The 63,031-nt window shown below is 38.2% G+C and overlaps 3 protein-coding genes across 13 annotated transcripts in view; 1 reads left to right on the forward strand and 2 right to left on the reverse strand.

Annotated features, from left to right (window-relative positions):
* Positions 1 to 8,013: 8,013 nt before the first annotated feature.
* On the reverse strand, positions 8,014 to 10,179 carry LOC104609942 (pentatricopeptide repeat-containing protein At5g15010, mitochondrial-like). The gene has a single exon (XM_010276381.3). The coding sequence runs from the start codon at positions 9,865 to 9,867 to the stop codon at positions 8,341 to 8,343; it is 1,527 nt and encodes a 508-aa protein (XP_010274683.1). The 5' UTR covers positions 9,868 to 10,179; the 3' UTR covers positions 8,014 to 8,340.
* Positions 10,180 to 12,445: 2,266 nt separating this feature from the next.
* LOC104609943 (Homeodomain-like superfamily protein) lies at positions 12,446 to 42,884 on the forward strand. Of its 7 annotated transcripts, none has more exons than XM_088903170.1 (17): positions 12,447 to 12,596; positions 15,118 to 15,164; positions 16,869 to 16,929; positions 17,020 to 17,190; positions 17,308 to 17,534; positions 17,604 to 17,670; positions 17,770 to 18,047; positions 18,129 to 18,192; positions 18,277 to 18,623; positions 18,755 to 19,178; positions 19,271 to 19,371; positions 19,533 to 19,576; positions 36,139 to 36,334; positions 37,570 to 37,714; positions 42,166 to 42,296; positions 42,578 to 42,743; positions 42,828 to 42,884. In XM_088903170.1, the coding sequence occupies exons 3-17, from the start codon at positions 16,878 to 16,880 to the stop codon at positions 42,833 to 42,835; spliced, it is 2,421 nt and encodes an 806-aa protein (XP_088759296.1). In that variant the 5' UTR covers positions 12,447 to 12,596; positions 15,118 to 15,164; positions 16,869 to 16,877; the 3' UTR covers positions 42,836 to 42,884. The 7 variants fall into 7 exon arrangements, 6 of the variants coding, with proteins under 6 accessions (XP_088759296.1, XP_088759297.1, XP_019055405.1 ...); XM_088903171.1 differs by having other exon boundaries at positions 42,831 to 42,884; XR_016085509.1 differs by lacking the exons at positions 42,578 to 42,743; positions 42,828 to 42,884 and having other exon boundaries at positions 12,446 to 12,596; positions 36,139 to 36,203; positions 36,286 to 36,334.
* Positions 42,885 to 57,942: 15,058 nt separating this feature from the next.
* The window catches only part of LOC104609944 (uncharacterized), an 8,639-nt gene continuing 3,550 nt past the window's right edge, over positions 57,943 to 63,031 (reverse strand). Inside the window, exons 2-3 of one of the 5 annotated variants that reach the window (XR_016068683.1) lie at positions 61,723 to 63,031; positions 57,943 to 58,352 (exon numbers count right to left, since the gene is read on the reverse strand). The exon at positions 61,723 to 63,031 is cut by the window's right edge and continues 3,099 nt beyond it. Coding sequence is in view for 4 of the 5 variants with exons in the window: in XM_010276389.3 (XP_010274691.1) it covers positions 62,948 to 63,031 (84 nt within the window). In the remaining variant the exon portion in view is untranslated. The other 4 variants (XM_010276389.3, XM_010276388.3, XM_010276387.3 and 1 more) reach the window with 4 other exon arrangements.

The following is a 63,031-nucleotide window of genomic DNA, read 5'->3' on the forward strand; positions in this document are numbered from 1 at the left end:
ACCACCCGGGATTGGGATAAAACAGAACCAGTTACCTGGACGATTCCAGTTAAAAATAAAAATGGCAAAAAACCATTGAACAGGTCAACGGGTTGACGGTTCGACCACCCGGGTCAATGGATCATTGACCGATTCAACGGTTTTTGGCTAGGGACCGAGGTTGGGCTAAAATGTCTATCAGTCCGGGTCAACGACGGTTCGATAACTATGGCTTTTTATGCTTTTGGATTTTCACTATTCAAAGGTTTCTTTTACTATTGGTATGTTCCTTTTTTTCATTTTCTGTTTTTTTTTTTTTTGTTTGTCCACCTTTCCCATGACTATGACTACAAAGTTATTTCGTCTAATTATTGACATGTAGAAAAAATGACTCAGAAACAGAACCATTATGGCCATCGATTTCCAGGTAGATGGCTCGACCATCTAGTTCAAACAAATGGCCCGTTTAAACAACAAAAAAAAAGAATTGGCAAAAAACTGTTGAACGGGTTTATGAGTCGATCGCCCAAGTCAATGGGTCGTTGACTGATTCAATGATTTTTGGCTAGGGACCGAGCTTGGGGTAAAATGGAACTGGTTGCCTGGATGGTTTTCGGGCCGAGCGGTCCTACCGTCCGAGTCAACTGGGAGTTCTTGATATGAAACAAATGACAACTATGAAGTAGAACTCAAAACTATCACTATATGATCACACTCTTTTATATGAGATACTTTGCTGAAGCAATATTTAAAAAACAAGCACATAATAATCTCTTTTAAGTCTTTATATGAGTTTCAAGACTTTAGTAATTATAATTGGAAGTTTCTTATTAAGATATCATTATCTTTTTTTTATGTAGCAAATAGCAATGTTAAAATTCCAATCCTGCCCCTACGAAGCAGGGACCCTACGCTAGTTAATCGAATTTGAATATTGGTTGATCCGATCCGCTGTGAACCAATCTGATCCGTTACTTATAAAATATTATATATTATTTGTACATTCTATGTATTATTTATATAATTATAAATTTTATATTTTAATATATTATTATATTATATAAATAATATAATATATTATTTATATTACATAATATAAATATAATTCTAATCGAACCGGATATCCGATAATACATTCGAATTTGATTGCAATCTTAACCCTCAATGCAACCCAATGGGTAGTGGGTACCCGCCCTAGCTAGTTTTGGAATTCTATATAACCTGTATGGGTACGGATAGGGTACGATATTAAGCTAAGCGCACCCCTCCCCAACCCACATATTGTTGGAAAGCATATAAGCTTTATGTATTATGTATTGAATTTTATGTGAAGGATAATTGAAAGTTTATGTGTTTTTTAAATGTTTTAATCAAATAATTATTCACCCAACAAATCAAATAATTATAAATTTTGTTAATTATTTGTGTCATTTTACTTATTTATTGCTTATATATAACAATAAATAATAGGAAATTAGATGCAGGTTCTAAACCCAACCCACCCTACCCTTGGAGAGAGGGTAGGGTCAAGAAGGGTTTGTATTTTCAAAATCTAGCCAGCTATGGGTTTTGGGAAATTGGGAAGAGTATGGATTGGGAGTTTTAGGGAGGCGGGTATGGTCTAGAATTTACAAACCCTCACTAAACCTGCCCCATTGTCATTCCTAGCCCTGACCCTAATAGGAACCTTGGCCCTTTTCCCCCACCCTAATGTGTCATTCGACCCATATTGATTATTGACACGCCACTAGCATGGGTAGGTAACTTGGTATGGGTGGATTACAAGGTAGGAAGGTCAAATGGGTTGGGTCAAAATTGACAGCCCTACTACGAATCAATCTATATCTATATCTATCTATATTACTATAAAAGTATGAATGAAAGGTATTAGGTTTTAGAATCTTTTCTTGACTAAAATACCCCTTCTCTTGAATTTGTTTCATGTTAATTGAAAATGACAAAAAATGCAATTAAAATAATACTATTAAGTACACTCAATTACCTCTAATTAAATCTCATATTCAATGCATTAAATAATCATCATTCTCTCTCTCATTGAAATAAATATTTAAGTTAATTTTGTTTATCATCATTAAATTTTACTGTTAAATCCATATACAGTAAATACTAATGGAATGCAATTTTATATTTTTAAAACAAACCTAAAAATGAAACCATATTTTTTCCATATAGGTGGTGGGTAAATAATTCAACCATTTGGATCAAATGTATAATTCCATGATGTCATAAATACATAAAGATTAGAAATATAAAAAATACAAGAATATATGAAATAAATAAAATTTTGTAAAAAACTGAACGCATTTCTATTATTATAGTACATACATTTACTTCTCATTATATTTCATAAAATTCAACATTTAAGTTACTTTTATTTCTCATCATTAAATTTCACTAATAAATTCATACACAATAATATTAATATAATTAAATCTTATATTTTTAAAATAAACATAGAAATGAAACCATATTTTCCATCTAGATGGTGGGTAAATAGTTCAACCATTTTGATCAAATGGATAATTCCATCGTGTCAAAAATAAATAATAAAAATTAAGAATATATGAAAATACAAAAATTACAAATATATAATAAATAAAGTTTGTAAGAAAATTGGACACATTTTTGTTATTATATATTTATCATATTAAAAAAACACAGGTATGATAAAATAGACATAATTTTATTAATGATGCAGTTGGAATATACAATTTAAAACCGATGGAAAATGAAACCATTTTCCCATCTAGGGGGTGGATTAGTGGTTTAACCTTTAGGTCAAATGGGTCAAACCATGATTTATAATTACAAAATTAAAATTTTAAAATATAATAATACAAACAACTATGAAACAATTTTTGGCACATCTATAGTATTATATATTTATCACATAAAAACAAATAAGTTTGATAAATAAACTACAAAATTTAAAACCAATTTGAAAATGCAACTATTTTCATATCTTTATGGCAAGTCAACGGTCTAACCTTCTCGGTCAAATGGGTCAATCTATTATGTCATAACTAAGTAATAAATATTATATATATATATAGTCGAAGAAAAATATAAGCTTTGTATAAAGCATTTTGATACATTTGTAATGTTATATATTCTTCATATCAATAAAAAATAAATGTGAAGTAAAAAATACTATTATTAATGATAGAAATAAAATACATGATTTTAAATCAATCGAAAAAACAAAATGGTTTTTCCCATCAAGGTGGTAAGTTAGTAGTTCAATTATCAATGTCAAATGGGTAAACACAACATGTTATAATTAAACAAAAAAAAATAGAAATTGTTAGAAAAATATGGGCACATTCTATAATATTATATATTCATCTCATCAATTATATATATATTAATATAAAATGGTGATTCGTGGACATTCAACATTCAGTAAATGGCATCTACACAAGTGGACCATAAAGTGCGTGTGTGAGGTCATCCGTTGTTTACACTCGTGTTACCACATCATAGCATGTGAGAGGGACAAAAACTTATCTCTCCCTTATGAAAAACCTTTTGTTTCCCTCTCTTCCTCTCCTCATTGGAAAAGTTCTAGAACCGTAGGTTGCCACTAGCTTTGTATGTGTATGTGTGTATGCGCGCTTGCCTAATTCACTGTAAGGGAACTTTAAACACTAACCTCTTCCATCTCTCTCGATGGACTACTACTAGATAACTCTAACTTTAACCTTCTCCTAGAACCCTTATCTTTAGAATAACCCTAATCCTAACTCACCGTTAACCCGCACTGGAAACATGGAAGAATAAATCCTAACCTTCCCTCAAAACCCTTCTTAATTTGCAGAACAACCTTAACCTTAGCTCACCGTTAACAACCACCATAATCAACACCTATTTGCATTTGAAACCCTAGGTTGGAAACCCTTAGTCTGAAGCCCAAAGGAACACCCATTTGTGTCTGACACCATGGCTTTACCTCTCTTGCTAGCGTTTGAAAATAGGGGTATAAATGGATCGAATTCGAATTTGACCAATTAATTATTTTAGGTAATTAATAAATATATAAAATAAATATTTTATTTATATAAAGTATATAAATATATTAATTAACTATATAATTTAATTATTATGCATATAAATTATATAAGACATTTAAATATTTTATATATTATATATAAGAATTAAATAATCGATTGATTTCGAATATTTATTAAATCGAATCAGGTCATATCCGAATTCTACCGATTAGATATTGAATTAGGAATGCAAACGAATCAGATTGGATTCAAACCAGTGTATATCAGAATCCAATCCGACAATGTTCATGTTGGATCCGATCCGAATATCAGTTCAGATTCACGAAGCCTCACGACCTCTTCGGGAAACACAACCTTCTTGCTCTTCACTAGGGTGGTCTACAAGTCCATGATGGCGTTCGAACCACTGGTCACCTCGATCTCGGGTGGTGGAAGGGGTCCTCAGATATACGGGTGGCCTCAAGCTCTAGTGAGGTCGTTTCTGGCTGGTCTCCCTCGACTAGGTCAACTGCCGACACGACCTCAACACTTCGCACAACGGTTTTTAGAGCAACGACCTGAGGTGCCTCTTGGTGGGCCACCTTCCTCTTCTTCCTCTTAATGGCATGGAACAACCCGAAAGTTGGCATACCTGACATGTATCCTACATGAGAAATCTAAGGGTGAGCAAAACTGGAGGAAAAAAAAAAGAGAGGAGAGGAGATAAAGTAAAAAAGAAAAAGATGGGAAATGCCCAAGCCTGAGACAACGACTTACCTGGAGGACTCAACCTCAGCCTAGATCAGCTTCTCCTCAACCAAGTACTCACTTAGCATTGACTTTCGATCCACTAGGACCTGCACCCTCATCTACATCCGCTCACTCAAAGTTTATTCCCCAGTGTCCCTCACTCCCTCTCTCCAGGTCATCAAGAACGACCATCTACTACTTTGGTCAAGGAAGAAATACGTCATCTTCCAAGCTGGTACTTTGGAGGGTAATTCGTTCAATGGCTTATACCCAGGGCGGTAGGACAAGTAATAATTGTACATCTCGGGACAGTTGGAAGGATTTTTTTTATATGGCATATGTCGACGAAGGCATTAACATCTAGGGGGAAACCGACGTAATGACAAAAGGGGATGGTGCTGACTAGGGTCCTAATGGAGTTGGGATGAAATTGACATAAGGTAATGTTATAATAGTTCATCACATCAGGAATATGTGGATGAAGGGGGAACTGAAGACCCGCTTTTCAGCACCTCCACGAAGATAGTGACATCGTCTTCCTCGTGCTCCCAAGGGTACTGCCGAAGGGGAAGGGAATACCCGAACTTATTCAGAATCCCGTGTCTGAGCTATGAGCTCGTAGATGTTCTTAGCAGAGAGCTCGATGGGACCAAATTGGTTCGCTGCTTTAGTCTTATGGGAAGATGAGGCCCTCTTATAAGAACCTCGTCAGTATAACGTTGGAAACTGTTATTGACGCCGGAAAACGGACATTAAACAAATTCTGTCATTTATACAGGCAACCTGTATTCACGCCGGAATACCCCTGTTTTTCCTTTTCTTTCGGTTTTGGTGTCAGCAGACGTCGGAGTCAAGTCGGAAAAAATAATGATAACATACCTAAGATGCCGGAATGACGTCAGAATCATGTCGAAAAAACATGATAACATACCTAGGTGGCTAGGACGCCAGAATACCCTGTCTTGAGTGCCCTACCCCGGTTTTGTGAACGCCCAGCCAAACTTGCTATTTGATCTGTAAACATATGCTCCAATTTACTAGTTTTGTCACTGCCGGGAACTCTAGTTTTAAGAGAAGAGCACCGTATTCCTGAATATATCAGCATGTTCAAACATTTGTCATTTGTGTGGCTTAAGTATGGGTGCAACATACTGTTTTAAGGAAATTCTTGCCCAAGTTGGCCTTAATTGCAAAGAATTTGTTTACCTGAAAAGCAATGGTCAAATCGGAGATGGAGATGCGTTAGCCATTGTTACCCATTTGCCTGCTATAAAACACTTGAACATACAAATTTTATATACAGTATAGATAAAGGATTATTTTAGTTAAAAAAAACTTTTCCTCTTCATCTGCACTTTTATATATATTATAGATATAGATAAAAATAATTTTCACAAATGAAAGTATAATGACCCATGCTTTGCAACATTAATACTTTGGAGTTTGGACCTTGAGTAGGAGGGGATTATCAAAGAAGTTTCAGAAGAGATTGAAGGTTAGAATGAAGTGGGTTTACTATAACAATGTTAGATTTGCAATGCCCAATTCAAATTTGATTAGGTATTTACTATAACAATTTTATATTTGCATGACTTCAAATTTGATTATGGGTTTACTATAAAAATGTTAAATTTGCATGATGAGTTGAGATTTAACATGGTGTGTTTCTGCTAGGGGAACAATTTAGGTGGGCCCAACCTGAGCCCGGGCTGACCCACCCTGCAATTTTGTACGGGCTGATTTGAATTTTAGGTCCTCAGGCTAGGCCTGGGCCAAAAGTTCAGGCTCTCTTAATATTCGGGTTGGGCTCGGGCTGCCCAACATTATACCATCTTGTGTTTCTGGCTTTCTGCTTTGTTTTTTTCAAAGGCTTTAACGAGAAGCCCCGGCCCCCGTGTATTGTAATCTCTTTTCCATTCTTGTAGAAAGAGAGCTACTGGGTCAGACGAGAATTTCGCCATATACCACCTGTCTTCTTAATTCAAGACCTGTTGCTTTGTCTTTTTTAGTGAAGAAGTTTTTGAGGAGGTTCTAAGCTCCTTGGTGGCTGAAACTGTATTTGGGTATATAACAATATCATTTGACAATTTTTTTATTTAATTATTTTAACATCTAACAGATAAAGCATTAAGTCTTTCAATTCTTATCAAACAGTCCTAAGTTTCTTATTCAGCCAAGAACTTGTAAGGACAACCATGCTTCCTGAAGAAAAAACAGAGTTGGAAGTAATGAGAAAAAGATAAGCTAAAAAAAAATAGAAATTATCTACTGTTGAATGTAACGGAAGCATGGTGCTGAAATTTGGGAATCATATAACTTGGCTTCCTACCTTACCGTAGTCACCAATGACAGCATTTGTACAATTGGTCTACTGCTATACCGCAAAAAATGGGGAATCCACACTTGGTGGTCTGTTTCTGTTCCAAGTTTCCAACAACCGGACTAGAAGAGGATACAGGCTCCCACTACCAGGAACATAGGCTATATTTTGAATAGTGTTCTCTACTCTGCATAATACCCTTCATACACTTATGCCACAGGTGGACCAGACTGGCTGAAGCTCCCAGTCCAGGTTGGTTGATCATATTTGTTGTATCTTTACTGCCCATTCTTTCTGCTTTCCAATATAGACAAAGTCATTTTACCTACCGATGCCTTGTTCATCAATCAATTGGACGCCAATGCCATACTACCAACTGTTAGGCCCCGTTCGGTTTTCAGAAATGGGGGCCTGGAATCGGAATCAAAATAGGCTATTCCAATTCTAACTGTTTGGTCGGGCAAAATTGGAATCCCATTCCCATTCCTAGTGGAATGGCATTCCCCCATTTGAGGGAATGGCATTCCCTTCCCCTCCCTTGCGAATGAAATCCCATTCCTGCTTTCAATTCTCATTCCCATTCCTGTCTGAACCAAACAGACTATGGGGATAGACCATTCCGATCCTGATTCCAGATCCTTATTTCTTTTCGTCATTGGAGATGGGGCCATCCCAGACGGGGACGGGTTCTATTTTCTCAGCCTCTAAGGAGTTCCAGCCACGGAGGTTGGAGTAAGGTTCACTTACCCCTTTACTTGAATAAGCCTTCCTCCTACTAGAAAACCTGAGGGGAACCTCTCTACAACGGAAAGACAGTTTAGTGTTGGTATTTCCCCACAACATAGATTTATTTAGACCGGCAACAGCATTCCGAAAGCAAATAGTATGCTCTCAAGCAATGATCTAAAAGAAAATAAACATAGAAAAGATTCATAAATAGCAAGAAGAACCAAAGGCAGAAACCACAATCTAGATATATTTCATTTAATGCTTCCAAGGAAGAAAAGTTTCCTGTGAAATTCATTGGATGGATGGAATCAATTTCATGTTTTCAAGGTATAACACCTGTATTCTGTCAGATAATGAGGGAGTTGAACTGCACCCCAGTGTTACAAGACGCTGCATTACTGTTTCTAGTCTAGTTCTCACCTGAAACAGGACGAGAAAGTCACTTTACAGAGAACCCAGATAAAGAGAAAAATGATGAACTTGTAAATTACAAAACTACATCTCCCTCCTACCCCCAGTTTCTGAGCAAAAAACACTACATCCCCCTACTACCTACGAATGAGATTTCCACTTCCTAAGAAGTTCATCATACAGATATCCTTTCCCCATTTTGGACAAACTGCTTTTCAACTTTGAAAGTGTTGAAGAGTGCAACTTGACTCCCTTTTCGATCATATCCTCAGCATACTTTCGTGCCTCTGAAAGCCTATTGAGGTCACGTAGCCCAAGAACCAACGAATTCCCAATGTCTTCCAAACCAGACATCCCATTTTCAATCATGCACTTCCAGACCTTTATGGCCATAACTGGATCACCGATATCCAAGTAAATCCTAACAGCTGAAGCACAGTTAGTCTCGCTAGGAATGCACTCATTTTTAATCATCTCATTGAAAATAGCTGAAGCTTCACGTAGCTTTCTCCACTTAATCAAGAACTGGAACATCACATTGTATGTCTTAGAATCTGGAAAAGCTCCATTTAAGATCATTTCGTCCAAATACCGGAAAGCAGTGTCATAATTGTTGAGATAACAGTGCAAAGTAATCATCAAATTGTACATATGGGTATCAGGTTTGCAACCATTCCTCTCCACCATTGCTTCCCAAAGGGTGCTAGCACTCCGGACACTGTTCGATTTAACAAACTCTTCCAATGCAGTCCTGAAGAATCTCATCCCGGGGAAACATTTCTTCCCTGCCATCATCTCAAAAAACTTCATCGCTTCATGAATGTCATGACCCTTAAGCAATGTATTCAGAAACGAGTCATAAGCTGGTACATTCTCTGGGTTCCATCCAATATCAATCACCATTTCACCGAAAGTCTGTCGAGCACAAGCAACATTATTCTCATTTTCCCAACCTTCCAATAGAATTGCGTATGTATCAGCATCCGGTCGAATCTTATCCTTGGCAATGTCAAGAAACTCCTTTGCCTTCATTGTCTTTCCTTCTCTGCATATCGCGCTGAGCAGTGAATTCAATGCTATAATATCCCGAGCAACACCATACTGATCCATGACCTCAAACGTCATTATCGCCTCCTCAACTCGGTCTGCAACCACATAGCTGCTAAAAACAGAAGCAAATGTCGCTAAAGAGAGCAGCCCTTCCTTCTTCATGGACTTGATTGCATCCCACATTGCGTCGAACAATAAGTTCTTCCCTAACAAATCAACAACCAGGTTCCATGCATACGGACTATGCTTGTCATTGAGCTGCCAGCCGGACCAGCGGAAGAACTTCACAGCAGTAGATGGGTAGCCATACGAGAGTTTCAGAACCTCCTCGACGTCTCCCGTCGTAACCCTAACTCCTGTCTCTTCGAGGACCTTCTCAACGGTTGGAGAAGGCGTGTTGGCTATGATTTCGCAGAGCAATTTGGTTTTGGGAGGCAAATTCGGGGATTCTAGATACGAAATGAAGGCAGGACGCCTACTCTGACGCTGGTTCTGCTTTTGCTGCTCAGGACCTTCATCGGAAGCAGGGTTCGCATAGGAAGAAGATTGACGCTTCTTGTTCTGCTCCGGTTTCGAAGAATCATCATCGCGAGAAGATCGTTTCTTATTTCGATCCATGGGAACAAACAAACCAGAAAAGTACAGTTAAAAAGTTGCTGATCCAAATTTTAACTGTTCTTTCTACCGATGGATGGATCGATCGGCGGAAACCCTAGAAACAGAGAGAGAGAGAGAGAGAGAGAGAGAGAGAGGGAGAGAGAGAACTGAACAGCAAGGTTTTGTTATTTTGTTCAGTAGGTGTTTAGGTGAAACTCGGAAGATAAAAGGGCTTCAAATGACTAAAATCTCCCTCATTATATTTGTGGCGAGTTAATTTCCTTTTGGACAAATTTCTTAAATTACTACCTTTGTAGCTAATTGACTGACTCTATCTTATCGTTTACATATTGTTTTAAACTACCTCAAATTTTATAATAATTGATTAATTCTCCTCTACCGTTAGGGTTCCGTTACAATATATCACAATCTCCTCACTGCCATACCACGTAACGGTTATGTTTTACGAAAAAGACAATAATACCCTTTTTGTAACTGAATAGAATATCTTCGGTATGATTTTGTCTCTCTTAATCTCTTCGGTAATCGGTATTATTTTCCTGCCGGAAGTTGTCTCTCTCTGAATCTCAGTATTCCCGCCGAGCTCCTCCGTCTGGGATGGCAATGGTAGAAAAACAGTGATGGAGAGAAGCAAAATATCAAACCAGTTAATAAGCATTTCTAGTGAGAAATGGAGATTAGTGAAGATGTGCCTTCGGCCTTACAATTTGACACGATGACGAGAGCACTAAAACTGCTGTGGGCTACTTCTTTGGATTCAAGGATCCAGCTTGATTGAAGCTGTTAATGAACGGCTTAACTGAGAACAGAGGCACTCTGCTCAATCCGACTTAAATGAGGCAAAAACAATTCCTAAAGCCGCCATCATCCTTGCCGCTGAGTTGAGTAGAGTCGGATTGTTTAAGAGGCAGGAGTTGCTTTATCCTTAGAATGATCTCTGAGCAGAGTCAGATTGCTCAACTCTGAACTGTAGCTGGTAGACCCAAATCTGAATACAGAAATTCTGTTGTCTATACAGCAGAGTCAATCTGAATACATAAATGCTGTTAGACCCAATCCGAGCGGAGTTAGATTGCTCAAATAGATAGCATAGCATCGGCTTCTTTGGCGGTAGAACGATTTCCCATGTAAACTATACAAAAATTCTGCACACATCAATTGCGGTGACTGCATTTAAATCATGAAATTGAAAGAGTGCAATTAGAAGACATGATTAATGGAAGAAACAATGAAAAACCTTTTGCCCGTCTCCATTGACGACAATGAAACTTGTCAAGAAAACGAGAAGAATATGATGCTAATGGTGGCAGCGGGGATATATCATATATCGGTTCATCTTTTAACATGTTTACAGAAAAGAAAGTTAGGATCTATCTGTGTCTGGAGGGGCTTCTCCGTTGCTAACTGTGAATAATAATGGTTCAAGGGGTGCTGTGCCTGATAAGCATTGGAGGTTTCAAGTGAGACAATGGTGCATCTCAGGGTTTGTTCGGTGGTGACAGCAAAAATAGGGTTGCGTTTGGAATTAGTGTAAAATGTCATCGGTGTAAAAATACATTAATAATGTTTTATACTAAACCATCGTTGCTTTTTGAAAAACACAATAGGTTGAAGAGTGTAAAATTTTACATTGATAAAATTAACGTAGTTTTTATATCGATTATCGATATAAAACTTTATGATGTTTTACATTGATTATCGATGTAAAACTCCACTTCATCCAAATGTACGCAAAATTAAACCGAAATGGAATTTTACATCGATCATAATCATACACTCATTCCAAATACCTACAAAACCAAACAGATTTAAATTTTACATCAGTTCTTAATTTACATCACTTCCAAATACAATCTAAGTGTGAAAAGGAGATGGAAGAAAAAGAGATAAAAATGCTATTTACAGCGACAGGATGATGGTGGCTATGAACAGGGGCGGAGATGATAGAGTGGAGCAAGGAAGGAGAAAAGGCGGAGATGACGTGAATAAACTATGGAGTGGATCTGGGAATTGTTGCCGCTATTTTGTCGCTATGTTGAGAGGAGGACGTGAATGAACTATGGTTGTAATTTTTTTTGTGAAATTATTAATGAAAAATCAGATCATATTAGCTCGAAGGGGAGAGGCCATGGAGTGGATGTAGTGAGGAACCTCGACCTTGTCATTGATCCTCTCGATCTTCTTCCCACTCTTCGGTCTTGCGTTGCCATAAGATCCTTTGAACCACTTCCCTTTTTTCATTCTTGTTGTCTCAATGAAAAATCGGTTTTATTATTTTAAATTTTTATTAATTAGATTTTATTTTGAAAATTTAAGGAATAATAAAGGATACATTCGATATTTTGCTTTTTACTGGATGGGGTTTTCGATGATATCAATTGTTAAAAAATTTGGGATAATTTAAGATAATTTGTAAATAATAAGGATAAAATTAGTCAATTAATTAAATCATAAAGGGTAGTTAAAAAAATTTGCCCTTTTCTTTTCTACCCGTATGGCCATTGACACAGGCAGCCCATGCGAAGGATATTTTGGTCATATGACAATTTGCAATATACCGAATAAGTCCCAAAACCCTTTTTGACGTATCCCTCAAATTCCCCCAACCTTTTTCTTCTTTGTATGCAGTGATTACCAACATCCGCTCTCGCGGGTTCCAGAGACGGTCAAGGGGTCTTCTGTGTTTTGTTCAGCTTGAAACCCGCTTTGTTCTTCAGCACCTCCGAAAGGTATTTATTTCTTCCTACCCCAATCAATGTTTCTTCTTTCCTGCTACAGTTATTTGGGGAATGACAAATTTAAATAGAGATGGGGTTTTTTTTCTTTTTCTTCCCCTAGTTTGTTCTACGTTTGGCTTAGCGGTGGCAATGAAGATTGAAAAACGATTTGGCAGAGAGCTCAATCCTTTTTAATATATATACTTTTTAAATCTGGAATCTGGATTTTTGGATGATATTTGTTATTCTTCTTCCTTGAGATAATTGCGGGAGAGAAGTAGTGAAAGACTGATTTATTTTTTTATCTGTCATTCATTTTCTTGCACAAAACCAGTTGAAAATTTGTTGGTTTTACCCAATATTCTGTCCTCTAAATCTCTTTACAATCGCGGCTATGCGATTCTTTTGTGTGGGCGGGACGCGGGACTCTCGGTGTACTTTATCTAGTGATACTTATTCTTACATTCACACGTTTAATTACTCATATTTGCCTCAACTTATGTCACTATTTTATCTCTTATGAGAGCGCTTTTGGTTTGGCTTGGTTGGACCCATAGCGTGGAATAACCTTGCTGTTCAGGGTGGGCTTTCAGAGGCAGTTCGTTTGTGTGAATTTAGGCTGATGAAAAGTTGCTGTTTGAAGTTCGGTTACAGCTAAAGCTTCCTAAAGTAACTTCAAGAGTATAAGAATAATTTCTAACCAGGATTTTATGATGATGTCAACAACTAGAATTCTAGGGAAACCTACTGCTTAACTATCCTACTTTTCTAGTTACAGTAGATGATAGTGTGGGATTTGGCAGATGAATCGAGTATGAAAAATTGTATGTGAATGAACCGGACAAGAAGGGGGGAAAAAGAAAATAAAAGAATCCCTTAAACTGAATGTGGAGGTTTATGTGTCTCATAATAACTAATTACTGATTCAGTTTATTCGTATCCACATCCAATCAAATTAAGGTTATGTATGGTGTTTTTTGAAGATAAAGGTTACATATGTTGTCGACAATGTGTTTAAATAAATTGATGGTTGTCTAGAAAATATGATGAGCTTGCAAGAAAAAGTTTTATTGAGCTGGAGAATAGAAAGGATTATGCTGTTGATAAAACTAATATTGAGTCTGTTGTGGTGATGGAAGAGGAATGGCATTAAAATAGTTGGATGATGGGGCTGTGGATTCTTTAGATGAGGGTTGGGGTGGGGGGTAAATGGGTGATATGAGCTGATTGTTTGGGTCTTTGGGGGCTTCAATTTTTGTAGTTGATGTTTGAGGCTCAATTATTAGTTGTGGGCTTTTTTGGTTTTGGATAATTCTTGGGATATGTTCTGTTGATTGTTAACCATGGCAAGATTATATAAGTGAAAGGATTGTGAAGTGGCAGGAATGGGTAATGCCTCATGAAAGGTGAAGATTGAAAGTGATAAAAACAAATGTGAAGAATGCAAAGAAGTGATATCTCATAGTCCATGGAGTTCTTGTACTTTATAGGTTTAAATGAAACTACAACTTCTAACTTGGTCTAAGGCAGACTGTATGTAAACTTTGAACTGAACTTTATTGAAATCCAACCATTCCAAATAAAGATGGGGAAAGTTGGTAAGTGGGTATCTCTTTCCCATTGACCAACTTTGTAGTGTTCTTTTTGCATTAAGTACTGGCCCCCATGGTAAAGAGAGCTTCATTACCCGAGTAAAACTTATCCATCTCCTAGGTGGGTAAGTAACTTTCCCACTCGAGGGAAAAGTTTATAAAACATGATGGGACAAGTTTTTCCTTTTCAAAATTAGCTTTTTATGGGTAAAAAGGTCATTATATTACTTACCTGAGAATCAAAAGAACATGGGTAAGTGTTACCAGGAAATATTTACCTTGGTAAGTGCACTTACCCGGGTAAGTGAGAAATTTGTAAACGAAGGGGGGCTAAAGGTAATTAGGTTTTGTTATCCCATCAAGACAAAATATTTTCCAAGTTTAGCTGATTGTAGAAATACATCCTTTTTAATTAGTATTGTAGAACTGCATCTTTTTTATTGGTATTGTAGAAATACATCTGTTGGGTGTGGAGGTTTTGTTCTCTCTCTCTCTCTATGGAGTTTCTCCACTCTTTGCTTTAGAATTATGGGGTTCAAACTCTCATAAATAATGTGGATTGAGAATGAATGATGATTTTATTTTTATTTGTTTCTAAGTAATTTAGTGCTGTTATGGTCTTTCTTCATGCTTTAGAGAAGAATCTTATGTTTTCAATTGAATTTATTGCTGTTTCAAGTTTGAAGTTGTTTGTGCATCCTATTTTGAGTAAAAAAAAGATGGCCATTTGTGCATTCTACTGGTTTTTACTCTGCAAGGGCACTGCATGTTTCTCTTGCTTCATTTATAGACAATAAAAGTTCAGTTTTGGGGTGGATTGATGCTGCAATGTTCACCATCATGGGGAATTCATTGTTAATTTTGTTTAATTTTATACCCTTTTTTGGTTTTGTTTTTGTTTTTCTCATTCTTCTTGCTTTCTTTTGTTTGATTTAGAACAGATATGGCCGAGGATGCTCCTGTTGAACTGAAAGATGATGTGCCAGAAGTAAGTGTAAATTTTTCATTACCTCTTCCTTTTAACTTTCAATTACTGATGCATGGTTGCTTGACACCAGTGCTTTAAAAGGCGTGGGAGGCGTACGCCTGGAGGTGTGCCTCCAGGCGAGGTGCTCCCAAAACAACTTGAGGTGTATGCCAGAGGCGCTGACACCTCTGAGGCGTACGCCTCATGCGCTTTTTTCATGAGGCATGCTAGAGGCGTGCACCTCATGCGCCTAGTGCACATCTTATATAAAAAGACAAAAAAAAAAAGAAAAAAGAAGAAAAAGAAAAGGAAAGAAAAGGAAAAGAAAGGGAAGGGAAAGAAAAAGAAAGAGAAGAAAAAAGTGAAAAGGAAAGAAAAGAACAAGAAAGGAAGAGAAGAAAAGATAAGGGAAAACTTTGTTGAGGATACATGGCACATTTTACAAGTTCAGATTCCAGAAGAGATTTTACTGGCATGATAAAATTTGAATGCACTAGTTAATTTCACCAGGAGACAATATGGCATAATTTATGCCACATACGTTAAATACTTGTGGACGATATCAAGATGTCATTGCTTGACCTTTCTGCATTTTCTGTATTTTTTTTTTGCAAAATTTCTGCAAAATTTGCAAATTCCTGCATTTTTATTTCTGCAATATTTTTGCATTTTCTACATTTTTCTACATTTTCTGCATCTTCTGCATTTTTTGTATTTCATGCATTTTCTGCAGTTTCCTGCATTTTCTGTAATTTTCCTGCAATTTTTTTTTTTTGCGTTCTCTACAATTTTCTGTATTTTTTTAATGCATTTCTTCAATTTTCATGTATACAAGTTGTCCCGATCCCATATGCCATGTGGCAGCCATGAGAACAAAGCGGCAATCTTATAATTGATTTTTAGGTATATGGGTTGACCCAACCCATATATGCCTGTGGCAGCCACCAGAACAAAGCGACAATCTTGAAATTGATATTTGGGTCTATGGGCTAACTCAACCCTTATTTGCCACATGGCAGTCACGAGAACAAAGCGGCGATCTTAAAATTGATTTTTGGGTATATGGCTTAACCTGACCTGTATATGACATGTGGCAGTCATGAGAACAAAGCAATGATCTTAAAATTGATTTTCGACCATATGGATCGACCTGACCCACATATACCACATGGAAGGTACGAGAGCAAAGTGGCGTTCTTGAAAATGATTTTTGGGTATACAAGTTGACCTGACTTGCATATGCCACATGGTAACAACAAGAACAAAGTGGTTCTCTTAAAATTGTTTTTTGGGTATATGGGTTGGCCGGCCTGGTTGCAGTTTTGATAAAATGGAAGGAAATGAGCATTATACTTGGTGAGGGTCAATCCACTAAAAAGGATTTATAATGGGCGGGTTGGTATTCAACTCACACCCAATCCACCCATTTGTCACCTCTATTTGTAGAAAACTGACAGTAATGTGTTGTTGTAGAAGGATAGGTTTTGTTGAAGTATGTGGTTTTGCACACCAGAGTGTGGTTCTATGTTATTTGGGCAAGGTATTGTTGTATTGAACATCCTTCCCCCTTCTCCCCTTCTCTTCTATTGGCGTTCTTGCAGGCTGCAGCTTCTGTTGCTTTTTTCATGATAGATTGTGCAACACAGACTAGTTTGAAGCATCTTTTTGTTCTCTACTGGATTAAACGGATTTCTACCAATATTCTTACTTTTTTATTGCTTTTAGGCATAGAACATGGATTTTGATTTGGATCCTTTTGCTGATATTCTTCCTTCAAGCGGTAATGGTAAGTAATTGCCATCTCCTGCAACATTTTGTAGCTGTGGCTCTCTTTTCTATTGATGGGTTGTGTGCTGATGATACACTTTATTGGCAGCACGAGCTGGGGCCAAGTTCCAACCCAAAGCGAAACCCCGTCCTAGAAAGGAAGCAGCCAGCACATCAACTAAGATCCCCTCCAATGCAATAAAGGAAAATACTGTTACAAATACAGCAGACTCCAGTCTCCATGGTTCTACTACAGAAAAGCCTGTAACACGTATCACAGGTCTCTCATATGTTACACAACCTGTTTCTCCTTCTGTATATTCTGTAGAGGATGGTCATTTCTTGCCTTATTCTGTGAACACTTCCACCTTAAAACCATCTAACATTGCATCAGCAGATTCTTCCTCCAGGCTTCTCATTACTGAAGGGATGACAAACAATGCCAAGACTTTGCATTCTGGACTTCCAATCTCTGATGGTGCTATTAGTTCTGAACCAGTGGAATCTTTATCCCAAATTGCTGTAAACCAAAAGATTGGGGGTTCTGGAGATGCTCTCAACTCAAAAGTTGCAGCCTCTAACAGCCATGTAGATTTGCAGTCTGGTTTTGGAAAATTGGGAGAGGTAAAGATACACCCTTTTCTTTCCTCAGCTTGCATTTGCCTGATAATTCTAGTAAGTTTTTACTTTCAGACTGCAGATATTCTTTCCGAGCTGGAATTTCTTGACAATATTCTTTCTCAATCCGCCAGTGCAACTGGTGGGTAACAAACCTTTTAGTAAGCCGTCTTCACATGTTAGATGATTTTATCAAATCATTTGTTCACTGATTTGAGCTCCTACTATGTTTTATTGGCAGCAAATTCTGCTAATGAGTTCCAGAGTGACGCAGTGATAGATGACCAGACAGGAAGCAGACCTCTTACATCACATCCTATTACCACTAAGGAGGGTGATACCATTTCATCTCCTGGGAGCAATATTCTCCATGCTTCCAATTACCAGGACTCAGAGGTTTTTTCTTCTATTGGCTCAGAAAACTTCAGGGCATTTAATTCTACATCAACTGAAGGATCCACTGAATTCCTTAACAGAAATAGGGATCTGCAAGTGGACAATGGGAAATCCAAAAGAGAGGTAAAGTTTTGTATTTGCTCTACCTGTCATGTATTTACTTTTTTTCCTTCGATGCTTTTGGTTGATATTTTCTTCTTTCAGGAACAAGTGGCATTCCATGGCCTGGGAACTCTCGGTGTTATTTCTGAGGCCACCACTATGTCCGGTGAGTAACAAAATCCAACTTGTGACCATTCTTTTACTCCCCCTCCCGTCAATTTTATGTTGTGAATTGAGTTAATGTTGACAGATGGTGGTAACATCCAAGCTAAGTCAAATGTTCATAATGAAAGTGGAAGCCCCATCACTCCCAGCAGTCATCCTGATGCAGAGGAGTTTGTTTCTTTTCCAGAAGAATCTCAAATGTTATCTTCCGAAATTGAGCACTTGGATGACAACTCTCTTCCTGCCTTTCCATCTGATGGCTTTCTTGATTTCTCAACTATGAGGGTTCCTCATTCTGCACCAATGGATTATCCTTCCGAGTTTCCAGTCACCGAAGAGACAGCTCCCCTTCCTGAGGTACCTGGCTTAGGTGCTGAAGTCACTGGAAAAGAAATGGATTCACAAGCCATCACTGGAACATCAACAAAAGAGGTAGCCCTTGGAGTATGTTTTGCACCTATTTGTTTATTTGATTTGTTTTATTGGCTTTAATCAAGTTATTCCTATTTTGTCTTGTCAACCTGATAGTATCATCTTCCTATTCTATTGAATGGGTTTCCCAGACTAGAAAAAGAAAATCTTCAAAAGTATGTACACAAACAGTCAAAAAGACACAATCCCAGAACTTCGAAGAACCTTCACCTATATCAGCAGCAAATGAGGAGAATGAAACTACTAAATCTTCAAGGAAGCTAAGAAAGAGAGTTGTTCGTGATTCTGAGGAAATAGAAGATGACAACCTTCCTTTTGAACATTCTAATGATTCTATAGTGGATGAAGAGGACAATAATGATGAAGAGGATGATGAGTATAGAGGAGAAAATACATTCTCAAGAAGGGGGATAATGAAGAAAATGAAGAAACCTACAACTGAAAATGAAAAACCAGTTCGTAGGCATAAAAAGGTATCTGAAGGATCGGATCCATCAAATAAAGAACAACCAAAAAAGAAGTTCTCTCATTCTACCAGGCGGAAGAGAAGACAAGGTGATTGCAGTATCTGGTCTTTTTGAGTTTATTGAACTTGATGGCTTTTTATGAATGTAAAAATTCTTACATTCCTACCTCAAATTTTCTAGTGGACAAGGTTTATCTTGAAACTCCAGATGAGGAAATTAATCCACAAAAGCTGGTGATTAAGGATCTAATCATGCTTGCAGAGGCTAAGGAACGAATATCGGTATATATTCCTATTCTCTTACTGCTTAAAGAGCTTTTTTGGCAGAAAGGAATTATGATGTTATCTTAGGCAATGAATCTTCTTAATTGAGACAAATCTATGTTTACCAATTACAACATCATTGCTTAGCTTTCTTAATCCCTTTTTACTCTTTCTGGCAGAACAAAGAGGCATCAACATTGAAGAAATCTGTTCCCAATCAGAGGTAATCTTTAAATGAGTTCCCACTATTAGAATGAACTCTGATATGCAATGGCTTCTGTGCTTTCCTACATTATCAGAGTCTTTTGGTTTTATTATTTCATTTTTTATTCTTTGGTGGTCTTGCATGGGCTTACAAGTGTCTGGTTCAAACTTATACCACAAAATTGAGCCATAAAGGAATTTCAATTGATCCAGGACTGGACTCCAAACCAAGAGTATCACAAATAGAACATAACAACATTATGGCTCGTTCCTTATGATGGGAAATCTAATATCTTTAAGGGTGTCTTCCTATCAGTGAAACTTAGAAATTAGGAAATTATAGTATTATTAAACTGAAAAGACTTCTTGAATTAGAGAAGATAATAGGGGATTGTAGAAATTGCAGTAGAGAAAATTGTAGAAAATAGGAGATTAAAAGAGAAGAATGAAATAGAAGAAAGAATAGAGAGGGGAGATCTAGGGCTGCAAATGGTATCCATTTCTCTGAATTCGAATTCAAATTTGATTTGGTTAAGGGTGACCCAAATTTGATCCTTTATAATTGGATTTGATATTAATCCACTTATATTCTGATGTGATATGATTAATGTTGTCAATATATTGGGGCAGACCTTACAGAACTGAACCGATCCAATTATGTAGGGTCTGCGTCTGCATTACATTTTTCGGTTATACTTGGGTCAGTACTGGGTTTTGATTTTTTGTTCCAATTTTAATTGGATCGGGGTTAACTTGGGTTGTTATGAACTGATTAATACCTGAACTGACTATATGTATATGTATATGCATATAATTATGTATACATGTTAGCAGCATATTACAAAGATGCCTCCACTCTAATACATATTTTCTCATGATATACCTACAGTGTTATCATATTATGACATCCAATGTGTCAATTTAACAAATAAGTAGGTTTGTTGTCAAATTACAGGTTAAAAGTAAAGCTGTCAATTGGGTTCTTTAGCTAACCAGGTTCTGAGAGGACTTCTTTTGTGCTGATAGATTTCCTGATGTGTGAAAGGGCTTCTGTTTTTTGTTGTAAAGCCCTGTGTTTTTGCGTACATTCTCTCATGTACCTTCTCTTTTTGCTGAATGAAATAGTTACCCTATCTCCAAAAAAAAAAGGTAAACCTGTCAATCATAATTGGGTCTTGTTGGGTCAGAGGCTCAGAGCCAATGGTCCTGGGTAATAATTCAGTTGGTTCTGTGTTTGCTATTACAGATTTACAGACCCTATAGGGTCTCGTTCAGAACTGGTTCTGCACATTTATTTATCAGTTTGTGACCAGGTTTACCCTGGCCCAGACCAGACCTGACCTGTTGACAGAACTAGATATGATCCAATTTGATTGGATACATACATACATACATACCTACATACATACATACATACATACATATATATATTGTATTTATTACTAAAGTGGCTTGAATGTTGTGTTTTACTAAAGAATCATAGCTTCAAGTTTTTTTTTTTTTTTCAATAACAGAAAGCTTCATTGAATTTCAGTTAAGAATAGGTTACATACAAACAGGGGGAGGTAAACTGTCTTAGCTCCCCCACAAGCAAAGAAAAGAACAGAATTAGAAGTAAGCCCAAAAAAAAGAATCCTTATTTACCCCTTGTTTAGCTAGCCCATCAGCAAAGAAATTTGCAGTTCTCTTCACCCAGCTGTATTTTATCTCAATATCCTTTGCCAGCCATTTAAACCTTTTGCTTTCATTGCTGCAATTTCACATTCCAAGCTTATCTTCCTTTAACCATCTCCATCATCTTCTTTTTTTTTTTGATGAATGAAAGTATTTTTATTAAATCAAATATCAATAATACAATCAGCCTATGAGATGTTACCCCCCCCTAGGATTGAACTGTATACACCAAAACTGCCCAGGCCTGAGACACAATTACAAAGTAGCCCAAAATAGATCTCCCCATGACACCCCTTGCTTGGCCAAAGAATCAGCCATTGCATTTGCTGATCTTCTGACCCATTGAAACCTGACAGTCATATTCCTTGTCATCCATTTAACTTTCTTTAACAAATCCCTGTAGCCCCAACAGGCTGTTTCTGGGCTGATTAGCCAGCCTATTACTACCTTGGAATCCCCTTCTACTAGCAGATTGGTCACTCCAATTTGACTAGCCATCTGTATACCTTGTACCACTGCTTGTAGCTCTGCCCTTACTGAATCACCTTCACCCACTGGTCCTGAGAATAGAGACAATATATTGCTGTCTTTGTCTCTCAGAATCCCACCTATTCCCGATGGTCCTGGGTTACCTTGGCAGCTACCATCAAAGTTCAATTTTACCACACCATCCAAGGGGGGGGGGGAATCCATTCAGCTTGTGATTTGATCTTGGTGGAGACTGTAGCAGCCACTGCAGCCCAATTTCTCCTTAAGTCATCAAAGGAGTAATCTGCCATCAAGTGTGAAGATTTTAACCATGAGATATTCCTTGTCAATATGCATTCTTTGATTTCAGCAAGATTTCTTTCCTGTTCTTGAAATATTCTTGCATTTCTCTCCTCCCATATAGTCCACAATGTAGCGGCTCTGATACATTTCCACATTAGCTTCCCTCTTTTTTTCAATCTCCCAAAGGCAGTCGGAGTGAACACCAGCTTTACTTCAGAGGGCAAATTCCACCTGCACCCAAATAAAGAAACAACCCAGTACCAAATATTGGTAGCGAAAGAGCATGATATCAACAAATGGTTACAATCCTCACCCCTCACTTTACACAGAGAGCACCAATTAGGGGACAAGCACATAAAAGGTTTATTCTTTTGCAAGTTTTCCACAGTACTGATCTTACCATAATAGGCTTTCCAACAGAACACAACTATTTTGGGGGGAATTGGTCTTGACCATACCTCTTTAACGGGAAAGACCTGGGAGGAGGGGTTGAAGCAAAGGGCTTTAAAGAAAGAAGCACAAGTGAATGAGCCAACCGTGGTTAGGGACCAGACTCTTTTATCCGGGATAGGGGGTCCAAACACACCGAATCTAGAAGCAACAACAGCTCTGAAACGTAAAGAGATTACTCATCCCTTAACCCTCTTCGAAACCCAAAATCCCAATTTAAGGCCAAAGGGCAAACCGGGGGGGGGGGGAAGGAACCAAGAAATGAGTTTCTTTTTAAAGAGGGAGATGGAATAGAGAGAAGGAAAACGATCTTTTAGGGGTTGAGAGCTCACCCAAGTATCTTCCCAAAAAAGAATGGAGTTTCCAGAGCAAGCATCGTACCTTACAAAACTGAGGAACTTAGGGAGAATACTAGAGATAGCCTTCCAAGGTGTTGCGAGCAAAGCCCTTCAGGATACTCCCGCATCCCAACTTGATTCGGAACAACCATGGATACTTTTCACTATTTCATGCCACAACCTCTCCCTCTCCAGGGGCCACTTCCAATGCCACTTACTTAAAAGAGCCTCATTCTTGCTCACCACGTTCCCTAAACCTAGACCTCCTTCTTCCTTACTCCGACACACCACCTCCCACCTAATCAAGTGATATTTTTTCTCTTCACCAGGCTTTCATAAGAAATCCCTCATTAGTTTTTCCAACCTATTTGCCTCCCTTTTAGGAATTCTAAAGATTGACAGGAAGTATAAAGGCAAGTTGGCTAAAGTTGCTTTAATCAAAGTAACTCTACCCTCCTTGGAAATATAGTTTCTCTTCCAAGTTGCCAATCTTTTTTCGAATCTTTCCACCACCGGGTTCCAGAACCTACTTTCCTTTGGATTTGCACCTAAAGGAAGTCCTAGTTTCCTTTCGAATTTTTCCACCATCACCAAATCATCTTCAATAATCAGCCTCCTAATATTCAAGTCTCTTGCTCTTTGGATTCCCTCCATGGCCGCAGATATCTCAGCCCTAAGAGAGTCACCCTCTCCAATTGGGCCAGAGAACAGAGCTAAAGCATTCCCTTCCTCATTTCCAAAAACTCCCCCAATACTTGACTGTCCTGGATTACCAATGCTACTGCCATCAAAATTCAGTTTTATGTAACTAGCGGGGGGGGGGGGAATCCAAAAAGGAATTATGACCCTCTTAATCTGGAAGAATTTGCTATCTCTTTCCAGCTTCTCAATAGATCATCCAAGGTAAAGTCTGTGAATAGGTCCAAGGATTTCAACCAATGTACCACACTTATATGGATCAGCTCTATTACACACTTATATCTTCAAGTTTCATATAAGAATTTTTATTTATACTAAAATGTTTTTTTTTTTTTGGCAAGCAGTCCCAACTATATGGGGTTGGCTACATGAATCCTGTTCCATCTTCCACCATTTCATTCTGTTCAGTGCCATATGCATTGTTAAATTGTGGGTCCTTATAAGTCCTTATTGCTTTTTTTGATAGATAACAGAATATATTTCATTAATAGAGAATGCCTAACTGCTCAACAGAGAACAGCAGGCCTGCAAAGTACAAAGTAGGAGGGAAAACAAGAACTACAAAAAACAGCCACAAGAAGAAAATTTACAAATTACAGCCCAGGCCTGGGCAACCCCAATCTATAAACAATAATTCCTCATTTCTTCAGCCCATGTCCTTTTTAGTATTCTCTTAACTATTCTAGTCCTTTTAACTTGTAATGGGTCACTTCTCAATGGTTTTGTAGATGGTCTGCTGTCTACATGCCCAAATCATCTTATTCTACCATCCCTCATTTTTTACCTGTTGGAGCTACTCCTAGGTTTCTTCGAATAACTTCTTTCTAGTCCTATATTTTCTAGTTTTCCCATTCATCTATCTCAACATTCACATTTTAGCACGCTTATTTGTTAGACATGTTGTTTCTTGTTTGTCTGACACTGATCCATGCAATATTACTGGCTTTGTAACTATTTTATAAATTTTTCCTTTTTGTCCAAGTGGTATTTTCATATCACATAAGGCTTTGAATGCACCCCTCCATTTTGCCCATCCTACTCTAATTCTATGACTAACATCCTTCTCAATTTTTTTTTTTGATCAATTACAACAGATTTCATTAAATAGGAATAAGCTTACATAGTGGGGGAGCTAAAGTGTCTTTACTCCCCAAGTAAGTGGGCAGGCACCCAAAAAGAAAACAACAATTGCAACTGAGCCCAGAAAACAGAATTCCTATTCACCCCTTGCCTAGCTAATCCATCTGCAAGGGAATTTGCATTTGTCTTTACCCAAATATATTGAACTTCCATGTCCTTGGTCAGCCACTTGAATTTTCTCTTTTCATTGCTGTAGCTCCAAAGCCTAGAGGTGTCTTCTTTTAACCAGCTCACTACAGTCTCAGAATCTCCTTCTATAATCATTTTATTGACATTCAGGTCCTTAGCCCTTTGTACCCCTTCCGAAGCTTCTAACACTTCAGTCCTCAAAGAGTCTCCCACTCCAATTGGGCCAGAGAAAATAGCTATTACATTCCCTTTCTCATCTTTTAGCACCCTCCAATACCCGAAGGCCCTGGATTTCCCATACTGCTGCCATCAAAATTCAGTTGTTCCTTGTTATTGGGCCAGAGAACATAGCTACTAACATCCCTTCTCAAGTTCTCCCTTGTTCCTTGTTATTGATTATTGAACCAAGGTTCCTGGAATTATTATATTTACATTGTCCCCCTTCCCCATCCCGATAACTTGTCATTTATGTTTTTAGCTTCCAATTCCTGGTATTCTAATGGCCTAATGTGATTCCAATTTTTGTCTTAAATATTGCAATCTGAATGCTTGAACCTGGAATTAGGATCAAATCCATTTTTCTGTTCCAGCTCAATTCTGGGATCCAAAAGCAGCCTTAAAAATAAAAAATAAAAAATGGAGTTGGTTATGGAAATTACTAAAATGTACAAAATTGCCTTTCTATAGTAAAAAAGGGAAATTGCATAACTTTCAACATTACACTTTTTTTTGGTGTTTCTTGAGGGAGAGATAATCATGCTTATGACATCAAGGGTTCCAGGGATGTTGGATAGGAACCCATAATTGTTTTCATAACTTGTTATTGAGCATGGGCTGAAAGAATTTGGAGAACTGAAAATGTGTTTATTTATTTATTTATTTTTTTGAGAAAAGATAGCTTTCGTTAAAGCTTAGAACAAAAAGTGTGGAGGATGTACAGGCCAATCAACACCAAGGGAGGTGAAAGGGTTGGGGAAGAATAAAAAAAATTCAGGAGTCGAAGGAGGAGAAGAAACAAGAGAGCACTCTATGGTGAGAGGGAGGGTGGATATTGATAGGCTGGTGGAGAGACAGGTATAGATTGGTAAAGCACTAGGGCTATTTTTCTAGGAGGAGAAGGGGTAGTGAGGAAGGCTATAGAACAATTTGAGAGGAGCAGAAGGGAAGAACACATTAAAAGGTCTGCCTACGGAGAAGGGGAAGAGGTGTGGGAGGAAGGACAAAGGAGAAGGGAAGGGAGTAACACTTCTGACTTACTTCAAAAGAAAAGGCCAAGTTGGTGTTTATCCCTGCACTGGTGCATCTTATGTAAGAAGAATGGTGAGAGCTGTTATCACTTATTAGTTTCCTGTCCTTTTGTATCAGAAATCTGGTGTTGGTTTTTCTCTCTTTTTGGTTGCAGGTGGCCCACCCCCCCAAGTGTGCAAAGCTTGTTTAACTCTACTTCAGTGGGGTTTAAAAAAGAGAGGTAAAATCTTATGGAGATGTGTAAGAGCAGTTGTATGCTGGACAGTGTGGGAGGAAAGAAATCAATGAACTTTCCGTGAAAAAAAAAGAACAAAGAAACCATCATTGATTTAATCTATGTTAGGGTGGTTCATTGGGTCAAGTCTATGAAGCTATTTGAAGGATTTTCAGCAGGAGATATCATTAGAAATTGGAAAAAAGTAGCCTGGTCCGCTCGGTTGATTAATTCCCCTGTTCCAACTTGGACTCTTCCAACTTTGGGGTGCACTAAATTGAATTTTGATGGCAGCAGCGTAGGAAACCCAGACAATTCAGGTATAGGTGGAGTGTTCAGGGACGAAGGTCAAATTATGGCCATGTTTTCAGGCCCTATAGGTTGGGGGGATTCTCTGAGAGCTGAAATTCTAGCAGTTTTAGAAGGAATAAAAAGAGCCAAACAGCTTAATATTAGGAAATTGCTGGTGGAGGGCGACTCTACATTGGCTATTAACTGGCTGTAGAAGGAAGATGTTAGTTTGTGGAAGTTCTCGAATGAAAAAAAGAAAATTAACCAGCTCACTCAAGACATGCAAATTCAGTTTCAGTGGTCCAAGAGGAGTGCCAATGCTTTCGCAGACTCTTTAGCTAAACAAGGGGTGGGAAGAGGTAGTTTCTTTTGGGCAGTGTTGTAATTTGATGTTTACTTTTAGGGTGGGGTAAGAGATCTTATCCCCCTTCCTGTTGTATCTTCTGCCATCTCCTTTTATTAATAAAAGTTTGTCATTGATCCAAAAAAAAAAAAGAAGGGAAGGGAGGGATTGTCTGACGAAGAGTGAAGGGTTGGCTTTGGCAGGGGTAGTGAGGAAGGCTATAGAACAACTTGAGAGGAGCAGAAGGGAATAACACATTAAAAAGTCTGCCTAGGAGAAGTGGAAGAGGCGTGGGGTGAAGGAGAAGGGAAGGGAGAAGGATTGGCCGACGAAAAACAAGGGGTGGGGATCAGCAGGGGGTGAAAGACAGTATTAGAAGATGAAGTTGTTATCTTGCAGCGTAAGAGGGCTCAGAGAAGAAAGAAGAAGGTCATTAGCAAATTTCCGAGAAAACATATCTCTGATGTAGTGTTGTTGCAAAAAACAAAGTTAGAGGCTTTTGATATGAGAATGAAGAACGGAATTTGGGGATCCAATAGCGGGGAGTGGGTGGAGGTGAATGCAGTGGGTCTCTCAGGTGGTTTGGTGGTAATTTGGGATCCTAGGATCCTTAGTAAGATTGGAGAAAATCAAGGGGCTCTAGTATGGCTAACATGTGCTGTTTATGCAAAGAGCTGGAGGAAAATGTCAGTCATCTGTTTTACTCTTGCAAGATTGCTGGTTTCATGTGGAGGTTGTTCACTGCTATGTTTGGTATTTCAGATTTTCATCCAAAATTAACTGCAGAAATCTTCCCTTCATGGCCAAAGTTGAGAGGAAGCAAGAAAGTGAAGGTGATCTGGAGCTGCATTCCATTTGTAATATGTTGGAATATATGGAAGGAGAAGAATTGAAGAATTTTTTAAGACAAAGCCTGCAGCTTGGACAAGATAGTGGCTGCTGTCAGAAAATCCATGGCTGATTGGGTTATGGTGCTACCAGAATTCAGATAAATTGACAAGGAGGACCTGGGGGATAAGTTAGGGGAAGTTCTGGGATTTCATCTTTGTAACTTGGAAAACTTATGTTGATTTATAGTAGTTTCTCTATGATGATGTATGTGGGTGATGCCTTGTAACCTGCTAGGTTGTATGTTTCTTTCTTTTTTTTTTTTAATGGAATTTTCTTTTACCATAAAAAATTCTAGGTATCCTCTAAAGGTGCAGTTCAGCAATGCTGTGTGATTCCTGATTTCATTGGGGAAGAAATTGAATCCCTACAGACCTCCCTACTTATCAATCATCTAGCTTATTATCACCGATCTGGAATCCTCCTCAACCACCAATGAGGAAATGTTGAGGAAGGCAGCAACTCTGAGACTCACAAGGAGAGCTCTAATTTCAGCTTCCGCAGCATCAACCTCCACCGCACACCCACTATAGGTCCAAACCAGGCAACCATTAGCTCTGAGAATGATAACATTAAAGGCCACTAGGCTTTGCACTAGTTGGAGTCTTGAGAATCTGATGTTTCTTAAACTAGGCGATGTTTTTTCCCCTTCTCGTTTGTTTGTGTGTGAGTGGAGGGGGCTTATATGCAAATATATAGAACACAAACATTGTGTATGTGTGCAAATTCTGAAACCAATTTCGGTATTTAATCTTTCGTTTCCACAAATTGAGCAATATATAAAAGCTGTAGGGAAATCCAGTTTATGCTAGGGTGGAAGCATTTGCTTGGTTTCTCTCTTTAGACTGTGTTTTCATCATCAACCATTTGAAGTCTAGATAATGATTAAAAAACATTTGATGTCTAGAGGTTTTCACTTGAAAAGTCTTTGTTTTATGTGCAAAAGTTGGGGGGAGGATGTTTACTATTTATTTATTTACCTTTGTAAAAAAGAAAAAAAACACTTTAGAGTGGTGAATTTTGTATGGTGTTATTCCCTTGGTCTATTTAAGATCAAATTTTAATCCTTCACCACAAGTAAAATTTCCTACATGACCATCACTGGTGGGACGAAAGAAAGCAAAGATTGTTTGCAGTGTTATTTCATTTGCTAATTGCTGGGGCATTTGAAAAAAAAGAAATAGACACTTCTTTGGAAGCAAAAATCAGTTCAATGGATTTTGTTTTATTCAGAGCTAGAGAGGTTGATAAAGGAGCATTGGGATCTAAACTTGGATATTGTCATTGGTGATGTATAATCATTAGTATTGGGACGAATACAAGAGCTACCTTGACCACTCCTTGGAAATCCGTTGCAGGTATCCTTGTTTTTTTTTTCTTTTTAATTTTGTCAGAAATGACCTTTATTCTGGGGGCATAATCAGGTTTTGGGAAGATGTGTGGTGGGGGGGGGGGACTGTGATAAAGGAGCATTGTGATCTAAACTTTTTTTACTTTGGATATTATCATTGGCGATGTATAATCGTTAGTATTGGGCTGAACACAAGAGCCACCATGAACACTCCATGGAAATCCGTTGCAGGTATCCTTGTTTTTTTTTTTTTTTAAATTTTGTCAGATGCGACCTTTATTCTGGAGGCAAAATCAGATTTTGTGAGGATGTGTGGTGGGGGGATTATGCTTGCTAAGATAAAAGCAAAACCATTTCTATTTTGTGTTATGGTCCCCTGGGTTGTAATTGGAATGCTGGGTTCAGAAGGGGCTTGAGAGAAGTGGAGATCCCTCTTAGTTTTGAATCCCTGGAGCTGTTAAAGGGGTGTGTTTGTGGATCCTTCTAAATCTGAAAAATTCTCTTGTGCATCTTTCTTTGATTTTTTGTTTTCCCCTGCTTCCCCCTTCCTTCCAGTGAAAGAAATTTGGAGTGGTCCAACTCATCCTAAAGCGAGGGTATTTGTTGGGAGTTGTACCATTCAAAGATTATACTTGTGAGACCCTTCAAGAGAAGAGACCTTACTGGTGTATATCTCATCATATATGCCTCTTATGCTATGAGAGTGGGGAAAGTCGTCTGCTAATCTCCTGTCCTTTTGTGTCGGGTATTTGGGATTTTTTCGCTCTCTTTGGTTGTAGAGGGGTCCCTCCTTCGGAAGTGAAGAAGCTATTCAGCCTACTTTTTTCACTTCTCTGACTAGAAGAGGAAAGATTCTTTGTAGGTGTATGAGAGCTGCAATTTTATGGTCTATTTGGGAGAAAAGAAATGGAAAGCTCTATAGAAACAAATTTCATGAGAGAGGTATTATCATTGACTTGATCACAATGAAAGTGGCTCATTGGTTTAAAACAATGTGATTATTAAGCTCCTTCTCTGTTGATTATATAGTTAGAAACTAGCAGCTCATTACTAGGTTAGCGGTGGGTACTGGGCAGGGTAGTTGCTCATCCTCAGTGGGATCCTCCACCTAATAATTGGATTAAGTTCAATTTTGATGGCTGCATCAAGGGTAGCCCGGCCCCTTTGGAATTGGAGGGGTGTTTGGGAGCAATAATGGAGAAATTCTTACCCTTTTTTTTTGGGTCCAATAGGCCAAGGGTCTGCAATCAGATCTGATATTTAGCTGTACTGCAGTGCTGAGATTGGCAAAGATGAAGAACCACACTGACATCATTGTGGAAGGTGACTCTAAAGAGGTAGTGGGATGGGTTCAAAATGAAGAGAGTTGTCCTTGGATGTACAGAAATTTTCTAAAATTAGATAAAAGAAGTAAAAAGGGGAAGATAGATGTCTGAACAATGGGTCTACAGGGCTGCAAATGGGTTGGCGAAATTAGGGGCATAGAGAATCTGTTCTGGGGGGATGGGAGTACCCATTAACGTTATTTATTTATTTTATCAGTAGTACCCATTAACGGTTGCACTTATGGTGTTTGGCATCTATCCTCCCCAGATCCTGCATTGGTTGGAGCCTCGTGCACTGGACTGCCTTTTTTTTTATGGTGCAGGGCATCTCAACCTTTGGGGGTGTTTGTCTTCTTGTTATCTGTTATGTAGGAGAGAAGAATGGAAGAAGAGAGAAAAGAGAGAGAGAAGAAGAGAGAAGAGAGAACTGAGAGCAAAATATACTGCTGGCGGCACAACTTTTTTAATATATATACTAGGGCGACAACAACTAAAATAAAAAAGAGTAAAAGTACAATTGTACCCCTGCGGTACTATACATAGGAAAAATAACAGCTATTAACACTCCCCCTCAAGTTGGGACATAGATGTCAATCATGCCCAACTTGTCACATAAATCATGATGTCGTGAGTGGTGTAGTCCTTTTGTAAAGATGTCTGCAAGTTGATCCTCAGAGTTGACATAGGGAGTACACACTTCCCCTGTGATAACTTTCTCTCTGATAAAATGCTTGTCGACTTCGATGTGTTTAGTTCTATCATGTAGCACAGGGTTAGCAGCAATGTTTATGGCTGCTTTGTTATCACAGAATAGGGTCATAGGTCTATCCACTAGAAAACCCAACTCACTCAACAGATTCTTTATCCACATAATTTCAGCCACTCCATGAGCCATTGCTCGATATTCAGCTTCGGCACTGGATCTAGCCACCACACTTTGCTTTTTGCTTCTCCAGGTAACTAGATTTCCTCCCAGGAAGGTACAATAGCCACTAGTTGACTTTCTGTCATTTAGGGATCCTGCCCAATCTGCATCAGTATACACTTCAACTTTCAAATGTCCGTGCCTTTGAAACAACAAGCCAGCACCTGGAAAACTTTTAAGGTATTGGAGGATTCTTTCTACTACTTCAAGATGAGTGGTCATAGGGCCATGCATGAACTGGCTAAGGACATCAACTGCATAAGCAATGTCTGGGCGGGTCATAGAAAGATATAACAATCTCCCTATAAGTCTCTGAAATTGTTTCACATCCTTGATAGGTTCACCTTGGCTGTCACCTAATTTTTGGTTAGGATCAATAGGGGAATCAACTGGCTTCACTCCCATTTTTCTTGTATCTTGGAGTCAATCTAGGACATACTTCCTTTGGGAAATGAAGATACCCCTTTTGAGCGGACCTAGATCCTTTACTTCAAACTGTGTGGCAAGAAAACTCTTCAACTTTTGGATTTCATCCTTCCAATCGTCAGTGATAATTATATCATCAACATATACTATCAAAGCAACAATTTTACCTTCTCTTATTTTCACAAACAATGTGTGATCAGATTGACATTGCTTGTATCCTTTCTACTGAACCGCTGCATGGAATCTGCTAAACCAGGCTCTCGGTGATTGTTTCAGCATGTATAAAGACTTCTTCAACCTGCACACCTTTTGTTCATTGCCTTGAGCCTGAAAACCAGGGGGTTGTATCATATAAACTTCCTCTTCAAGGTCACCATTCAAGAATGCATTCTTGATATCAAGCTGATATAGATCCTAGTCAAGATTAGCAGCAAGAGAGAATAGAACTCTAATGGAGTTCATCTTGGCAACGGGTGCAAAAGTCTCTGCATAATCAACTCCGTACACTTGTGTAAACCCCTTTGCCACTAAACGAGCTTTATACCTCTCCACCGTGCCATCAACCCTATGTTTGACTGTGAACACCCATTTACATCCAACTGGATCCTTTCTCTTAGGAAGATCTACAAGTTCCCATGTGGCATTTTTATGAAGGGCATTAATTTCTTCCTTCATAGCATCTGTCCATTTAGGTATTGAAAGAGCTTCTGCCACATTCTTAGGGATAGGGACACTGCCAATGGATGTGAGAAAGGCTCGAGAAGAGAGTGAAATGTTTTCATAGGAAACAAAGTGGGAAATGGGGTGTTTAGTGGTGCACGATCTAACACCTTTCCTGTGAGCAATAGGAAGGTCAAGGTCATTAGCAATAGAGGTATCAATTGCAATGGGGTCAGGGACATCAATGGGAACCAAGATACCTGAGTGAGTATGATCCGCCCCCGAAGAGTTTAATGGCATTGGAGGTACATCTTCTGGATCCTCCATAGCTCTTGAATTTGGTTGGCCTTTGTGACGACGGAAGAAGACACGAAAAGGAGGAGGATCAGGAAGAGGAGGAAGCTGAACCAGTTTCTCCTCATTCCTACTCTCCCCCTGAGGAGAAACAGGGAAAAAAGGCTCACTCTCAAAGAAAGAGACATCTATGGAAACATAGAATTTCCGAGAAACAGGACCAAAACAACGGTATCCCTTCTGAGTAAAGGAGTACCCCAGGAATATGCAAGGAATAGCACGAGGATCCAATTTTCCACGAGTGGGTGACAAATTTTGGACAAAGCAACGACAATCAAACACACGAGGAGGAATGGGAAGAAGGGGGCCTTAGGAAAGAGAAGCTGATGTGGGGCTTTGCAATCTAACCAACGAGAGGGCATACGGGTTGATGAGGTAGGTAGCACAAAGGACAACCTCAAGTCAAAAGCGTTTTGGGACATTCATATGGAGTAGTAAACCCCAGGCCACTTCAAGGAGGTGTCGGTTCTTTCTTTCAACAGCACCATTTTGTTGTGGTGTTCGAGCACAAGAGCTATGGTGAAGTGAACCACGTGAAGCAAAAAATTCTGTGAGATCACTATGAAAATACTCTTTGGCATTATCTGACTGAAAAATTTGGATTTCCGTTTGAAAAATGGGGTACTTCATCCTTGGTCCGCATGGGATATACCCATTTATATCTAGAATAATCATCGATAATGGTAATAAAATACTTGTAGCCACTCTCATATGGTAAAGTAACAGGGCCCCACACATCAGAATGAACAATGTGAAAAGGAAATTCAGATTTATTATTTTTTGAAAGAAAATAAGTTCTACATTGCTTACTCAATTGACAAGTTTGATAAGAGAAATCTGAAACGGACACTTAAACAATTCTAGAAACACCACTTTCAAAGACTCAAAAGATAAATGACCAAGACGACATTGCCATAGATAAACTTGACTCTTATAGGACTGACTCTTAGACTCTGTGACTTGATGACCAGCCTTATTCTCCAGAATGTAAAGTCCATCAACCATACATCCTCTACCAATCGTCCTCATCGAGGCCAAATCTTGGATCACACAGTAAGAAGGGAAAAAGGTCATTGAACAGTTTAAGGAATTAGTAATACTACTAACAGACACCAAATTAATGGGAACTTTTGGAACATGTAAAACATCAGAGAGGGTAAGGTCGAGAGGGAGAGAAATGGTTCCTTGACCAGCTATGGTAGTGTATGATCCATCAGCTAGTCTCACCTTGTCTCTTCCAGAAAGAAGGTGATAAGTTTGAAAGTAAGAGGATGTACTAGTCATGTGTTTTGACGCTCCAGAATCAATGATCCAGGGAGTGTCAGGGTTATGAGAAGCAACATGGAAAGCTGTGGCAGAGTTACCTGATGTAGACGCAAATGAAGTTGAGGGAGGAGCATCCATCTGACGAATTGCTCTAACATAGAACTCTAAGTGGTCACGGAAGGAATTTATAATATCCTTCCTTGGGTCAGATCTAGATGGATGTGTCTGAGTCACAGTATGAATGGGGGGCTGATTCTCTTGAGTAGCCATGTTTGCCATAGTGTGTTTTCTTGTACCTTGCTGTCCTAACTTTTTATTCATATCTGAACCTTGCTTCTTATTCAGATCTTGAGCCCATTTCGGCTTCCCATGAAGATCCCAGCATGTGTCTCGGGTGCGTCGGGGTTTCTGGCAACGAGTACACCACAATTTTCCCTTGTCATCCATCTTTTTCTGATGATCCCCTTCTTAGAAGTATTTCCCCCACCGGTAGTAACACTCCCTTTCGCTGCCAACACAACTGCATCTCCAGAACTGTTCATCAAATTCCTTTTGCTTTCTTCTGATTGTACAAGAGCATAAACTTTCTGAACTGATGGAAGATCTTTGCTACCTAGGATCTGGACTCTGATAGATTCATATGTAGGGTTCAAACCATGTAAGAAAGCAAACACTCTCTGTTGGGAGACGAGTTTTTTGTACAGTTTTGCATCTTCATCACACTTCTAGTCCACACTCTGATAATGATCTAACTCCTTCCAGACAGAGGTCAAGTCTGAGTAGTACACAGATAGACACCTCTCCCCCTGTTTACAAGTAGACGGTTCTGCCTGTAGCTGGTAGATTTTTGCATAGTGTCGCAGTTCCGAATATGTTGATTTTGCTTGTTCCCAGATCTCATTTGCCGTTTCAGCCCACATGAAATTCCTTCTTATTTGAGGTTGGATAGAAACCAAAAGCCAAGACATGACCATGCTGTTTTCCTGGTTCCATCTGTCATATTCAGCACTCCCAGAATGCGGTTCTTTGATTCTCCCATTAATATAACCTATCTTTCCCCTTGCAGTGATGTACAGCTTGGTCCCTCTTGACCACTCTAAATAATTTAAACCATCAAGAGGAATAACAGCCATGGGAAAGGATAGGTCCACACCCCCACTCATTCCATTCAGCATTGAGGAAACATCGGATGTAGCAGAATCTTCACCACTCATGATTTCAGATTCAAAAACAACTCTTAAATGGGGTACACAGCCTTAAAGAAATTCAACATTGAGGGAGAACGAAAATTTTTTTTTTTTTCTTCAGAAATACACCTTTTGTAAAAACACAGGTGCTGTTACAGCACTAACAGGTCATCCCTTGACTTACAAGCTCAACACAAGTGTTGCCACAGTGCATACAGGTCATCTCTTGACCTACGCATCAACAGAACTGCTGTTACAGCAAGTACTGGTCACTTTCTGACCTTCAGTTCACCATAAAAGCTGCTGTTGCAGCACACAAGAGGTACTGGTCACTTTCTGACCCTCAGTTCACCATAAAAGCTGCTGTTGCAGCACACAAAAAGGTCCTCACGACCTACAGTTTCACAGGGATCAGTCGACCTCACAAAAAAGGGAAGAAAGAGGTGCTGATCACCTCACATCCAATCGGCAGACCTAGTACAGGTTCTGCCCTGGCACACGACCAGGAAAAAAATGGTAAGAGAGAGAGAGAGAGAGAAAAGTTACTTCAGTGTGTGAGATCTTCAATCAGCCGAACAGCAGATGAGGGCGGCAGATCTGGAAATCTGGTGCGAAGAAGAAAAAAACTGTTCACTCGACTTCTCCTTTCAGATCTGATAGTCCCGCTCTGAACCATTCAACCTAAAAGCTTGTTTTCTTATTCATAAAAAAGAAACAAATTTGAGATTGTTTTCAATTTTCTTTCACTTGGTGACATCTCGCCATCTGATACTTGTAATCTTTTATTTTAATGAAACTTACCTTTATTATCTAAAAATGAGAAATGGATATATCTGATCTTGTGGCTGTTAGTTTCAGTATCCAAAGCCTCAAATATTTCTGACTATCTTCTTGTTGTGCAGTGCTAAAAATTCTCCCCCCCAAGATACGTTCTTTGACGAACAGGATCCCTTCACCTCAGCGCAAGGTCTCAACTCTGATGATGATCAAGCAAATCATACAATACAAAAGAATTCCTTTAAACTAAATTACCACTCCTTTATGGACAGGACACCTCATGGAAGATGGTCAAAACAAGATACAGAATTGTTCTATCAGGTACTTGGATCAGTAAATCCTCATGCATATATTTATGTACAATTGGGACTCTATGTTGAAAATAAATATAAACTGATAAGATGAAATGTCTCTGCTCTGGCATGTAATTCTGTCATTATTGAACCACCTCACTACATTTTGGCTGAGTCATTCCAACATCTTTTTGAACTTCACCGTCAGCTGGGGAAACATCTGGCATGACCAATTTCTTGATAGCGCAGAAACTGATGTTACTTTTTTTTTTCTGTTTGGACCCAAGTGCCTTGAACATATTGCTATATGCTGTTAAGTTCAAGATATTCTGTCAATGTGCATATATAAAATTAGCATAAATTTATAAAATTAAATATAAAACAAAAAAATGTACTATAAATAGAAAAAATACATTTACCAAACCCAAAATCCCACTTAATTCTAAAGAAGTTTGCTACTGAAAAGTGGTATTTTGTGTATGTATATATACTCAATCAGATCGGATTTGATCCTAATGGACAAGCAATATTTGAATTTGATCCAAGCAATGGGCAGATCTTATTTCAAAACCTAATTATGGCTAAATGAATTAGATTTGAATTTGGATAGGATTAAATCCAATCCTTTTGCAGTTGTAATGTCGCTCCAAGATAGCTCCAAATGTTGGAACAGGCCTTGTTTAATGGTTCTCGGCACTTAGGCTGAGACAGAAAGCTGCTGGTCTTTAATGGCCCGGTGTTCTATCTGACCTTCTAACAAGATAGAAGGTTTTTTTTTTTTTTTCAACCCTTGTTTATTAGGTTTCCAATCTCCATGATTGTTGTAAAGGGCCAAAAGGTTTGATAATTGATATTTATGTGGAATAATAAAAAGTTAAACAATTAAGTGATTGACTATAATTTAGAAAAAATAAAAGATGGCTATTTTTAAATGAGATAGGGATGTATTAATATTCTTTACAAGGCACATGCATAAGATATGAGGCATGCTTCATTTCTATGCCACACCAGAGGCTAGGCGTTATACATGCCTCATGGTTTGAGGTATTCACCTCATGTGCATAAACACACATCAAGTATCAGCCTTGGAGCATGTCAGTAATGCCTCAAACTGAGGCATGCCTTGAGGCTTATGGTTCACATGCATTTAACATTACTGAGATTAATGTACCCTGTACTAGTTCTTAGGTTTGTTATTCAGTATATGCCCATTTTGATCAAGTTGGAGTTATAACTGTGGTGCATGTTCTTACCTGTTTTCAGGCTGTTCGGCAGTTTGGGACAGATTTTGCAATGATACAACAACTATTTCCTAATCGATCACGACATCAAGTGAAATTAAAATATAAGAAGGAAGAACGCAAGCATCCTTCCCTGCTGTATGATGCATTAACAAATCGCTCAAAAGGTGAAGTCTTGACTGTGCCAGTGATCCTCAGTAACTTGCCATAGTTTCTCTTTTCTCCTTCAGTAGCTCATTGAATTCATCTGAAAGTTTGGACATGAATGTATTTTGACAATACTGTACCATATCGGCACCTTTATCTGCGAATACATTTGAGACTACATCTTGCAAGTTTGTCAATATGAGAGATCAGTATGTTACTCTTAACATGGGTTGCACTGTTTTGAGCTTTTTTTTTTTTCCCCATTTAACACTCAGGCCCGGGCTTAATTTTGAAGTCTGTTTATTAAATGAGCTGGGACTGGGCCTAGAGCCCTATCTCATTAGGTAATAACTGTGGTAGGCTCATTATACCTATTTATAATGCTTGAAGTTTTATGTCAACTTTAACATTGCCTTGTACTTAATTTTTTGGGTTGTTAATATTTTCTTGAAATTTAAATGTATCATGCATTGAAGCATAGTTAACATTAAATATAATTTAGCACTTGTATATCATACTACGAATATTTTTTGATAGGTTGATGCTATAAATAAATACTTAGCAACTACAATATGAGAAAATGTAAATGTTATACTCTTCTATGGTCCAATCAATGTGCACCCCTGGTTACTGACTGGTATAGCCTAAATCTTCTGATGGAATATAAGTACATGTGGCAGCTTTTTTCTGGAGAGAGCATCCATTAACTGATGTAGCCACTAGCTGAAAAAGATATCAGTGGAGGCTGATGAAAAAACAGCATGCGCAAATATGGATAGATTTCAAACTATCCAGATGATTTGGCAGATGTTCTTGCTGGTTTAGGTGGCTGTATCAGCTCAAACAGAAAGATGCTACATGCTAGGTTTATTTGGAAAAAGAGTTAGGTGCACTTAATGGGATATTGCTACAATTAAGTCATTATGAAATCTTCCTGCCATCAAGTTATAAGTTAGTGGAGTTTTGTGTTAAAACAGGATACAATTTGTCTGAGTTTAACCAAGAACTTCTATAGGTTGCAGCAGTTGGAAGAAAAAATAAAACTAGAAATAGCAAAGGCCAAGGTGTTATTTATATGAAGGATTGGATATCCCCATTGTAATTGTTCTCTTTATGAGCCTTAAACTTTCAGCTGTACTATCCCTTTCTATGCATAAACTATAAATTATTATTCTTTCTAGGTTAAAATGATACTTGCTGTTCTCAACTTGTTAATATCAGTTTAAAGCCTATACTTTATTCAGCTTAGTTTTGATTGGTGTTTGCATATATATTGAAAAAAGATGTTAACTTTATTTATGAAATAGAGGGTACATAAGAAGATGTACACAGAAGTAACATCTCAAAGTTAAGTAGGAAGAGAACTATCACTAAACAAGACATCCCTGTGTGCACCAGCTTTTGCTAGACCATCCGTAACAGTGTTTAGCTCCCTAGGGATCCAACCCAGCTGTGCATTTAGGTTGAGAAGGATATCCCTTGCTCCAGTCAAAAAATGAGCTAAAGCCCATGGTCTACTGCCAGAGTCAGCTAACCACCTGATTGTATTTGCTGAATCTCCTTTTATGGTGATGTTCTGAAAACCCAGATCTCTCGCAATCCTGATTCCAGTTAATGCTGCCATAATTTCAGCCTTTGATGAAGAGGCTATCCCTATTGGTCCACTAAAAGCCCAAATAACTGTGCCATTTCTTCTTCTAAAAATTCCACCGATTCCTACTGCACCTGGGTTTCCAAACGCACTTCCATCAAAGTACAAGGTTATCTCCCCTTCTGCCACAGGAGAATGTGGGGTAGGGAGAATTAAGGATTTGTGTTTGGAGAACAGAAATTCTGCAGCATTTCTTTGGAGGTTGGAAAATGGTACTCCTTTAAAATGCTGGTCCAAACGAAAATTCTATGAGAAATGATAGACAAAAGCTCCTCAAAGTTTCTTTCTCTATTTTTGAAGATTCAGCTATTTCTTTCTTCTCAGATGCTCCATAAGATGGCATGTGCTACGGAAATCCATAGAATCCTTCCTCTTTTGTTTAACTTTCTTGCTGTCCATTGTCTGAGACAGTCTATCACATGTTCGGGTTATGTCCAACTAAAATTGAAACAATTGAGAAAGAAATTCCAGAATTTTCTGGTTTCCTCACAGTGGATCAGAATGTGATTGGCTGATTCCCTGGCTTTTAAACACAAACAGCAAATATGAGGGGATAAATAGGACCTTCCTTGGTTCTTTTTCTGGAGAAGATCCAAAGTGTTGATCTTCTTCAGACTGGCTTCCCATGCAAAAGCAAACTCTGGAGGGAATGTGAGTGCACCAGACTGTCTTAAACGGGAAAAATTCAGTTAATTGATCTTTCTTGATTAGAGCCCTGAAGTAGGACTTTGGTTGAGAACTTACCTGCTGGGTGTAGGGTCCAGACTCGAGTGTCAGGGGCGTTTGGGGAAAGGTACACTTCTCTGAGAGTGTAAAGGAATCTAGATATTTCCTCAAGTTCATTTTCTCTCAGAGGTCTTCTAAAGTCTAGTTCCAGTTGTACTGAGAGATGTGAGGATAGGACAAGGGTGATGGGAGCTTCTTTGTTTCGGGTATGGCTATAGAGGCGAGGAAAGGATTCAGCCAAGGTAGAGTCACCCCACCAAACATCAGTCCAGATTTTTATTTTATCCCCATTTCCCACTTTGTACCTGATAAAGGAGATGAAATTTTGGTAGGTTGAGAGTATACCTTTCCAAGGGTTTATGTCCTTGATCCGGTTCAAGTGCAACCTGCAATTCCAACCGTTTGCATGTTTCCCGTACTTGCTGCTGATGATCTCAGTCCAAAGGGCATTTGGTTTCTGAGGAAATCTCCACAGCCATCTACTCAGAAGAACTGTGCTTTTTTCTCTCAAATGACCTATTCCCAAACCACATTCCTCCTTAGAAGTCTTTCCAGCTGAATGACAATTTTGGTTGGCATTCGAAAGGACGAGAGATAGTATGTGGGCAAGTTTGCCAAGGAAGCTTTGATTAGGGTAAGTCTCCCGCCTTTTGACAAGTAGTCTCTTTTCCACGTGGTAAGTTTTTTTTCACATTTCTCTATTTCTGGATCCCAAAAACTTTTTGAGTCTTTGGGTTTCCTCCAAGGGGCATTCCAAGATAGGAGAAGGGAAGACTTTCAACTTTGCAGCCAAGAATTTCCTTAAAATTGTTTAGGGACTGAACATTTGCTACATTCAGCCCTGCAATACTGCTCTTAGAGAAGTTAACACGGAGCCCCGAAATCCATTCAAAACAGATTATGATCCTTTTCAAGTTGACAACATTGTCTTCTTCAGCCTCTAAAAACATCATAATGTCATCTGCAAATTGAAGGTGCGTCATCTGAATTGAATCTCTTCCAACTTCGAAACCCCTCACCAACCCTAACAGATTTGCCTTCTTCACCAATTGGCTAAAAATTTCCATTATGAGAGTGAAGAGTAAGGGGGAGAGGGACATCCTTGCCTCAATCCCCTACTAGCCTTGAAGTAGCCTTTAGGTTGCCCATTGATCAGGACTGAGAACCACGTAGATTTAACGCATCCCTCCACCCACTGAATCCATTTTCTTCCAAACCCCATTAGCCTTAGGGTTTCTAATAGACATTCCCAATCCACTTTGTCGTATGCTTTTTCCAAGTCTAGCTTCACAATCACCCCCGGCTTGTCTTTATTTTCCTCTCTTCCATGCATACGTTTGCTATCAGAATGCTATCAACAATTTGCTGCCCTTTTACAAATGCAAATTGATTAGGCGAAATGATTTCAACAATTTGCCGCCCATTCATTTTCCTCTCTTCTGCATAAAATTTTTTGTTGCACAAAAAGTTGTTTGTTATGCACTTTGGCTATGTCCAAGACCCATACTTGGTATCTCCCAATTAGGAGATCTCTATGTGTCAATCAATTCATTTTGATTATCTGTAATATTTTGCTGAAGCTCTCTGGATCAATTTCTAATGAATTTGACCTCCTTCAAAATGTACAAATTGGATATGTTCATCTGTAAATCTAGTTATTAACCCTCCTATAGTGTGACCTGTTAAATCAAAAACCCCTCCCGTTACTAATAATCAGTGGGTAAAAATTTTATTAGTACTAGAGTACTTGTTTTAAGTTCGAGATATGAAATATTTCATTAGTAGGTATATGTATGGTAGGCAAATAAAATGGTCAATCTTAGGTTCGGGGCCACTGATGACTGCACCATAAGATGACCCTCCTATAGTGTGACCTGTAAAATCAAAAACCCCTGCCGTTACTAATAATCAGTCGGTAAAAATTTTATTAGTACTAGAGTACTTGTTTTAAGTTCGAGCTACGAAATATTTCATTAGTAGGTATATGTATGGTAGGCAAATAAAATGGTCAATCTTAGGTTCGGGGCCACTGATGACTGCACCATAAGATGCTTGTAATGCATTCATTATATAATAAGTCCATTTTCTCTGCAGATCATTCCCATTTTGAACTAGTTATTGAGCGACTACAGCAAGCCACTGCCCAAGCAGAGAAGGATTCTGGTAGAGATGAGGAATCGTTTGGTCTGACAGGAGAGGAAGAAGAGGTCACTCATGAAAAAAATGTATATGTTCTTGGTCATCACTTTTCCCCATTTTTCCCCTTTACATGTTTCTGTACCAGATTCTCTAGAGTTAGGTGCAACGTATCTGTAATCCAGGCTTTACAATAAAGAGTAGTAAGAGAAACTTGAAAGTATGAATGTTGTTGCCCTATATACGATACCAATATTTCTTAACCAGTTATTCCACCCTCTTTAGGTAAATTCACTCATTATTATTATTATTTTTTGAAATCTGGCTTTCTGATTCTCAACATTGGAATTTCTGTTTGACATGTTTTCAGGAAGAAGTAGCTAAACCAGAGCAGGAGAAAGCAGCCAAAGATCTGGAACCAAAGGTTCCTGAAGTTCATAGTCCTGTCAAGTCTCATGAAAGTGAAGATGACCTCTTCTATAGATGGAGTCAGTATAAAAGCATAGATGATTTTTATCCTGAAGATACGGGAAAAGGTGATTATGAAATGTATTGAATGAGAACAAGAACTTACAAATTTCTTTTGTTTATCCTAATTTTGTATATTTCCTTTTGAACAGCAGGTTAGAGATAAACAGGGCAAAATTTCATTTGTATAGAGAACTACCATTCTTTCATTTGTTTTTTCCCCCACTGCAACCGTTCTTTTTCGTATTTTTTTGATAAAAAACCACTGCAACCATTCTTTCATCTGTTATTATGTTGGACAGTTGGAGCGTTTGAGATAACTTGAAGTATATGAGATGTTTATCCTTTCTTGCATGAGCCAAACAATGTTTTCAACCTGTGGTCGAACCGGCCGGTTGGACTAGTGACCTGCACCTGGCCTAAGTTCCTGGCCTGTGGGGGACAGTCGGCTATACGTGTATACATGTGGAGGCCTACTGTTTGAGGGTTCAGGGCCTAAAAACCATATTGATTATGTGAAAGTTGAGCGGGCTGGGCTGGGTTTATGGAGAAGAGGCTCAATCTTAAGATTTGGGCCTAAAGCCCGAGTCAGGACAGAGCCTTAGGTCTAGTCAGATCTTCACAACCTGAGTTCAATCTGCATTGTAATTTGATGCATTTGGGTTATGTTTGGGCCTTGGCCGGGTTTGGATTGGCCAATGAATTATCTAAAGTTACACATGCACGCATACATTTATGCAAATATATAGGGTGAATGACAGTTCAGCCCAGGGTCAGAATTTTTAGGCCTAAAGTACAGTTGGGGTGGGTGTCAGCTCGGAATTGATGCCAATTCACTGGCAGGCATTGGTGTGTAGAGTAGGGTTTTTTGACATTTTGAATGTTTATAACTCTGCAGTGGAAATCAGAAATCTGTATTGAGCTTATCCATACTTTTCCGCAAATATATATGCAATTATGCGTGTGTGTGTGTGTGTGTGTGTATGTTCGATTGCGTATAATGGAACCTTGCTCAAGTTACTAAGGACTAGGTCTGGGTCTAATTTAAAAAATAAAAAAAGCCCCGAGTCTTGGGCCCAAACCTAACCCGAGGATCAATAATCCAAGCCTAACCTGTGTAAAATTTTTTAGGTTCAGTTTGGGCCCACCCAAATTGCACACATAAACATATCACATTTTAAAAGGCCGACTTGATCCAACTTTTTTAAAGCCTCCAAATCAATTACATGGTTTTACTTGTACAGGATAGTCGGATAGCAAGAATTCATACAACTCCAGATGATTCCCCTTGTACTTAAAAACAATTTCAATGATTTCCCTTAATTCTCTCTCTATCCTTCTATGCTCTCAGAAACGTCTGATCCTTACATCCTTCCGCAACTTCCACCTCTTCCTGTAACCCTTGTCGTCCTCTTCCTCTTCTTCTTCCTCATCTTGTTGGTATTGTTTGTCAGCTGCTGCCTTATCCTCTTGTTGCATTTGCATACCAGCTGCTTCCTCTTCTTCCTCATCTTGTTGTTCTTGTGTAGCAGCTGCAGTATTATCTTGTTGTAGAAGAGCTGCTTCCTCTTCTTCCTCGTCTTGTTGTTTACCAGCTCCATGAGGATCGGCTGATTTAAGCATCTCTAGAATCTTTTTAAGAGATCTATACCTTTGTCGAGCCCGTCGCCGAACCAGGGGCTGCACAACAACCTTCCTGCGATAAACAACCTTGACGGAGCCGGGAACGCTGCTAACATTATTGGAAACATTATCATGGTACTGCCCTTTTTTGACTGAATTAGCACTGGGAAGGGAGTCCGGAAGCTTCTGCTTATTCCGTCGTCCATGACGGCCATTGCCAACGCTTAGTTGACCACTAGGAGGAAGAGAGCCAACGGGCTGCTTCTCCTCTCGCCGTTTGCCGGAACTGCCTCTGGCAACGCCACTGCGACTGAATGCATTTTCATGGTCCTGCCATGATTTGAGTGAATCAGTACTGGGGAGAAAGCCACAAGGCTTCTCTGCAAGTCGTTGTCCGCCATGACTGTCACCGGAGACACCAATGGCACTAAAACTAGACGTAGTGGCGGTAGTGCCATGACCGTACCTCAATGGGCTACTAGGAAGAGAGCCAGAGTGCTTCTCAATTCGGTTTACCATATTCTCAAACCATTGTTCATGGCTACTGCCACCGCCATCGCCACCATCAGCATTGTCCAGTTGCCGCTTTCTGAATGGGTTATGGACAAGAGAGCGCCAAGACTTTTGCTCTTCACGCTGTGTTTCGGTCCTAGGCCTCTTTGCAGCGATGCTCAACCTAGGGTGTCGTCGCCATTGATCAAAACTGTCATCACCACGTGGGATTTCACTGGGATCAGCCGACTGGTGGCCTTCCGGAAGAGGGTTTCTAAGGAAATACAATCTTTCTGTGTCTGTCTGGTTGATGCCAATTACGTTCTCTCCAATGAGCTGGTTCAGATTCTCGTTGACAAGACGTGGGTGATCAGCGGATGTGATGAGAATCGATGATGTGATGAATGTTGATATTGTTTCTTCAGTGGAACCACCTGCTTCATCCAAAGCCCCGATCGCTTCTATTATCATCTAGCCGTTTAGATTATCAAAAGTTCAAATAAAACATTCAATTCTTTGTCAGCAGATGAGAGAGAGAGAGAGAGAGAGTTACCGTCTTATAAGAAGGAGATGCATTATGTGTTTCAGATGAAAGATTTACTTTGTTTTTTGTTCTTGCCATTGACGTGTTCTTGAAAGATAAAGAAGAAAACCCAGAAAGAAAGAAAGAAAGAAATTAAGAGAACGACGGAAGAAAACCAAGAATGAGGAGGCTTCAAGCTAACCAGTACCAGTGGAGTTTGGAACAGACAGAAACAAGGAAAGATCGATAGAGAGATGAGAGAAAGGGAGACCAGACCAACAATTTGAACACAGACAATAATCTTCGGTGGAAAGACATAAAATATAATTTTCAGAAATTGGAAAAAAGATAGAACCAACAGGTGTTAATGTAAAGCATCTGGGTTTCGTTTTAATTATTCACCGTTAAATGGGCCTAGGAAGTAATTGACAGGCCCATCACGTCCATGGCCCAACTTCGAACATTCACTTATTTGCGAACTGAAACTGTTGGATTGGAACTCTTCAGCTATGGGGATTGATAGGATAATTAAGATTGCAAGTGTCCGTCCATGAAATTGAGATTGCAAGTGCGGTCCTAATCCAACGGCCAATAGTACATAGGACAACCTTTTATTTGCTGCCTAGTCACAGATATAGTTACGTTTCTGGATGGTTACAAAGCTTCATGCCTCAGCAGCTCACCACCATGTTTGGGCTTCGGTTGTTTGTTTGCAATGCAATTTCATTTGCATTAGTATAAATGTGTAAATTCTGCTTCATTTTTGCTTTACTTTGCTTTTAGTTTTGTTTTACTTCATTTACACTGAAAACTTACAAAATAAAGTAAATTAAAAAAAAAAGAAAAAATGAATCAAACTTTGCAATCAACTCATTTGTACTCCCATATTTTTGCTCGCATTGTTGTTTTTGGTGTGTTTGATCTTTTGTAAAGTAGAGCTGCAGATACCCAGAAGATTAGGTGCCATTGGTAAGTCTTTTTAGAAATATCTTCCAGCAGATCAGATGGCCAAAAGGCGTATTAAACTTTTGGGGTCTTGTCTTTAAGGACAAAGACTGTTTGGCAAGTGGTTTAATTTACTGGGCTTTTAAAAACACATCTACAAGCTTATCATGCAGAAAGACCAGAAAGTTTCATCTAAAGCTTCTTGAAATTTGACGTTTTCAGTTTTATTGGATCTTTCAGCACACACATCTTTTGGTCTTATCAGAGAGAGAGAGAGTTGGTTCAAATGAAAATATAGGGAAAGGAAGGGAAATGTAGGTAGGTTTCCCTACCTTTCTCTATATTTTCTTTCAAACCAACATATCCTTAATGCTCCATTATCAAAGGTGTAAGTTCCAATTTGGATGCGGATTCTGTCACATGTGCCCACATCCAAGTTTGCCAACTGTCAATTGTGCCATACATATAATTCAAAGTTTCAAGCCATAGAGTTAAAGACCCACCACTTAGAAGAACTTAGATAGAAATGCTAACATCTTGTAACGAGTACAGAACTAAGTGGGTCGGGTAGACTTGATAAAATTGAGTCGCACAACCCAATAATATAAGCTTTGGTTCCCATTTAAAATTGTCAAGATAGGTTCAGACCCAATAGTCTATATCAATAATAGGGTCAGTTTTGGGTTTCTTTTGCAGATCCTATAGGGTCTGGTATGAGACTGGTTTTGCACATTTATTTGTCAGTTAATACTGAATCCTCCCTGACTCGGACCAGAGCCGACTCATTCACAACACCATCCAGAGCTTATCAAGTAAATAAATTGGATAATCACACAGCCCATATAATTGACCCTTAAGACTTTGAAATAAAATCTTTGCTTTTCCTTTATAAACAGTAAAATAATCATGAAATTATGATCTCAAATTTGGAAATTTAATATTTGGAACTCAAAGAAATATCCACTATGAGGCTTAATTTCATGCCAGTTATTCTGGATACTTTTGGTCCAAGTCGTCCAAATAATCACTTTATGGGCGTCATCTATCACTAGCCCATTTTGCAAAGAAGTTTCAATATATATATAAACTAAACACATCATGCATAAAAATGCCACAAACCCGATTTGTCTTGTTACATATAATAAACTATAATTAAAAATGAAAAACATTGATCTTGAAACTCTTTGTCCATGTCTATTACTCTTCACATGTCCATTCAACCCAAAAACAAGAAAAACAAGAAGGGAAAATTATATTTTGCATTTATGTATATGAGAAAAAAGCTTAAAATTAATTATGGCAATTGTAACCAGTGTTTTCAAAACGTACCAAATCAGATAGTTGGATTGGAAAAACCGGGAAGCGGTCACTTAACTGGTTTTATTTCACCCCAAAATCGCCTTTCGACTAAAAAATGTTGATTTGGTTAGCAACCGCTGACCCAGGCGGTCAAACCATCGACCTGGACAATGGTTTTTGGCCTTTTTTTTTAAGTTTTTTTTTTTTTGTTAGAGTGGGCCATCCATTTGGACCGAATGGTTAGACTGTTCGATCAGGAACCAGACCCTAGAATGATTCCTTGTCCGGTTCGGTTTTAAAAACCTTGATTGTACCCCTGGTTGAAAAATTGTATGGAAAGCCATTAATTAATAAAAGATGGCTATGGTGCCCCCCTCAATGAATATTTGTCATCATCTCTAATTTTGTTTAACTCGAATCCCTAATATGCCAACTGCCCATCATCAGTATATAGCACCCTCAATGCCTACTGACACAAAATTATGTACAAAGTTGAAACCAAACTGTAGTAGGATTTACTCATGCACTAAGAGGTAAGAACATGATAGGTTTGTTTCCTAGGATGGGCTTAAGGATGGAATGTAAGTGTTTCTTCATATAGAACCTATTGAAACCCCTTTTAATTCATCTATGATCAAAATCCATGAAGAGAGAAGATATAACACATGTTCTTTGAGCTCAAAATTTATTTCCATCCCAAGCATAGTACATGAACTCACAAATGATGGCCCTCTGGTACGCCTTCCCTCTTGCACCCAACCCTATGCCTTTCCTTTGTAGTAGTATATCAATAGAGTTCACTAGAGAAAATATTTGAGTTCAAACAATTTAAAGAAGAAAATGTCAGTCAAGTTAATTAGTCTGTTGAGGAGCTGAGATGCCAATTTCCCTAGAGACACGCAAGACAAAGTTAGGGAAAAATATAAAGGTAGATGGTGTGTTTTACAACAGGTCTAGGGTGTTCATTTTCCCATGCATAGCTTCATGATAGAAAAATGAAACTTTAGGTGGGACATAGGTCAAATTAAGCATTTCAAGAAGAAATGATACTCAACAACTTAAATGGTTATACACTTCTATCACAATCTGATAAGAATTGTAAAGCTTTTTTTATGATAATTGAAAAGTTACTTTATTATCAAAGTGTAAGTAAAGATACGGGATCCCAAGAGAGGCACGAGGTGCTACCTCTATTGAAAGTAAAAGTGTAAGAGATCACAATACACTATAATCAAATCATTACAAGGTTGCCCAATACAGATGTTCCCTCAAGACCCCCTATTTAGCGAGACTATCAGCCATAGCATTTGCTAATCTTCTCACCCCACATGTATTAACATTCACATTGCTTGTTAACTAACTTACATTCTTCAAGAAGTCCTTGTAACACCAAACTACTGAGCTCAGGTCTTTCAATTAGCCCACAACCACCTTAGAATCTCCTTCAATTAGGAGATGCTCCACTCCTATTTGATTTGCTATCTGAATACCTTGTAGAACTGTCAAAAGTTCGGCCTTGATTAAGTCTCCTATTCCCATTGGACCAAAGTATAAGGCCAAGATGTTGCTGTCCTTATCTCTCAATACTCCCCCTATGCTTGAGCGGTCAGGATTTCCTTGACTACTATCATCAAAATTTAGTTTAACCCAGCCATCAAGTGGTAGAGTTCAATCTACAATGACCTTTTCTTTCCTGGAGGAGCTGTTTGCTACTATTGACCAATTTTTTCATAAGTCATCAAAGGAAACACAGCAGAAAAAATCTAAAGTTTTTAGCCAGTTAATTTTGCTTGTTAGGATACATTCCTTAACAAGTAAGAGGCCTCTTTCCTTTTCTTGAAAGATTCTTGCATTTCTTTCTTCCCAAATTTTCCAAAGTGCAGTACCTCTAATACATTTCCACATAGCCTTCTCTCCTCTAGTGGGCCATACATAGGTCAACAGGTCAAAAAGTAGACTTACATTTGAAGGCCGGTTCCACCTACATCCAAACTAGGCAAAAATCCAATCCCAAATAGCCACAACAAAATAATAGGAAGTTAGTAAGTGGAAGCAATCCTTACCATTGGCTTTGCAAAGAATACACCAGTTAGGGAATAAGCATATGAAAGGCTTTTTCATCTTCCCATAGATCTAATCCAGAACTCCTTGACTGGATAGACATCTAGAACAAGGGAAGAGCAAAGTGCCTTGAAGAAAGAAATACAAGTAAAGGCACATTTTGGGTGGAGAGACCAAATCCTCTTAAATGGCTTTAGAGGATCCAAACAAATACTATCTAAGACATGAAGAAGCTCCAAAACAATAATGAGTTTAGCATCTCTTTAACCCTTATGAAAGTTAAAATTCCAATTCAAATCCAAAAAGGAAAAAGGAAAGGGAAGAAAATGGGAGACAACCTTATGCTTAAACAAGAAGATGGAGTATAATAAATGGAGCAGGTCCTTGAGAGCTGAATTACCTACCCAAACATCTTCCCAAAATAAAACAGAGTTTCCTAAACAAATATCATACCTGATAAAGTTCAAAAACATGGGTATGATACTATGAATTGCTTTCCAAGGAATGGTCAATGTAACCTCACGAGAAACTCCATCATCCCAACCGTTTTCTAGACAACCATGAATACTAGCTATCACCTCATGCCATAACCTCCCTCTTTCCAAAGACCATCTCCACAACCATTTACCTAGTAAAGTTACATTCTTTAGGGCCAAATTCTCTAACCCCAACCCACCCTCTTCTTTTCTCCTACAAACTATCTCCCATCTTATTAAATGATCATTTTTCTCTTCTCTAGGCTTCAAGAGGAAATCTTTCATTAATTTCTTCAATTTTTTTTTGCCTCCCTAGAGGGTATCTTGAACACAGAGAGATATAAACCGAATAGCTAGTATGGCTTTAATCAAAGTTACTCTACCTCCTAGAGATATATAACTCTTTTTTCAAGTCACTGGCCTTTTTTCAACATTTTTCAGGATTGGAGTCCAAAAACAACTCTCTTTTGGGCTAGCCCCTAGGGTAAGCCCAAGATAAGACAAGGGCCAATAAGCTACATGACAACGTAAGCACTCTGTCAGAGACTCAATAAACCCTTCCTCTAGGTTAATCCCTACCACACAGCTCTTGTCCATGCTTATTTTCAGGTTATACAACTTCAAATTAACTTATTAAAGCTTTAAAATTCCTCACTTTTCTTAGGCCATCCCTTTCATTGAAAATAATAATATGATCAACAAATTAGAAATGGGTTATTGATCTTCCAATCCTCTAACCTCTAGTTGCCTCTTCCCTCTTTGCCCTTGACAGTAGCCTACTAAAAACATCTACTATCTAGGTAAAGAGAAAGGTGGAAAGGGGATTGCTCTGCTTTAAACCTCTATGGGTTGGAAAGAAGTACTTAACCATACAATTTTCTAGGATTGAAATATGAATTGAACTAATACAACCCTTCATCCAATTGCACCACAATCACCAAAACTCCAGTTCCTTATGGCTTCAATCAAGAAACTCCAATCAACTAAATCATAAGCTTTTTTCAAATCCAATTTACAAACAACACATTGCTGGCTTGATCTCATCATTTCCTCCACACATTTATTGGCTATTAGTATTTGATAAAAAATTTGTCTCCCTTGCACAAAGGTCCCTTGAGTTTGGCTTATTAGAGAAGATATTACCATCTTAAGCCTCAAAGACAAAACCTTAGCCAAAATTTTGTATATACAAGTCAGCAGGCTAATCAACCTAAAGTCATTGGAGTGTTTTGCCTATATCTTTTTTTAGAATTAAAGTTAGGAAAGTGGCATTGACTCTCGGGCTCACTAAATGTCTTTTTGCAAACTCCCTAAGACCCTAAGGCTCTGTTTGGTTTGTGGGATGGGGATGAGAAAAAGGGAATATTCCAAAAATATTCCCCTTTCTCTTATTTGGTTTAAGGGAAACAGAGGGATGGGATGAGAAAAATGTGGGATCTCAGATCTTAGAGCAGAGCAGTGGTGGTGGCTTTCGAACCCAAATCTGCTACCTCCGTTCGAGCCTAGAAGCAGAGCAACGGTGGTGGCTTTCGAACCTAGATCTGCTACCTCTATTCGAGCAGCGGCGACGGCTTCTCCTGAACCCAGATCTGCTATCTCCCCTTTTCAAACCCATATCTTTCTTCTTCTACCTCCCCTTTCAAACCCAGATCTGCTACCTCTGTTCGGACGCAGAAACAGAGTAGCGGTGGTGGCTTCTCCTTCTTCTTCTTCTGCTACCTCCCCTTTCAAACCCAGATCTGCTACCTTCCCTATTCGAACCCAGAAGCAGAGTAGCAGCAGTGGCTTCTTCTTCTTCTACTACCTCCCCTTTCGAACCCAGATTTGCTTCCTCCCTCTCTCCTCTCTTCTTCGTCATAGTGTTTTCCCATTTATTTTCTCATATCTAAAACCAAACAATGGAAGTGTAAACTTTTACACTTTCCCATCCCATCTCATCCCATATTTTCCCATCCCACCTAAATCTTCCCACAAACCAAACGGAGCCTAAGTAAATCTCCCTTCACCACATCCCAACAGTCCTGATAAAAAGCCATGGTAAAATCATTCGAGCCAGGGGCTTTTGATCTATCCATAAGGTACACTACCTATTTTATCTCCTCTTCTTCAAAATCTCTTTCCAACCAACTGACATTTTCCTCACATAATCTTACCCATTCAATTCCTTCCACTTTTGCTCTGTTATTCAAAGGCTTTCTCAATAGGGATTTAAAATGATTCACAAATTTCCTTGCAATTCCTTCCTGATTTGTTATCTCTTCACCGTACATTTCCAATTTTTCCACAAAGTTCTTTCTCTTTCTTCCATTAGCTAAAACATGAAAGTACTCGGTATTCCCATCCCCTTCCTTTAACATTTATGTCTAGACTTTTGCCTCCAAAATATCTCTTCTCACAATAAAACTTCTTTCAAATCCACCTTGAGTTTTCTTCTCATCCCTCTTCCTTGCTCATCCAAAGTTCCTTGGGATTCTTTAAAATCAAGCTTCTCAACCCTCGCTAGCAATGAAGCCTTTTGTTCCTCTAGTCTACCAAAATGGTCATTATTCCATTCTTTTATATTGGACCTTAGCCTCTTTAGTTTTTTATGGAATTTGACTCCCTGCCACTTAACCCTTCTTAGGCCTTCATTCCACCACCCTTCCACTTTTTGCACAAAATCAGGGTGAGTCAGCCACATATTTTTGAATCTAAAAGGTCAAGGTCCTGATCCTAAGATTTTTGGGCCTAACTCGATAGGGCAATGGTTAGAGGTTATCTTAAGTAGAGCCCTAACCACCAAATCTCTTCAATGGTTTTCCCATTCTTCATTAAAAACAAATTTGTCCAGTTTGGAGCAAAGTGGGTTTTTCTAAAAGTTGGACCAAGTGAAATTGGCTTGTAGTAAGGAAATCTCTTTCAACCAGTAAGTATTGATGAATTCGTAGAGTTTTCTCATGCTTGTTGTAACTACACTTCGAGGGTTATTGAACTCATTGCAAAATCTGATTGCATTGAAATCACCCTCTAAACACCAAGGGCCATTCCATAATCCATTTAGCCATACAATTCCTTCCATAATTAATCTCTCTCTGTAATTGTTTAGTTTGCATCCATTAGTTAAGACCCAAGTAAACCCATCATCCCGACTTTTCAATTTCAAAAGACACGGAAAACCATCCTATGAGTTCCTCTACTATTTCCACCACATCCTCTCTCCATAAAGTAACTAAACCCCTAGAAGCCCCCAAGACGGAGCTGAGCTCCAATTCACTCATCTAGGTTTCCACACACTTCTCACCCATCTCCTGTCTAACTCTGCTAATTTGGTTTCCTGTAGCATCACTATGTTAGGTCTCTCTCTCTCCTCATGAGGTACTTTATTATCCTTCTTTTCCTGGCACTCCTAAACCCCTTATATTCCAACTAATAATCTTCATTCAGACACATACTAACAATAGTCCCCATTGTAGACTGAGGCTTCCTCAATAGGGAACCCTCATTCTCTCCCCTCTACCACTAAACTCAATGTCTCTCTCAACATCAGAAATTAACCTCTCCACCTCTGCTTTATTTTTCTTTTTGCTTTTCTTTTTCTAATCCTTCATAACAGGCTCACCTTCACCTTTCCGTTCCTTCCCATTATGAGGGTTTGTGGGTTGACCTCTCCTAATTGGAGTTTCCTCCTCTCTCATCTCTCCGTCAATCTTATCAACTTCCTCTTCCTTCCTCTTGTACTCTTTCAATACATTTTTTTCCTAATTTTTAAACCAATAGTATCTAGTTGCAAATGACAGACCAGACCTACTTCTTTGTAGGTCTGGAGATCAAAATGTAAAGCACTTGGAAGTGTTGGATTTCTTCTCCAGCCACAAGAAAGTTATAGATATACTGATTGCAAATTCATGCATATGGTTGGAGAGAAGATAGGATCATATAATACACGATTTTATAACTTATCTTGCTATGTCACTATTGCCAAGACTAATTGCTAAATCCCTAGAGTGTTGATTGTCAAACCTAAAAAGTTCAACATGCGTTGCAAAGAGTCACAAACTACACCATAGAAAGCAAAGGAGAAAATGATCATTGAATAACAAGATTATATCTACTCCTAGCCAAAGAAACAAAGTTGAGACTAGATGTTATCAAATATTATTTTTTCTGACATAGTAGTGTTTTGTTTGAAAATCAAAACCATGCATATTCGCATGCAAAAACTCCCTAGAATCCTACTATAAGTGGACCCTAGTACCAATCATTTAAAGATGGAACCAAACAGCAGCCACAACCCTCCTAGAGTAGTGTTTGTTATTTATGTTATATATCAATCATAAACATGATTCTAAACCATGTTGTAAACCGTATGTACTTGGAGATGCTTCATTTCTATTTTGTCAAGATGCTTACTATATATTTTTTCTTGAGTAAAGGAATAAAGAAATAATTTCACCACTAATTTATGTTAGTTTTTCAGGAACCTACTTTCCCGAGTAAGTGCAATTACCTGGGTAAGTGTTTACCCATGTTCTTTTTTGTTTAATTTACTTGGGTAAAATGTATCTTGTGAAGGCATTTTTTTTTACCATTTTAATTTTTTCCATTTACCCACTACTTGGGAAACTCAACTTACCCAAGATTGAGAAGGGTATCATTTACCTAGATAAATAATACCTAGGAAAATCAGTTTTGCAGTGGGTTCCACATGTTTATGAAATAAGAACATGAGTAAGTTGGTCAATGGGATCCCCCTTCAAAATCCCAAAAACAAAAGGGGCCTAAAAGAAATAAGTAGCACATTTATTCATCAAATAATAATAATAAGTAACACATCAACAAAAGTATCACTTCTGTACTCTAAAGTAGTAGTAGAATGATACAATTCTTTAGAGAAACGTTAGAAATAACTGAATTTTTAGATACTGGAAAATTTTAATATGAGATACAGCCGATACTAATAATTGTCAATTAGTTAAGTGTGATAGGACGAAAATTTAGATAAAGAAACTTGAGCACCTGCAAAGCTGATTGAATCGTCCCAACCATGGCTTATTTGCTCTTTCTTTCTTTCTTTTTTTTTTTTCAAATCAAATTGCCCAGAATTCCCTTGCATTTTTTAGTAAATATACAGTCAAAAACAGCTATGCCAAGTACACCAATTGGCGACATGCACTCTCAGTCACTCAATCTCTCTCTCTCTCTCTCTCGTCCAACGGAAGACATTTTAAAGGACCAAAAGCAATGGGCCCACATCTATATAGCTAATGATGACAAAACTACTTTGAAGTCAATTATATTATTGAAGGAGTATTAAGTTAATTATTTTGATCAAAGAAACAGATAGTATTGTTAGATTTTTTTTTTACCAGCAACAATGTTATCTTTGTTAATTAATAAGAAAGAATGTTATACATGTATAAATGTGCCAAGGACCCTGACTAATGGACCTGCACTTTCTACCCACCCGCTTTAGGGTTATTATTGGAGAGGTACGGCCCAATACAGATTTCTGATTTTCATTGCACAGTTATAAACATTTAAAAGATAAAAAATCCACATTCTATAAACTCATATTCACCCATAAATTGGCATCAATTCCAACTCATATTCACCCATTATTTGGTCGAAGTATACGAACCATGTAGGCACCCCATTTGCTGGCGTGGCGGGTGCCTATTTCGTATTTCTAAAATACGTCTTTTGTATGGAGATCAGGACTTGTAAATTGGTCTAGAAAACCCATAGCTTGCCACCAGTCTAGGTGTCAACTTGGCTTCAACTTGGACACAGACCTGCACAGATCATCTTACCACATGTCCTCTAGTGTAGGAAATGCAAAGAAAATCAATACATATTGGTCTTCCAACGCCAGTGGACAAACAGACCCTAGACTTTCAGCCTGGCCTGTACTTGGGACTGGGTTGTGTTTATATCTGAAGCATGGGCCAGACTTCTATCCCCTATTCCATTTGATCAGATGAGCCACCCTAGTGTTTGTATTCCTCTTCTCTAGCCTATCTGTACTAGAGCTATTTTGGCCTGTACCCCAAGCTTGTTAGTCTGAGGTAGGTTCTCATTGTCCAACACATCTTAACTTCGCTAGTGATGCCTTTGTATCTTAAGCTTGGCTTGCATTCAGGTTCAATTAGGGGTGTAAACAGATCGAATTCGAATAAGATCAGGCAATATCTGAATTCGAATCCGATAAATATTTGAATATTCAATTCGATTTGAATTCGATTAATTAATTACTTTAGATAATTAATAAATATTTTATTGATATAAAGTATATAAATATATAAATTATTTATATAACTTAATTATTATATATAAATTATATAAAATATTTTATATATTATATATAAGAATTAAATAACCGGTCGAATTCAGATATTTATCGAATCGAATCAGGTCATATCTGAATTCGATTCGATTATGTTGAATATCGAATTCGAAATCGGATTTTCGAATACCATTGACACCCCTAGGTTCAATACTGATTTCTTCTTGATCATTTATTTCTAGCCCGACTTTTTGAGCCAATTGAATGAGAACCACAACCTTGACTCTAACAAATGTATAAAATGCAAACAAAAAAGTATGAATAAAAAACAACCAAAGAACAGAAATGAGAAGAAAAAATGAGTTGATCAAAAACTCTAAAAAACAATCGAAAGAATTAGATAGCTAAGTAAAATAAATTGGGAAGATCCAAGTGTTTATTCATCATCATCATTGTTGTTGTCATCATTTTCAACTAAATGAATCCCGTTTTATCAATCCATTCTGTTTTAAGTCAAATTCATTGTTAAATTGTTAGTGCTTAAATCATCTAAGTTCTTCTAGCTCCTTCAATGTGTACAAATCACTTCTAATCAGTGCAGTTGGTGGTCTTCAATGCATGTGCCCAAATCATCTTGATCTACTCTCTCTCATTTTATCTAGGTTCTTACGGATAACTTCATTCCTAATCTTATCCGTTTTAGTTTTTACATTCATTCATCTTAGCATTCGCATTTCTGCCACATTCATTTTCTGGACATGTTTCTTGACTGCCCAACACTTTGCTCCATACAACATAGCTGGCCTTATAACCAATGAAATCTTAAGGGCTTGGACTGTTGTAGCACAATCAGATAGATTTGTAGAAAAATTGCAGATGGATCGGAAACCTCTAACTAGGAATAGTTTGAAATTAAACTTTGATGGCAGCTCAGTGGGCAACCCAGGAAGAGCAGGCACGGGGTGATTCAGAAATAACCGGGAAGAGATAGTGGCCTTGTATTCAGGTCCAATTGGCATTGGAGATTCAGTTCAAGCTGAAATATGAGCTCCGCTACAAGGAATGAGGCTTGCTGCACAACTTGAAATCAGAGAACTGGAAATTGGAGACTCACAATTAGTCATAGCTTGGACAAAGAAAATCAAATCAGCCCCTTGGAAGTATAGGCAAGCTTTTAGGTGAATTGATGCTCTAGCAAAAAGATTCAATGCGACTTTCAGTTGGGTAAGGACTGGTAATGGGGTAGCAGATGTGCTTGCAAAAAAAAAGGAGTTAACAGGCCTCTTCTATTTTGGGCAAAATTGTAATATGATGTAATCTGAGAAAGGGGAATGGTTTAAGGAATGTCCCAATATGTACTAAATTTAATAAATTATTAATGAAATCTTTCTACTGATAAAAAAAGAAAAAAGAAAAAAAAAAACCTAGTTAGCCTTACAAGTTTATCAACTTGTGAATAGTCAATGATATGGTAATTAAGGATATCACTACTCTTAAAGTGCATCTACGGAACCTCTAGTCTAGATATGAAAATAATAGGAGCAATAATACAACTTAAATGAACAAGTTAACTATAAAGATGGAGATGTGCAAACTGCTTGGTCAAGCCTTCATAAAAATCCACAGATAACTAAACATCTCTCCAAATTATAAAATAAAAAAGTCATTCTCGCCACAAAACAACCATAAACAAGTACTTGAAAAATACATAAAGAATAAAAAACAAAAATAACTACAATGATTCAAGGGGACATTTGAACCTACAGAAAAATCATCCCTAGATGCAACAATAGAGGAGCAAACTCTTTTCATTTGTAGTCAAGCAGTGGAGCTTAGCAGTCCCTACTCTATCGTTCTTCTCAAGCCTTGCTCTGTGTCTACTCTTCATGATGTCTTCACAAAACCTGTTCTGTTCTCCATGCTTTTTCTCTCATTTCTCTGTGCCTTAGGCCCTGTTTGGCAATGTTCCCACCTGGTCTTGTTCTTTTAAAAATTCCTGTTCCAGAACAAGAATTTTATTTCTTGTTCTTCAGGAGTAACAGATACGTTTGGCAAATTGTTCTTAGAGAATGAATTTTTGTTCTACAGGAACAGAAATAGCATTTGGATAATGAAACTATTTCTTAACATCAGTTTTGCAAATCCACTCACATTAAGCCTAAAATTAACCATAAAAAACACGTGTCATTGTCATAGCGATGTCTTCATATTGTCACCACCTAATCCTTGATCACTTGAGGATCAAAACAAAACACACAAGCAATAAAACAAAAGTCCAACATGCCATGATGCAACAACACCCGCAAGCAGTAATGGCAATCTTCATGATATTTAACATATAACAAAAGACATAACAAAACACAATGATGGGATTATAGAAGAAACCCCACCCATTCGGCATAACATATAGCCATCGATGGGATTAGAGAAGAAACCACACGCATTCGACACAACATATAACAAATGCAAACAAAATAATACAAGAAAAACGATTTCAGATCGCATCAGTTAGAGATTGTTTATAACTCATCTTTGTGGTGGGAGAAAAATCACACGTTCTTTGGGTGTTGTTTCCATGCAAGAACACCATTTTTTTTGTTCTTCTTGTACAAAATGCGTTTCTACTCCGTGAGAACACCGGGAACGCGTAAAACGTTCTTGCGGAACATTGCGAAACAGGGCCTTAGAAAGCAAGCCCAAATCAAATGTTTGAAACAATAGGCTATGGCTGTAGTTTTTAATGGTAAATGACATATGAAAGGGGAATCAATCCATTCAAAAAAATAGACTGGCTCCCCAAACTATACAGCAAAAACATACAATCCATCTCAGCTTGGCCTACACCAAAGACTCAAAAACTGAACCTGAAAGAACTCAACTCCCAAATAGAATGGAGAAAGAAGAAACTGCCCAATAAATTAGGGAAAAGGAACATAAGGTGGGAAGAAAGAAGAAAAACATTATATTTCTATGCATTAGAAGATAATACTACTAATAAGTGCAAACCATGGTGTTATAGAGAACTAAGACAATGGAACCTTACGAAAAAAGTGGAAGATGATGGTCTGTTAATAATGTAATATTATCTCTCACCAAGGGAGATACGGATCTCTATGTTCTTGTTACCACCGGTGATGCCGACATTGATGGAGAAGTGAAGCATAAACAAACCTGATCTTCTATTAGTATCCTTAGTGACACCTTTGATGAGATTCTCAACGTGGCTGATGGCTGTTCAAATTGCTACAGTGGTCTTCCTTGAACCAAATAGGCATCAATCTTGAGCTTCTTCTTCCCCGACTCATCCAAGCTAAGTTGTTTGAAGTTCCTAGAGAGCTTTCCTCGGGTTCCAAGACTAAAGATGGTCTTCACATTTGGGACAAGAGAGAAAACCGAAAAGGGCTTTTTAGCACAGGAAGAGAAAGCGTTGTAATACCGACAAACTTTTATGTTTCGTGTTTTTGATGCAATCAATGGTTGAAAAGAAACCAGAATGATTACCACTATTGTAGCGAATTTTAGTATTAATGTAGAGTCGATTGCTGGAAGCACCGTAAAAGAGTGTCCTATTATACAAACCACTACTACAAAAGTCACTGCTAAATGCCAACTTTGTTGTAATGAGGTGCCCTTATGTGGTCATTGTGTAAATGGATAATGATCTAAACAAACAACATAATACTGATCAATCATGAAATTCCAAATTAATTTTCAAAATGGGAACCGTAAGTTCTTTCTTCCTTTCTTTCTTTCTTTCTTTTTTGGATCGGCAAAAGGTAAATTATTTTATTAGATTTAATTAAGCAATAGTTAACACAGTTTGATGACAGGGATGTCATCCCCAAAAGCTCTCAAAACTGCAGTAACAAAGAGATCCAAATGGAATAAAAGGTTCCCAAAAGCCCAAAGTACAGTAGGTTACAGGTTTGCCCAAAACAAAGTTTGTCAACTCCTTGCTTTGCCAGAACATCTGCCAACCCATTTGCAGTCCTTATCCAGCCAAAAGTAGAATTGAATTTCTTTGCAAGGGTATCAATTTCCCTAAAAGAATGTATGTATTTCCAAGGAGCCAATCTGAAATTCTTGGACCAGGAAATTACAATATGAAATTCCCTTGCTCTGAGATGTACTGCAAGCCTCAATCCATGTAAGAGAGCCATAACTTCAGCCTGGGCTGAATCTCCAAAACTGATTGGTCCTGAAAACGGGGCCAACACCACTCCATTGTGGTTTCTAAAAAACACCTCCTATTCTTACCCTGCCTAGATTACCCAGATTCTAAACCATTTTTACACTCTCTACAGGTCTAATTGTTTGTGCCACTACGGTCCAGGATTTTATTATGTCATCTGTTGAGAATTCTCAAAAAAAGGTCCATAGTTTTTACCCAATGTGCAGTTTTTACTGTTATGGCTTCAATCAATTTCTCCTTTGATTTACTCTTCTCATTAAAGATTCTTTGATTTCTTTCTTCCCAAACAGTCCAAACCAACGTTGTTCTTGCTGTCCTCCACATAACTCTTCCTCTCTTCTTCTGTTTCCTTAATTGGAGTTGAATAAGCCTACCACATCCTCTGGGGGTCTCGTCTACAACCAAAGAGAGAACAGACATATTTCCATATACATGATACAAAGGGGCAGGTGATAGTAAATGGGGGAGGGTCTCACCAATTTCCTTGCAAAGGACACACATGAGAAGAGAGGCACTTATTTGGCCTTCTTTTCTGTAGCATGTCACAACTCACAAGTGTTAATCTTCCCAAGGATACACCACTTTCTTTCTTTCTTTCTTTTTTTGTGAGAAAAAAGGTGAAGTATTGTATTAAATTGAACAAAACACGCGTAACAAATTGTTCAACAAGATACTGCACAGGGACCACAAGTTCATTATCTTCCCTTCTCTTGGGTGGGGTATAGGAGGCATGGAGAACATCCATACGTCACACATTCATAAAAAAAATCATAAGCTAATTCCAAACCAATATTCTGAAGATTAGAAATGAAAGTAGAGTGCCCTTTTTGAGCTAGCCAATCCACTGACTGATTTCCTTCACACCATGTGTGGGAGTACAAAATGTGAAAGCTAAAAAAAAATGATGATTAATGAATATATGTTAATATGTGATTTTAGATTCTCCCAATGATAAAAGAATTAATGAGTCTTAAACTTAGGATACCAAGGAATAAAATTAAATGAGTACACATAAGAGCCAAGGGATGCAAATCTTATTGGAACTAAGGCTTTAATTGTAACCTACTGTATAAAGCTTCAAAATAATGTAACAAGTAGATCACAATGTAGGAGACTATGATACTAGAGAAATAAAAGTAATAAAGGAATTTTCAATAAGAAGATTTAGGCTTGCCTTATCCTATAGTTGCAGTTGCTCGCTGTAAACTTCAAAGGAACTAATAGATTCAAGATGCTACTTAGGTGATTCCCGCTTGCACCGCTGAGGCTGTTGTTGTATTTGGCATTCTGCATATATGGTGGATAAATGGTGGGCCAGAAGAGCCCTGTAGTGAAGCTTGTGAGTAGATTGAAATAACCACTTACCCCTGTTCTCAGGTTGGAGAGAGAGAAGTGCAGTGGATGCTTTGTAGTCTTGAAGATGTGTTGGTTTCTGGATTTTTTTTTTCCAGATCAGTTAATGAAGTGTCATCCCTTTCAAAAGCTGATGTGATTTGAGGCTCTTGTGTGGAGGTCCCAAAAAGAGAGACAGTGGAGGAGAGAGGGAGAGAGATTTTGATGAACAATATATATTGATTGACTTTTAAAATATAGAAGTTCATAATCTTAATGCTCTTAGCTTTCTAATCACTGAAAAGGGTCCAATGCTGGTCCCAGCTATTTGTGATCTTCAGAGAATTAGTAGACTGGATACAGACCTAAGTTATGGCATTTTTTTGCACAAAGCTGCAACTCTCAGACTCAAATCATGTCCTTATGTTTGTGAGCCCAAGAATTTATCATTACAGCAAGCAATGGCCCCTTTATCTTTATAACCACTCTAAATTTTAAATGCTGGAAAATGTAAATTTAACTTGACATATATGAATGCTGGAGCATATACATCTGAAGCAAGTAGCTCAATGGAAGCATCATCTAAAAGCTTGGAGCATATAAAACAAGGAAAGATCAGAACTAAGGACAAATAACTGAGTAAGATGTTTCCACTGATCAATGATATACAAATATACTGGACAAAGTTTGAAGTGTGATGAACTTTCAAAACTCAGAAAAGTCAAGTCTCCATTCTAACTTTATAAATTGCAGGAGGGCACATCCTAATTAAACTACTTGTGCTGTAGGTTAATGAATAATGTACGAAGTATGTCATTGGAGAAATGAATTCAATATGATCATCACCAATTGTCTTTGCTGTTCTTATCATTCAAATCTGAAAGGGAAGACAGAAGTCATTTTACTGTTCCACAAATCAATGAGCAAGTCCATCAATGAAAAGAATAATCAATTATAAAATTAAAAAAGAAATAAGAAATTAATTTGTTGATATAAATTTTAAGTCTATAGTCTGATTATAACTCTATCAAAAGGATAATAATCATACAGAAATATGTACCTCCACTCTAGCTGTTGTTGACTTTGGCTTTAGGAGGCCGGCCTTGACCTGGACGCTTCACATTCAGAACTTGTGTCTGGCTTGGGCTTGG

The sequence above is a fragment of the Nelumbo nucifera genome, chromosome 4, assembly GCF_055504915.1.
Source record: "Nelumbo nucifera cultivar China Antique chromosome 4, China Antique-T2T, whole genome shotgun sequence".
In the NCBI taxonomy this organism is placed as follows: Eukaryota; Viridiplantae; Streptophyta; class Magnoliopsida; order Proteales; family Nelumbonaceae; genus Nelumbo; species Nelumbo nucifera.

Excerpts from the sequence above, each read along its gene's own strand:
- LOC104609942 (XM_010276381.3), bottom strand. The coding sequence starts at position 9,867 with ATGGATCGAAATAAGAAACGATCTTCTCGCGATGATGATTCTTCGAAA.
- LOC104609943 (XM_019199860.2), top strand. The coding sequence starts at position 16,878 with ATGGATTTTGATTTGGATCCTTTTGCTGATATTCTTCCTTCAAGCGGT. Across the intron at positions 16,930-17,019 it reads TCTTCCTTCAAGCGGTAATG|CACGAGCTGGGGCCAAGTTC; the intron begins GTAAGTAATTGC and ends CTTTATTGGCAG. Across the intron at positions 36,335-37,569 it reads ATACAGAATTGTTCTATCAG|GCTGTTCGGCAGTTTGGGAC; the intron begins GTACTTGGATCA and ends ACCTGTTTTCAG.